The sequence below is a fragment of the Neomonachus schauinslandi genome, chromosome 2 (genome assembly GCF_002201575.2).
Source record: "Neomonachus schauinslandi chromosome 2, ASM220157v2, whole genome shotgun sequence".
Taxonomy (NCBI): Eukaryota; Metazoa; Chordata; class Mammalia; order Carnivora; family Phocidae; genus Neomonachus; species Neomonachus schauinslandi.
In genome coordinates this window covers 56,985,944-57,058,032 of record NC_058404.1, presented here as the reverse complement: position 1 = coordinate 57,058,032, position 72,089 = coordinate 56,985,944, and positions in this window count along the sequence as shown.

Sequence of the window (72,089 nt, the reverse complement as noted above, 5' to 3'; positions counted from 1 at the left end):
TTCAACTTTTTGAGGAACCTCCATACTGTTTTCCAGAGTGGCTGCACCACCTTGCATTCCCACCAACAGTGTGGGAGGGTTCCCCTTTCTCTGCATCCTCTCCAACATCTGTCCTTTCCTGATTTGTTAATTTTAGCCATTCTGACTGGTGTGAGGTGGTATCTCATTGAGGTTTTGATATGGATTTCCCTGATGCCAAGCGATGTTGAGCACTTTTTCATGTGTCTGTTGGCCATTTGGATGTCTTCATTGGAAAAATGTCTGTTCATGTCTTCTGCCCATTTCTTGATTGGATCATTTGTTCTTTGGGTGTTGAGTTTGATAAGTTCTTTATAGATTTTGGATACTAGCCCTTTATCTGATATGTCATTTGTAAATATCTTCTCCCATTCTGTCAATTGTCTTGTGGTTTTGTTGACTGTTTCTTTTGCTGTGCAAAAGCTTTTTATCTTGATGAAGTCCCGATAATTCATTTTGCCCTTGCTTCCCTTGCCTTTGGCGATGTTTCTAGGAAGAAGTTGCTGCGGCTGAGGTAAAAGAAATTGCTGCCTGTGTTCTCCTTTAGGATTTGATGGACTCCTGTCTCACATTTAGGTCTTTCAAACATTTTGAGTCTATTTTTGAGTCTATTTGTGGTGTAAGGATATGGTCCACTTTCATTCTTCTGCATGTGGCTGTCCAATTTTCCTAACACCATTTGTTGAAGAGAATGTCTTTTTTCCATTGGACATTCTTTCCTGCTTTGTCGAAGATGAGTTGACCATAGAGTTGAGGGTCCATTTCTGGCCTCTCTATTCTGTTCCATTGATCTATGTGCCTGTTTTTGTGCCAGTACCATACTGTCTTGATGATGACAGCTTTGTAATAGAGCTGGAAGTCTGGAATTGTGATGCTGCCAGCTTTGCTTTTCTTTTTCAGCATTCCTCTGGCTATGTGGGGTCTTTTCTGGTTCCATACAAATTTTAGGATTATTTGTTCCATTTTTTGAGAAAAGTGGATGGTATTTTGATAGGGATTGCATTGAATGTGTAGATTGCTCTAGGTAGCATTGACATCTTCACAATATTTGTTCTTCCAATCCATGAGCATGGAACGTTTTTCCATTTCTTTGTGTCTTCCTCAATTTCTTTCATGAGTATTTTATAGTTTTCTGAGTACAGATCTTTTGCCTCTTTGGTTAGATTTATTCCTAGGTATCTTATGGTTTGGGTGCAATTGTAAATGGGATCGACTCTTTAATTTCTCTTTCTTCTGTCTTGTTGTTGGTGTATAGGAATGCCACTGATTTCTGTGCATTGATTTTATATCCTGCCACTTGACTGAATTCCTGTATGAGTTCTAGCAGTTTTGGGGTGGAGTCTTTTGGGTTTTCCACATAAAGTATCATATCATCTGCAAAGAGTGAGAGTTTGACTTCTTCTTTGTTGATTTGGATGCCTTTAATTTCTTTTTGTTGTCTGATTGCCATGACTACGACTTCTAATACTATGTTGAAAAGCAGTGGTGATAGTGGACATCCCTGCCGTGTTCCTGACCTTAGGGGGAAAGCTCTCATTTTTTCCCCATTGAGAATGATATTCACTGTGGGTTTTTCATAGATGGCTTTTATGATATTGAGGTGTGTACCCTCTATGCCTATACTCTGAGGAGTTTTGATCAAGAAAGGATGCTGTACTATGTCAAATGCTTTTTCTGCATCTATTGAGAGGATCATATGGTTCTTGTTCTTTCTTTTATCAATGTATTATATCACATTGATTGATTTGTGGATGTTGAACCAACCCTGCAGCCCAGGGATAAATCCCACTTGGTCATGGTGAATAATCCTTTTAATGTACTGTTGGATCCTCTTGACTAGTATTTCGGTGAGAATATTTGCATTCATGTTTATCAAGGATATTGGTCTTTAATTCTCCTTTTTGATGGGGTCTTTGTCTGGCTTGGGGATCAAAGTAATGTTGGCCTCATAAAACAAGTTTGGAAGTTTTCCTTCCATTTCTATTTTTTGGAACAGTTTCAGAAGAATAGGTATTAATTCTTCTTTAAATGAGAAGCCATCTGGCCCTGGGCTTTTGTTTTTTGGGAGACTTTTGATGACTGCTTCAATTTCCTTAGTGGTTATAGGTCTGTTCAGTTTTTCTATTTCTTCCTGGTTCAGTTTTGGGAGTTGATGCATCTCTAGGAATGCACCCATTTCTTCCAGATTATCTAATTTGCTGGCATAGAGTTGCTCATAATATGTTCTTATAATTGTTTGTATTTCTTAGGTGTTGGTTGTGATTCTCCTCTTTCATTCATGATTTTATTTATTTGGGTCCTTTCTCTTTTCTTTTTGTTAAGTCTGGCCAGGGGTTTATCAATCTGTTAATTCTTTCAAAGAACCAGCTCCTAGTGTCATTGATCTGTTCTACTGTTCTTTTGGTTTCTATTTCATTGATTTCTGCCCCGACCTTTATTATTTCTCTTCTCCTGCTGGGTTTAGGCTTTATTTGCTGTTCTTTCTCCAGCTCCTTTAGGTGTAGGGTTAGGTTGTATATTTGAGACCTTTCTTGTTTCTTGAGAAAGGCTTGTATTGCTATATACTTTCCTCTTAGGACTGCCTTTGCCACATCCCAAAGATTTTGAACAGTTGTGTTTTCATTTTCATTGGTTTCCATGAATTTTTTAAATTCTTCTTTAATTTCCTGGTTGACCCATTCATTCTTTAGTAGGATGCTCTTTAGCCTCCATGTATTTGAGTTCTTTCTGACTTTCCTTTTGTGATTGAGTTCTAGTTTCAAAGCCTTGTGGTCTGAAAATATGCAGGGAATGATCCCAATCTTTCGGTACCGGTTGAGACCTGATATGTGACCTAGGATATGATCTATTCTGGAGAATGTTCCATGGGCACTAGAGAAGAATGTGTATTCTGTTGCTTTGGGATGGAATGTTCTGAAGAGATCTGTGAAGTCCATTTGGTCCAGTGTGTCATTTAGAGTCTTTATTTCCTTGTTGATCTTTTGCTTAGGTGATCTGTCCATTTCAGTGAGGGGGGTGTTAAAGTCCCCCACTATTATTGTTCTGTTGTCAGTGTGTTTCTTTGCTTTTGTTATTAATTGCCTTATATAATTGGCTGCTCCCATGTTAGGGGCATAGATATTTACAATTGCTAGATCTTCTTGTTGGATAGACCCTTTAAGTAGGATATAGTGTCCTTCCTCATCTCTTATTATAGTCTTTGGTTTAAAATCTAATTTGTCTGATATAATATTGCCACCCCAGTTTTCTTTTGGTGCCCATTAGCATGGTAAATGGTTTTCCACGCCCTCACTTTCAATCTGGGTGTGTCTTTGGGTCTAAAATGAGTCTCTTGCAGACAGCATATCGATGGGTCTTGTTTTTTAATCCAATCTCATACCCTGTGTCTTTTGATTGGGGCATTTAGCCCATTTACATTCAGGGTAACTATTGAAAGATATGAATTTAGTGCCATTGTAGTGCCTGTAAGGTGACTCTTACTGTATGTTGTCTGTGTTCCTTTCTAGTCTATGTTACTTTTAGGCTCTCTCTTTGCTTAGAGGAACCCTCTCAATGTTTCTTGTAGGGCTGGTTTTGTGTTTTCAAATTCCTTTAGTTTTTGTTTGTCCTGGAAGCTTTTTATCTCTCCTTCTATTTTCAATGACAGTCTAGCTGGATATACTATATTCTTGGCTGCATATTTTTCTCATTTAGTGCTCTGAATATATCATGCCAGTCCTTTCTGGCCTGCCAGGTCTCTGTGGATAGGTCTGTTGCCAATCTAATGTTTCTATCATTGTAGGTTACTGATCTCTTGTCCCGAGTTGCTTGCAGGATTTTCTCTTTGTCTCTGAGACGTGTATGTTTTACTATTAGATGTTGTTGTGTTGACCTATTTTTATTGATTTTGTCCCCTGGATTTTGATGCCTGTTTCTTTCCCCAAATTAGGGAAGTTCTCTGCTATAATTTGCTCCAATATACCTTCTGCCCCCTTCTCTCTCTCTTCTTCTTCTGGGATCCCAATTATTCTAATATTCTTTCATCTTATGGTATCACTTATCTCTCGAATTCTGCCCTCGTGATCCAGTAGTTCGTTATCTCTCTTTTTCTCAGCTTCTTTATTTTCCATCATTTGGTCTTCTATATCCCTAATTCTTTCTTCTGCCTCATTTATCCTAGCAGTTAGAGCCTCCATTTTTGATTGCACCTCATTAATAGCCTTTTTGATTTCGATTTGGTTAGATTTTACTTCTTTCATTTCTCCAGAAAGGTTTTCTCTAATATCTTCCATGCTTTTCTCAAGCCCCACTAGTATCTTTAAAATCGTCATTCTGAACTCTAGTTCCGACATCTTACTAATGTCTGTATTGATTAGGTCCCTGGCAGTCAGTACTGCCTCTTGTTCTTTTTTTTTTGAGGTGGTTTTTCTATCTTGTCATTTTGTCCAGAGGAGAATAGATGAATGAGAGAACAAAATGCTAACAGGGTAATAATGACCCCGAAAAATATACACTAAACAAATAAGAAGAGATCTGAAACCAGGGGAAAAGAAAGGGAAAGAAAGAAAAAAGAAAAAGATAAAAAATAAACAAACAAAAAACAGAATATGATCAAATATGATCAGGCTGGTGCATAGATTAGTGCGAAACACTAGATTTGGGGCGTATTTTGGTCTGTTAAAAGAAAGTGCCTCCCAAAATTTTAAAGAAAGAGAAACTTATATATGTACAAAATTAAGGGTAAATATGATGAAGGGATGGAATATGACTGTAAAAATGAAAATTATAAAAGATTTTATAAAAGGAATTGATAAGATAGGAAGATGGTTGAAAAATAAAGAAGAGGATTAAAAAAAAAACAAAAAACAAAGGGAGAGAATGTGATCAGGCAGGAGATTAGAACAAAGCAATACACTAGATATTTAGGGTATATTTGGTCTGTTAGATGAAACTGTATCCCAAAATTTTAAAGAGAGATCAACTTATATATATATACCAAAAATAAGGTTAACTACTAGGAAGAATATGACTCTAAAAATGAAAACTAAGAAAGATTTTTTTAAAAATGGATTGGTAAGATGTTGGTTGAAAAAGGGAAAAAGGGGCGCCTGGGTGGCTCAGTTGGTTAAGCGACTGCCTTCGGCTCAGGTCATGATCCTGGAGTCCCTGGATCGAGTCCCGCATCGGGCTCCCTGCTCGGTGGGGAGTCTGCTTCTCCCTCTGACCCTCCTCCCTCTCATGTTCTCTGTCTCTCATTCTCTCTCTCCCAAATAAATAAAATCTTAAAAAAAAAAATTAAAAAAAAAAAGAAAAAGGGAAAAATAAATATGAAAAAAAAGAAAATTAAAAATATTAACTTTGAAAGACTAAAGAATCATGGGAAAAAAGGCATGAAATCTATGTGCAGTATTCCCCTAGCGCTGGAGTTCTGCCATTCTCATTGATGGGTAAACTTGGTCTTAGTTGGCTGTTCTTGCTGATCTTCAGGGGAGGGCTTGTTCCCGTGGTTCCCAAATGTCTTTACTGGAGATGGAATTGCCCCACCCTTGCCAGGTCTGGGCTAAGTCATCTGCTCGGGTTTGCTCTCAGGAGCTTTTGTTCCCTGCAAGCTTTCCGTACAGCTTTGGAGGCTGAGAGTGAAAATGGTGGCCTCCCAATCTCTGCCCCAGAAGATCTGAGAACTCAGGGCTTCACTCCTCAGTGAGCCCCCAGAGAAAAGCATTCAATCACTCCCTTCTCCCTGGTCTCCGGCTACACTCTCTGCTCACCCGGCCTGTGACCAAGCATTTCTATCTCTGGCACCTGACCCCGTGTGGAGTCTCCAAACCCAGCAGATCCCTGTGGTATGCTCCCATGCCACTTCTCCCAGGAGAGGAAGGTGGTCTCCCCGGATCTGCCACTTGTTAGGTCCCTGCTGAAGGAGCAGTGGCCGGACTGTGCCACGGGTCAGTTTATGGCAACCCCAAGCTGAGAGCCCACTCCTTGGCTCCGTCTTTGCAGCTGGCTTCCCCACTCTGATCCCTGGGAGCTCTGCCATACTCAGGCACCCCCGGTCTTTCTGTGACCCGGAGGGTCCTGAGACCACACTGTCCCAGCAAGGGTTAGACCCCTGCTTAGCCACTGGAGCGATATCCCTCAGCAGAAACGACTTCTAAAATTTCCGATTTTGTCCTCCACTGCTCTATCACTTGCCAGTAGCTGCTGACAGAGGCCCCCTCCCCCGCCGTCTATCTTCGTGAATATTGCCTTGGATTCACTTCTCAATATGTCCTACCATCCAGATAGTGGTTGCTTTTCTGTTCAGATAGTTGCTGCTATTCTTTTCTTCAATCTCCTGTTTAGTTCATAGGTTTTCAGATTGGTTTGATCCCTATGTAGCTGAATTCCCAGGGCTAGACAAAATTTAGGTCTCCTACTCCTCCACCATCTTGGTCCTCCCTCGGAAAATGTATTCTTTAGCAGAATCTCTACCATTTATGAAAATAATAATAAAACAGTGTTGAAAAATGAGAAAAATCATATTTGAATTAGAAATCTATTTTTTTATCATTGTATAACAATTGTATATTCAGGAAAATGTTTTTTTCGAGGAAGGTGAAAACTATTCTCTTAAAATTTAATTGACACCCCCAATTTAGGAATTTTTAAATATAATTCTCTCTTAAAAAAAAAAAAATCTCATGATCCTGAGATCAAGACCTGAGCTAAGATCAAGAGTTGGATGCTTAACCAACTGAAACTCCCAGGCTCCCCCAATTCTAATCTGTTTACATGTGCTCATTTGCATATATGTGTGCAATTATGATTTAATAACATTGATTTTTGTGGAGAGCTTATGGTATAATTTCCTTAGACTCACAGTCCATACACTATATTCCACTCACAAACTCATACATGTCATGTCCACTTTGACAAAAGAAAAATTCCTTAAAGATTATATAAATAAGGTTATGAATAATACAACTAATTTTCAAAATCCCTTTCTCTTTCTCATCATATCACTCATGCTCCAAAATCATATATGCAATGGACTTTGTGAACCTGATTTTTTTTCAGCCTTTTAATTCCTGTATTTTTCATGTGAATCACATAGAATATAAGCAACATGTCTTTGTGCATCCCAAGGAGAGATGAATCTTCCTAGTTCTGACCTATGGTTTTTCTAATAGCCTGTGCTCTTGAAACCCAGATATAAACTAAATTTCAATGGGAGCAATGGAGAAGATATGGTCTCTATGACATTTCTATGACTAGTTCCAGCCTTTTCTTCTAAACAACAGATGAAATCACTTTATTTACAGGAGGTAAGGCCTTGCTAAAGTAGAGACAAATGGATGATAAAAGGATATTTTTCTTTCACATGAAAAAATACTATTTAAAACTATTAAAATAGTACAATCTCTGTCCTTCAATCATACATTTTTCTCTATGCTTGAGACCTCTTCATAGCATGGCTCAGAATGAATTGAGCACTTCATAGTGACTCAAAATTTTGATCATAGCAAAGCATTACATTTTTTACTTAAATAATTCTAACTACCTAGTTATGTTCAGTTTAAGGAATGAGGTTTATTTCAAATTATATGAAACATATGAAAGATATTGTAGCATAGATTTCTGATTTTGTTGTCACATATGAAGAAGTAGAGGGCTGCCACCTCCATCCATACCACTGAGTGGCCACTTTATTCTTATTGTTCCAATGGAACTGCAAGACTGAGGATGTTGGGAGGGTGGGAGGATGAGATTTCACATATACTCTAGCCATTAATCAATTTTCATAATCATATAGTGATTCATGTTAGATTAAAGCTAGCAAAAGACTGGTGTTTAAGGTTTGTCTAAGTTGTATAATGATATTTTATGATAATATCTTTTATTCCCATAGTTCATCAAAAACCCAGACATGGGAGATTTCATCTTGCATATGCCATCTATTGCCTTGGGTTTTGTTATATATATATATATATTTGTTAATTTTTAATCTCATATTCTTTTTTGTCAAGTAAATTTGTGATTAAGTATATTATTATGGAATTTGGATAGGCTATATTGTTCTTGGTAAGGATCTACACAGAGTTGTTTATAAAGGGAAATATGTCATTGAATGAACTATTGAAAGAAACAATTCCTTGAAGAGCTAACTGAAGAATGAACTAATAACAGTGTGTCATAGATATCATAAAATTTACTCATATTCACTTATATAGTATATAATAACGTGTGCATAGGAAGTTTGAGCCCTTTTATAATATAATACCTAAAATGACTAACTTGTATTATTAAATGATCATATCTCTAATTGGAGTCTCTCCCCACTTTATTGAAGTAACATTTTTATTTAATACATTTCCTAGAAGAAAAGGAATGATTTACACATGTGAGCATGAATTTATTGCCCTTAAATAGTGCCATACTTAAGGGGCGCCTGGCTGGCTCAGTTGTTAAGCATCTGCCTTCGGCTCAGGTCACGATCCCAGGGTCCTGGGATCGAGCCCCACGTCGGGCTCCCTGCTCAGTGGGAAACCTGCTTCTCCCTCTCCCACTCCCCCTGCTTGTGTTCCTGCTCTCACTATCTCTCTCTGTCAAATAAATAAATAAAATCTTTTAAAAAAAATCGTGCCATACTTAAGAAAACCTCACTTTCATACTCGAATGTAGAAATTAGATTATGTATTAAAAAAAAGGAATTAGATCATATCACCCACATTACATGCACCCATCTTTGGCTCTCTTTGGTTATATATCAGGATAGGTTAACTGAAATATTTTTAATTTGGAAAAATATAAAGTATTATTTGATAGCCTGCTTCACATTATGTGAATCTCCTCAATAACACATGATCGAGGATTATATTAAATAACCCAAGTTGATAAATTTTGTTGTCTTTTGCTTTTATAACAAAATTCAACCTATTAATGATTTAAAGGGTTAAACATTTTGTGATCCTGGTAGTATGATCACTGCTATGCCAAGCACAACAGTGTCATGTGGTGTTTTACCTGGCAAATAATCTACATCTGCTTCTTCTGTGTTTAAGAAGGTTTAACATTATACATAATAGAATTCTGTGTCAACCACAGTGTAGCAGTCTCTGTAGATGGAGTCCACTTGCCTGGGCTCAATCCTACCTCTGCCACTTACCAATTGTTTGACCTTCAGCAAACCATAACACTATTGACATCTGTAAAATGGGAGTAATCATGGTGTTTGTAGGATAGTGGTGAAGACTTTCTGTGATAATTACACAAGGATTGTAGCAGAATGTCTGTGGCATATTATGTGTTGAAATTACTATTAGTTACTTTTTTCAGTATTATTATGTAAGCTTTCAATATGTTGTTTTATCATCTTCCAGCAGATCGTGAGATGAGAAAGATGGTATAGAATAGATACAAGTCCTGGAGTGCCTGGGTGGCTCAGTCGTTAAGTGCCTGCCTTCAGCTCAGGTCATGATCCCACAGCCCCGGGATCAAGCCCCACATCAGGCTCCCCGCTCAGTGGGGAGTCTGCTTCTCCCTCTCCCTCTGCCTTCCCCCACTCATGTTCTCTCTCTCTCTTTCAAATAAATAAATAAAATCTATAAAAAAATAAAAAAAGAATAGAAACAAGTCCTTTAAGTCAATTGCTGGATAAGATTTGCCAATTTCTTCTTCTATTTTTAAAGATTTTATTTATTTATTTGACAGAGAGAGCACAAGCAGGGGGAGTGGCAGCCAGAGGGAGAGGGAGAAGCAGGCGCCCTGCTGAGCAAGGAACTGGATGCTCCTTCCATCCCAGGGTCCTGGGATCATGACCTGAGCCAAAGGCAGACGCTCAACCAACTGAGCCACCCAGGTGTCCCACCAAGTTCTTTTTTATTCAGTATATCATATCATATTTTAAAATAGGATATGAGTACATTTTCAATGGGCTGCATAGAACATTTCCATCCTCATTGGGGTTATGATTTGTCTAACAAACTAATATATAACCAAGATGTTCCTCTGAGTGTACCTAGTTTTTGCTAATTTTTATTTCCTGAGTTAATTTGTGGCTAAAATTAATGTTTTTAAAAAAAAACTTTTTCCAAAAAAAAAAAAAAAAAAAAAGACTGTTTCTTGTTATTTAAGGCTTGCATCTCATAGAATACAGGGACCTAGGGGTCATGCACAAATTGTAACAGAGTGCCATATAGGGACTTGTCTCTCATGGTAATCAGAATTTTAAAAATTAGAAACATTTAAAACAATCTAGTTAAAATACTCAGCTCTCTTTCTTAAGCAATTACCAGTACCACAAAGTTAAGTCAGTACTATTTTTTTTTCCTAGACTCCACAACTGCTGAAATAATATTTCCTTATATATCTACTGTCACTGATATTTCACAAATTAGCCCTCTATTCTTCCTATTAATTACATTCCTGGAGAGTGTTGTTAGCTATGCAAAGAAGTCCTGAGATTCATTTTTAGTATTTTCATTTTGGAATTTCTGGAGTCATAAAGGGTAGTGCTTTAGGGTGGCACTGTTCAAGGAGTCTTATTCCCAGTGAAGACCTGTTGTTGAAGGCTTGCTTATATAACCCATCTGTTGCAGCCCCAGAATAAACTTTCCTCAAACTTCTCTCACTTTTGGAAAACGAGGCGATAGAAAATGAGAAAGAAATGTCAGAATTACTGAAGTGCTAAGAGTTTAATAGTAGTAAATGGTACTGATATTGGCTGACAATTCCAACAATAAAATGGTAGGTTAAGATGTGATTTGGGTCTCTTACATATTACAGAACTGATTTAAAACTAGGCCTGACTCCAGGTCTTCATCTTCCAAGGGTTCTGGCTTATTGTCATGCTATTGTCAAGCATGATTAATAGACTGACACTTTATTGCATCCCTTCCTGCAATGTAGTACTCATTTAAATAATTTATTAATTTGTCATTGTTAAACAATGAATTCAGTGTGATTCTGCTCTTTCATGGTAGTCAACAGGCAATATTTTATAGGAAAATGACTATACTCAAATCCTACATAGATTTATATCCTTGGGTATAAAAATCATTTTCCTATTCTGAACCCTAAGCATAGTGGTTACTCCACCCTCTAATATCCATTCATTAATTCACAAACACAGGGACACACTAAAAATGTCCAGAATTGCCATGCAACACTATAAATAGCATATTAGCAAGCTAAATATTTCTAAAATGAATGTTCTCTTTTTTTCTCTGAAATCTCTATTATTAGATAGCATACATTTAGCTACCTAATTTTATCCTACCTAATTTGTAAAGTAATTTAGGATTTCGGGGAGTGATTTCACAAGACCTAGAATAAGATAATAAAATTTATAAATATTTTAATGATTATTTTCATATATTAAAACTGATTCAGTATTACTTCCACAATCTGAACATTTCTACTCTTATAATGTATTTTGGACTTATATCAGGTTATCAGTATAGATTAAATATTTTAGTTATGCAAACAGGAAAAAGGTTTGACCTTAGCTTTTAAATATATATTAATGAAAACAGTAATGATAACTTGTAGTTATATTATAAGGAATAGTAATAACTTGACAATTAAATATATACTATGTATGTTTCACCTTGACTTAAATAAGTATGATTCTCATCAAATAATGTCACTGTGGATTTTAAATGTTTTTATCACCCACAGGATCTCATCTGCCAATATTTGATTAGAGGATCTAGTTACCTAAGACAGGTTTTCTCATTTGGATAGATAATCTGGAGCTTCAAGACTATTGATTAAAGCTGCATTCAAGTTAAGAAAAAAAAGAAAGAAAGAAAAAAAGTAGAAGATAATTTTGATTACACTTATACCTGTGACTTCTGTTCTCTGCTGCTTTGAGTCCAAACAGCAAAGATGTTCCTGTCTTATCACCACAAACAGATTCTTCTATATTGACTGAACCTTGATGAAATTTTAAAAATCTTATTATGAATGAAAAATCCTGGATTCTCTCTTTCTTTCTTTTTTTTTTAAAGATTTTATTTATTTATTTGACAGAGACAGAGAGAGACACAGCGAGAGAGGGAACACAAGCAGGAGGAGTGGGAGAGGGAGAAGCAGACTTCCCGCTGAGCAGGGGGCCTGATGCGGGGCTCAATCCCAGGACCCTGGGATCATGACCTGAGCCGAAGGCAGACGCTTAACGACTGAGCCACCCAGCCACCCCGGATTCTCTCTTTCTTATATTTTTTATTGAAATAATATAAACTCACATCATTTGAAAGGGCAATAGGAGTAAGGTGGCAGTGTACCTTGAAGTCTTTTTAGATAAATAGAATTAGATCAATAATTTAAACTGTTCAAATAAATCTACTACAGCAGAATGTAGACTAAGCATGAAATTTTCTTAACTGATTTTTAGATAATTCACTGCCTTATTCCACTAACTATTTCACAGATCCTTCTAATGGAACACAACTGAGATTTAGTGGACACCAAAGGCAAGTATAATGAACCTGAATGCATTAGGACAAATTTGAACTCTACAGTCTTAAGTATTTTATATTCATAAGCCAAATAAAAGTATTCATAATATCTCTGTCCCCTGACAAACAAAATTCTGGAATGATGTCATAGAATTCAGACAAAATTCAGAACTTTAAAGGTTAATTTAAAACGATTTACATAAAATCAAATGTATATATTATTAGTGTATAGTTTGATGAAATTTAATAGATATATACCTTAGTATAATTGCCCACCCAATAAAGATTTGAATATTTTCACGATTCCAAAAGCTTCTCTCAAGGTTCTTTGCAGCCAAGTCTCTCCAACTCTGGAAATAGGCAACCTCTGATCTGCTTTCAGTCATTAGCGATCATTCACATTTCCAGAATATAATAAAAATTAGAGCATACAATATGTACTTTTTTGTATCAAGTTTTTATCATACATCCTAGGCTTTCAAGATTCATCTGTGTTATAGTGTGATTAGAAGATCTTACCTATTTAGCTGAGTAGTATCTTATAGTGGGGAATATTCACCAAATACGTCTGTTCACTCAGCTATTGATGGACATTTGTATTGCTTACAATGTGGGGCTATAATAAGTAAAGCTTCTGTGGATATTCATGTACATGTATTGATGTGGACATGTATTTTTATCACATTTGGTTAAAAACCTAGGAGTGAATTTGCCAAGTCAAATGGAAATGCATGTTTAATAGAAACAGTCCAGCTCCTCTCCTACATGGTTTTTCCATCGTACTTTCCCAGAGCAGTAGATGTATGAGAGTTCCAGTTGCTCAACACCAAGAATTGCCAGTCTTTTAATTTTTATCCATTCTAATGGATATGCAATAGAATCTCATTGTGGTTTTAATTTGAAATTCACTGATGACTAATGAGGAGAGAAACTTCATGTCCATATGTTAGCATTTGTATATTTTCTTTCATAAATATCTGTTCGAAGCTATTGCCAATTTTTGGATTGTGTCTTACTGAGTTATGTTCTTACATATAATGGATACAAATATTTGTCAGATATATGTATTGAAAGCATTTTCTTCGAGTCTGTACCTTACCTATTCATTTTCTCAGTGGTGCCTTCAAAGAATAATCATCTTTAATATGTTGAAGTCTAATTTATCACTTCATTTCTTTTATGGTTCATAATTTTTGTCCTCTATTTAAGAAATATTTGCCTACGTCAAAGGAGCCAAGGTTTCCCATGTTTTATTCTATAAGTTTCATAGTTACAAAATTTACATTTAAAGTTAGGATGCACGTAGAGATAATATTTATGTATAGTGTGAGATGAGTATCAAGGTGAATCATTCTCCATATGGATATGCAGTTGGCTCAGGATTAGTTGTTAAAAAGACTGTTCGTTTTTTTCCATTGGATGTTCTTTCCTGCTTTGTCAAAGATTAATTGACCATATAGTTGTGGGTCCATTTCTGGGTTTTCTATTCTGTTCCATTGATGTATGTGTCTGGTTTTGTGCCAGTACCATATTGTATTGATCACTACAGCTTTGTAATGTAACTTGAAGTCTGGAATTATGATGTCTCCAGCTTTGCCCTTCTTTTTCAAGATTGCTTTGGCTATTTGGGGTCTTTTGTGGTTCCACACAAATTTTAGGATTGTTTGTTCTAGCTATGTGAAAAATGCTGGTAGTATTTTGATAGAGATTGCATTAAATGTGTAGGTTGCTTTGGGTAGTATATACATTTTAACAATATTTGTTCTTCCAATCCATGAGCATGGAATATTTTTCCATTTCTTTGTGTCATCTTTAATTTCTTTCATCAGTGTTCTATAGTTTTCAGAGTACAGATCTTTTATCTCTTTGGTTAGGTTTATTCCTAGGTATCTTATTGTTTTTGGTGCAATTGTAAATGGGATCAATTCTTTGATTTCTTTTTCTGCTACTTCATTATTGGTATATAGAAATGCAACAGGTTTCTGTGCATTGATTTTGTATCCTGTGATTTTACTGAATTTGTGTAACAGTTCTATCAATTTTTCGTGGAGTCTTTTGGGTTTCCTATATAGAATATCATGTCATCTGCAGATAGTGGAAGTTCGACTTCTTCCTTGCCAATTTGGATGCTTTTTATTTCTTTGTGTTGTCTGAAAGAAAGTCTCTTCAACAAATGGTGTATGGAAAACTGGAAAGCAATATGCAAAAGAATGAAACTGGACACTTTCTTGCACTATACACAAAAATAAATTCAAAATGGATGAAAGACCTAGTGTGAGACAGGAAACCATCAAAATCCTAGAGGAAAACACAGGCAGTAACCTCTTTGACATTGACCATAGCAACTTCTTACTGGGTATGTCTCCTGAGGCAAGGGAAACAAAAAGAAAATTAAACTATTGGGACTTCATCAAAATAAAAAAGTCTCTGCACAGAGAAGGAAATAATCAACAAACCTAAAAGGCAACCTACAGGGTAGGAGCGGATGTTTGCAAATGACACATCTAATAAAGAGTTAGCAACCAAAATATATAAAGAACTTATCAAATTCAACACCCCAAAACAAATAATCTAGTTAAAAAATGGGCAGAAGACATGAATGGACAGTTTTCCAAAGAGGGTATATGGATGGCTAACAGATGCATGAAAAGATGCTTAACATCACTCATCATCAGGGAAATACAAATCAAAACTACAATGAGATATCACCTCATACCTGTCAGAATGGCTAAAGTTAACAACACAGGAAACAACAGGTGTTGGTGCGAATGTTGGGGGTGGGGGAAGGGAACCCTCTTACACTATAGGTGGGAAGGAATGCAAACCGGTGCAGCCACCTTGGAAAACAGTATGGAGAGCTCTCAAAAAGTGAAAAACATAACTGCCCTATCATCCGGCAATTGCACTACTAGGTGTTTACCCAAGGGATACAAAAATACTAATTCAGAGGTGTCTGGGTGGCTCAGTTGGTTAAGCGTCTGACTCTTGGTTTTAGCTAAAGTCATGATCTTGTGGTCGTGAGATCGAGCCCCACATGGGGCCCTGCACTCAGCGTGGCGTCTGCTTCAGATTCTCTCTCCCTCCCTCTCCCCTCACTCTCTCTCTCTCAAATAAATTAAATAAAATCTTTTAAAAAATGCTAATTCAAAGGGATACATGCACTCCAATGTTTATAGCACCATTATCAACAACAGCCAAATTACAGAAAGAGCCCAAATGTCCATTGACTGATGAATGGGTAAAGAAGAAGTGGTATATATATATATATATATAAAACTATTATTCAGCCATAAAAAAGAATGAAATCTTGCCATTTGCAATGATATGGATGGAGCCAGAGAGTGTTGTGTTAAGCGAAATAAGTCAGTCAGAGAAAGACAAATACCATATGATTTCACTCACAGGTGGAATTTAAGGAACAAAACAAATGAGCAAAGGGAAAAAAAGAGAGAGAGAGGCAAACCAAGAAACAGACTCTTAACTAAAGAGAACAAACTGATAGCTACCACAGGGGAGGTGGATGGGGGGGTTGGATTAAATAGGTGATGGGGATTAAGGAGTGCACTTGTGAGGAGCACCAGCTGTTGTATGTAAGTGTTGAATCACTAAATGCTATACATGAAACTAATAGTACACTATATATTAACTAAGTAGAATTAAAATAAAGACTTAAAAAAAAAGACTGCTCCTTTCCCCCATGGAATTAGCTTGGCATCTTTGTTGAAAATATATATATATGTGGTTGACTTTATGGGCTGTTTTTTTTTTTCTTTGTACTCTTTTAATGTTTATCCTTACATCACTACCACATTGTCTCAGTTGCCATAAATTTATAGTAAGTCCTGCAATCAGGCAATGTATGAACACACAAAATATTTTTTTTTATAAAATTAGTTTGGATATTGTACATTGTTTGCATTTCCATATATATTTTATAATAAATTTCTACAAATAAACAGCCAGTTGTGATTTCAGTAGAGATGATATTGCATCTGTAAACTAATTTGGGAAGAGTGTATCTTTCAAATATTGGGACTTTTGATTATGAACATAACTTTATATTTAGATATATATAAATTTCTCTCATCCAAATACTGTATTTTTAAAATTTTATATCTATAGATGATATTTTCTTATATATGTTCCTAAGAATTTCATATGTTTGGATACTACTTTAAGTGGAGGTTCTTATTTTATTTCCTAGTTGTTCATTGCTTGCACACAGGAATATCATTGATATTCTGTGACCTTAATAAAAACATGTTTTTCTTCTAGTAACCTTTTCATAGATGCCTTAAAATTTGTAGACCCACCATCATACCTCCCATAAATTAAAATATATTTACTTTGTTCTTGTAATATGTGAATCTATATGCCTTTTTATTTTCATTTTATTATCTTATTGTACTGGTCAGAATCTTCAGAATATTTTTGAATAGAGGTGTTCATGTGGGAAGTCTTGCCTTGTTCCCAGTCTTAAGAAAATTGTGTTTAATTTTCCATTATTAAGTATGCAGAATACTCTACATTTTCTGTAGATGTCCTTTATCAGGTTGCAAAGTTACTTTCTATTCCTAGTTTGGTGAGAGTTCTTTTTTTTTTTTTTAATGAAGTGCTTGATTTTGTCAAATATGTTCTTTTAATCTATTGAGATCATTGTATGACTTTTCTCTTTTTGGTTTGTAAATTACATTGATTGATTTTTTTGAATGTTAAGTCAACCTGTAATTCCTGGGGTCATGAAATGTTATTCTTCTTATATATTGATGGATTGTATTTCTAACATTTTAACTTTGACTTTTTTTATTTTTTAATATACCAAGTTTTTATTTAAATCCTAGTTAGTAACGGGGGGCAGTGGGGAATTATGTCTTAGTGGTAACAAGAGTTTGTAGAAATAATGAAAGAGTTTTGGAACCAGTAGTGGTGGTGATTGCACAAGAATGTAAATAAAAGAAAGGCCACTGATATATTCTCTTAAAATGGTTAAAATGGCAAAATTTTTGTTATACGTATTTTACCACAGTATAAAAAAATTTGAGAAAAGATACACATAAAAGTTTTTTAGACTCGTGTTATCTTTAGTAATACATTATCTGAAAAGTGCAGCAGGCTGCCAATATTTGATTTCTGAAAGTCTTATGCATTAGTTGCCAATGTATATATGCCATTTAATTATGTACCATGCTTTGATATTTCTTTTTTTCTTTTTTCTTTTTTTATGCTTTGATATTTCTAAATTCCTTGAAACAAACCTGACTCTCAGCTATGCAATTATTTAATTATTTAATTAATAATCCCATTTTTTCTCCCTCTGCTTCTAAAATAAAGGGTTAGGGAATGAGACAGAGCCAATTTCTCACTTGCTCCAGTGTGCGTGAGTGTGTTACTCATTTCAGGCATGGGTTTCACAAGAGAATTATCCCCAGATCTCAGGGGAATTAGGCTTTCACAGTTCCTGGTTCCTACAAACTGCTGATTCTGCAGTTTCATGAGGACCAGCTCTCTCTCACATTGGTTTTGTGCACACAATTATAAATTGTGTAATCTCACAGAGGAGAAAATTGTATAAATTCATGGCCCATGATTTTATAGGTAAAAAAGTAAGAGGGTGTCTTCTTTGTAGGTTGTAACCTCTTGCCTATGTGCTTTCTATTGGGCCAGTTTACACTAAAGTTGATATTGTTAATAGTGGTGCTGTTCATCATAATTTTTTAAATTTGTTTTTGTAGTTTGTAGAATCTTACAGAAAATCGGAAGAAGTAACACCAAAATCTCATACCCTGACGTTATCGGGTTCATGAATGCTTGAACTTCAGTTAGAACATGGTGAAAATATACAAGATAAATTAAAATGTAGATATTTATAAATTACTTTCTTACCACATGGCCATAATCCACTTCTGATTTAATGGTCATTTATATAATGTCCTATTTATAGCTATAAATTTCTGTTTTGATCACAACATTTTGAGACATAAGGCACAAAAGTTGGGGCGCCTGGGTGTCCCAGTCATTAAGCATCTGCTTTTGGCTCAGGTCATGATCCCAGGGTCCTGGGATCGAGCCCCGCATCGGGCTCCCTGCTCCTTGGGAGGCCTGCTTCTCCCTCTCCCACTCCCCCAGCCTATGTTCCCTCTCTCTCTGTGTCTCTCTTTGTCAAATAAAGTCTTTAAAAAAAGTAAGGCACAAAAGTTTATCTAAATTAAACTATCTTAAAGTACAAAGGAAGAAGTATATTAGCTTACATAATTGAACCGTTCAGAAAAAGGCTAGCTACTGGCATTGCTCAATCTAGGGATTCAAATAATGAGATCATTAGGGCGTTTTTCACTCTCTCTACTACATTGGAAAGCTTCTGTTAATAGATTAAGCATCACTTCATCTGATATTTAGATCTTGTCAACTGAAAAAACCCTTTGAAAATAGGGCATCTTTGCAACCTACTGAATGGGAGAAGATATTTACATATGATATATCCAATAAGGGGTTAATATCTGAAATATATAAAGAAATTATACAATTCAACACCAAAACAAAAACAAACAATCTAATTCAAAAATGGGCAAAGGAACTGAATAGTTTTCCAAACTATCTATCCAAAATAGATGTCCAACAGACACATGAAAAGATGCTCAACATTACTAGTTATCAGGGAAATGCAAATCAAAACCACAATGAGATACCACCTCACACCAGTCAAAAATACAAAAAATAACAAGTGTTGGCAAGGATGTGGAGAAAAGGGAATCCTTTTGCACAGTTGGTGGGAATATAAGCTGATGTAATCACAATGGAAAGCAATATGGAGGTTCTCAAAAAATAAAAAAATGGAATTATCATATGATCCAGTAATCCTACTACTGAGTATTTACTCAAAGAAAATGAAAACACTAATTTGAAAAGATGTGGACATCCCTATGTTTAAAAGCAGCATTATTTACAATTGCCAAGATATATAAACAATCCAACTATCCATTGATAAATGAATGGATAAAGAAAATGTAGTATAAAGAAGATATATATATATGTATATCTATCTATGTATATATATAGATAGATATACATATATATACAATGGGATATTAATCATAAAAAATGAAATCTTGCCATTTGCAACAACATGGATGACCTAGAGGGTACTATGCGGTGAAATAAATGAGACAGAGAAAGACAAATGCCATATGATTTCATTTATATGTGGAATCTAAAAAAAAACAAAACAAACAAATGAACAAACAAAAAACAAAACCCAGTTTTCTTAACTACAGAGAACAAATGGCTGGTTGCCAGAGGGGAGGTAGGTGTAGGGAGATGGGTGAAATAGGTGAAGGGCATTAAGAGGTACAAACTTCCAATTGTAAAATAAATCATGGAGATGAAAAGTACAGCATAAAGAATATAGTCAATGATATTATAGTAATATCTTATGGTGACAGATTGTATTACACTTATCATGGTGAGCATTGAGAAATGCATGGAATTGTCGAATCACTATGTTGTACACCTGAAAGTACTATAACATCGTAGATCAACTCTACTTCCAAAAAAAAAAAATTAATTTAAAAAACAAAAAAAGAAAACAGAGCATCTTCCCTAAGAGTTGTGATCTAAAAGACTGGAAAAATTATATGGTTATATGCACCCTCTGAGAACATTTATTTTGGCCACAGGTGAGACATTATAATTGGCCAGGTTTTGGTCATATTCAGGCCCTGTGTCCTGGAGGGAACAAATTGAGATTATTAATCCTGTCTCAGTTACATGGAAGATGAATTCCTCAGAAAGAGTGTTTGGCAACAAGAAAGTGGATATATATGCTCTTCAGCCTCCAAACCATTTAGCAATTTACTAAAACCATAGGATTTACATAAATCATAAAATAATTAAGTATTGAAGGAAATTATGTGCGATGCCTGGAGAACTACCTTCACAAAATAAATGATCAGTGGATGTAATTTCTTTACCTTCGTCATTCCTTTTAACAGAAGAAAGTTAAATTCAGTAGATCATAAGTCTATTTTATAGAATATATGTAATATCCAAGCTTAAACAATCAGACTTAGGAGAAAGATTGTTATATTCTTTGCTAGCAAGGTATGTTGCCTCTGTAAGGACATATGGAAGTCATGACAAAGGGCCTGGGTAAATAAGTCATTCCTTGTCCTGCGTGATAACAGAGGAATTGCCTTTAAACTTAAAAGAAGTGTATGTAAATGTAAAGTATATAGCTGATTAAATTTTTAAACTATCATTTGAAATATTTGTTTACCCTGGTGCTAACAATAACTGTTTCAAAAAAGAAAAACATTGACACATAGCCCAAAAAGGATAAGAGATGAAAAAATTTAGTTGTTAGAAATAGAGTAAAAAATGTGATCTTTCCAGATCAAAGAGAAGAAATAATTAGTACAACAAAATCAAGATAATGTGTGATTGTATTTCAGAGAGAATATTTCAGAGACAATGCAAAAAAATGTAATAAATGTAGTTGTAAATATTGAACAGCCACTGGAAAAAAAGGCATTGGATCTCTATGTCTCAACTAATAGTAACATTATTTCAGTGTACGTCAAATACATAAGAATAAAGCTATTCAAGTTTAGAAAAGAAACATTGGAAGAATTCTATCCCCCAGAAGTCACCCATTTCAATACATTAAAAAAATGTCAAAATACAAATGACTAATTGGTTTAAGAAAATGAAACTCACATATCAGATACAAGATTAATTTTCTTAATTTCTAAAGAGTTCCTATAAAATCAATTTTTAAAAAAATGCAGTAATGAATGGACAGTATAAATTGCAAATTACTCTGAAATATATATTTAAGAAGATTTAATTGCAGTTCTGATAAGAGAAATGCAGAGCAAAACTACTTTGAAATACCATTTTTAATACCATTTTTATTTTTATTTTTTTTAATTTTTTAAAGATTTTATTTATTTATTTGACAGAGAGAGAGACAGCGAGAGAGGGAACACAAGCAGGGGGAGTGGGAGAGGGAGAAGCAGGCTTCCTGCAGAGCGAGGAACCCGATGTGGGGCTCAATCCCAGGACCCTGGGATCATGACTTGAGCTGAAGGCAGACACTTAACGACTGAGCCACCCAGGCGCCCCTAATACCATTTTTTAAAACCACAAAAAGATTTGGTAACAATATTTTAATGAGTATTTGAGGAAAATGTCATCCTCATACATTGGTTGTACAAGTGCTCATACAAGATGGTACATTGAAAGTATAACCCTCTATTGTGGCCAATTTTATAATGTCTACACAAATGTATATATATAATGTTTGACCTAGGAAAACCAAGCCTTAGGAATTTATCTAAGAGGCATGCTTGGCCCTATATACACATTTTTATATTTTGTGAGTTTGTTAAATGAACACTTGTAAGGTCGAATCCTGGGATGTTGGACGGTGAGCCACAGTTTAACCAAAGACTGTAGGAGGATAGAACTAGAGATGTGTTTTTTTTTTTTTTAAGATTTTATTTATTTATTTGACAAAGAGAGAGATAGCGAGAGAGGGAACACAAGCAGGGGGAGTGGTAGAGGGAGAAGAGAAGCAGCCTCCTGCAGAGCAGGGAGCCCGATGTGGGGCTCGATCCCAGGACCCTGGGATCATGACCTGAGCCGAAGACAGACGCCCAATGACTGAGCCACCCAGGCGCCCCAGAACTAGAGAGGTTTTTAACTCACAGGTCCCGGAGGTACACAGCACCCCTTGGGGGACCACTGTGGGATGTCAAGGTAGGGCGCGGAAAGAGAGAGAGGAAGGACCTGGAGCACATGCCTTTATTAGGGTCTATAGGAGGAGTGCTTTAGGGGGCTAAGTCCAGATTTATCAAATCAAACCAAAAAGAGCAGGGTTTTGGTAAGCTCTGCAGGGGTTTATCTGAGGGGAGCACACAGAGACGATCTGGGATGCAGGGGATACTCTTGCTCACAAGAGTGTCTCGTGAAGTCATATCAGGAACTTATATTTGCTTGTGACACTGTTGGGCTATTGTCTAGGGCATAAATTCACAGGAGGGGCTACAAGGCCTGTTCAGTTCAAGGCCCTGGCAGGCCACAAGGCCACATTAAATGGTTGCTGAGACAGCAATATTGTGATACAGTAGTTTAGGTAGACTGTCAACACTTATATAAAATTTATAAATATATTTAAAATATATTTCAATACGTATATATAAAATATAGATAGATGAAACATATCCTATGTCTTAGGAAGGATACATAATACTCTGAAGTGGGAGGTATGTCCTAAGAGACTAACATGGGAAGGAGAAATATAACCTTCCCCACTTTTTGTATCATATTACTGGATTTATATATTTAAAAATTAATAGAAAGGGGCATCTGGGTGGCTCAGTCAGTAGTGTCTGGGCTCAGGTCATGATCCCAGGGTCCTGGGATGGAGCCCTGAGTCAGGCTCCCTGCTCAGTGGGGAGCTTGCTTCTCCCTCCCTCTGCCGCTTCTCTGCTTGTGCTCTCTCTCACACATTCTCTCTTTCTCTCAAATAAATAAAATCTTTAAAAAAATTAAAAAAATAAAAATAGGGGCGCCTGGGTGGCTCAGTCGTTAAGCGTTTGCCTTCGGCTCAGGTCATGATCCCGGGGTCCTGGGATCGAGCCCCACATCAGGCTCCCTGCTCAGGGGGAAGCCTGCTTCTCCTTCTCCCACTCCCCCCGCTTGTGTTCCTTCTCTCGCTGTCTCTCTCTCTGTCAAATAACTAAATAAATAAAACCTTTAAAAAATAATAAATAAATAAATAAATTAATTAATTAATTAAAAAAATAAAAATTAATAGAAAGCTTATGGAACATATGTTACTCTTCTTTTTGGAATGTCCTTTCATACTTAAACTGCATTATCAAATCTTTTTATTAATAAATCAACTCAAGCATTATCTATTTTGGACACTTACTTCAAGCCTTTTTGTTGGCCCCCTGAGTGAATTACCAGACCCACATTTTGATGTGCATGCTATTGTGCTAGTTTGAATATTGGAGGTGGCCAGACTCTGAAGAACATTACGCATTTACCATGCAGAGAGTGCAAGGCAAGGTTAATGAAATCAATTAGGAAATTGCCTAAATTGGTTTATGAATGGAGGGACAATATCACCATTGTGATGCAGATAGATTACAACCAAAAATGAGAATTATTCTATCATATTCCAAGAGTAGAGTCAAGTGCTATTTAAAAACAAAGTAAAAAGCTCGTGGTAAGAGAATTGAGAGAAACAATGATGACTGCTTAATGCAAATTGTGTAAAGGATTTTCCAGACTGTAGAGATTCAAAGTACAATCTAGGAGCCCACCATTTTGCATCACTGTTTTAGTTTAGGTGTGGATGCATGAGATTGGGTGCAAACATTTTTATTCCATGTAACACACTCAATTGTATTTGTTATTTCTCTATTATTTTTCTTATAAGATTTTGAACTATATGAATCACAGGATAGACTTTGCATTTCTCTACATGTAGGGACATAGAGCTTCCTGAAGTACTGGTCAAGTGAGCCAAAGTTTCCTTTTCAGATTTTTTTTTTGATTGTGAATAAAAGTTGAGAGATAGAGTAGAAAGTTAATTAAGGTGGAGATAGAGAAAGATGATATAGATATAGTTATGTAGATAGCGATTTGGTTAGGGACAGGCATATTGAAAATACTGAGAATAACAATAGATAGGAAAGTTAGTAGTCAGTAGGGTGTCATAATTTGAAGGTTTGAAGAAGGAGCCACCTTCTTTTCAAATTTTTGAATAGTAAAAGCAGATGAAGTCCAGGACGCTGTTTGAACTTAGAGAAAGTATTTAAGTACTTAGACCTCTGAGATAAAGTAGAGGGAGAGGGAATAAAATTCATTAAGGAATACTTAAAGCTTTGAAAAGAAGGAGATTCTGGAAACTATTTTCATGGCAATAAACAATTAAATAATTAGACATGGTTTTAAAAATGTACCTTGGGAAATTCTACTTAGATACAAGATGACTTTTTTTAAAACATTAAAATCTTTAGAGTATAAACTACAGATAACTTTCATAATTGTCTAAAACTGAATCTAAGCTATCACTTTTCCTAGTTTGAAAGTAGATTTTCTAGAAATCATGGTAATAGAGGCAGCTATAAATAGTATAAAGAACATGGCCAGCATAAGGATATCTTGGTCCTAGATTTACCCTTAAAACTATCTTTGGAAGTTAGTTAAACTCTCTAAATCTCGCTGTTTTTTCCAGTTTCATGAAAAGTTTGCTAGACTATCTGAATGACCACTTCCTAAAATTTGTATCAAATTATGAGCTGATTTATAAGTTTCTTCTAGCACTAGTGTCTGTAATTTTATGATATTTCTATGCAGTAGCATGGGACAAAATAAATTATTTGTTTATATCTGTTTCCTACTCTGTGAGGATCTGATATCTGAAGTAGTCATAAAAGAGTGTTTGCTTATAAATTATTCCTAGGGATTTTTTGAACTCTTAGTTTGGGAGCTGCCTCAGCATAATATGGTGCACATTGACTGCCAAAGTTTGGGTTGATGGCTGAGGGCTTTCAGGAGGATATTTTTGCAGACAATAATTCCTTCTTACATATAGTAGAATTCATGATTCTATATGGCTTCTCTCATTTTTATATACAACCATATACATACAGTATAGATATTTTAGAATTAATTAATAATACGTAAATCAATGGCCATTCTATACATTGCAGAATAAAGTAATGGCTCTAACTTCCTGTGGGATTTTATTTTATTTTATTTTTAAAGATTTATTTATTCATTTTTAGAGAGAGGTAGAGAAAGCGAGCACAAGGGTGTGAGCAGGGCAAGGGGGTGAAGGGAGAGGGAGAGAGAGAGAAGCAGACTCCCCACTGAGCGCAGAGCCCTATGCACGGCTCCATCCCAGGACCCTGAGATCATGACCTGAGCCAAAATCAAGAGTCAGAGGCTTAACCAACTGAGCCACCCAGGTGCCCCAGGATTTCAGACCTAATAAGCAGAGGGCAGTTGAAAAGTAAGACACTTGGGATGCAGATTTCATTCACAGTTTGATTAGCTAAATGTGTACACCTAAAACTTACACACAAGTGTACACACACACAAATTCACACAGTATTTCAGGATGGCAGAAATAAATTAGTCATGAATATGAAGGCATTATAATCTTATTAGACTATGAAAATATTTATGGAATTTACATGTGGTGTTTTCAGCTATAAAAATGAGTGCATTGGGCACCTGGATGGCTTACTTGGTAAAATGTCTGCCTTTGGCTCGGGTCACGATCCCAGAGTCCTGGGATCGAGTCCCCCTTCGGACTCCCTGCTCAGTGGGGAGCCTGCTTCTCCCTCTCCCTCTGCCCCTCCCCCCTGCTCATGCGCTCTCGCTCTCGCTCTCTCTCTCACTCTCAAATAAATAAATAAAATCTTTGAAAAATGAGTGCATTGTACAAAATTATTTCTAAGGTGATTTTGAAGACCTAATGGTTTAGGAATCTCTGTAGGCTATCTATAAGGTTGTCATAGAATTCTTGTTTTTTCTGCATATGAACCAAAGAATGTAAATACATACTATTTACTCTTTGGACTGAACATGTGCATTTTTTAATTAAATTGGTTACTTTTGGTTTCATTGCTAGATCTTAAAGAGTTTTGTTTTATTTTGTATTAATTGGAGAGCTCAGTTTATCATACTCACAGTCCATATATAATATAGTAAAATCACTGGTAGGTCAATAGTTCTCACTTAGCTTCTTCCCTTTTATCTTCATACAACTTCTGTGACTCCCTCCAGAAAGATAACTGTTTTAATATGTTTAACAAATATACTTTTATTGGAACATGTTCTTGCAAAAGGTGTGTTTGTTTTCATAAATGTTATAGATGTTAAAACTAAAAAGTACACAAATCGTGTGTACAGCTGAATGCATTTTCATCAAATGAACATATCAGATTCATGTATACAAGATAAAGACATAGAACACTATTAGATCTTAGAAGATGACTCACATACCCTTCCAGTCACTTCTCCCTTCAAGAGTAAATAAATTAAAATATAAATAAATAAATAAATAAATAAATAAATAAATAAATAAATAAAAAGAAAGAATAACCCTCACCCTAAAAGACTAATAGTGTCTCTTGTTGTTGAGCTTTCTATAAATGAGATCACACACTATGTACTCTTTTTTTTTTTGACATCTTATGCTCAACATTATTTTTATTACTTATCTATTTAGTTTTCTGAGGTTATAGTTAAGTTCCTCTCATGACCCTGTAGTAGCATTCGTCAAACATTTTATACTAAATGAATTTGAATTCATGTTCAGGTTTCAGGGAACCACTAAATAAAAATTATAGTAACTATATGGGAAAGCAGATTTACATGTTTAATAAGTTCTCTACCACAATCTAAAAATAAATTGTCAATAATCTTTTGAGGAAAAAGATATTTTTCTCTACATTTGCTTATTTTTGGCCAGCTTACTTCCTCTTTGTGTGGGTTCTTCTTCCTACAAAGGATATTAATTCTAATCAAATCAATATTTTAGATATAGAAAATTTCTGTTTTTTAAAAGCCCCCACTTGATTTTCTTAATTTACTTCAATGTCCTAAAATCCTCATCACAAATTTCTACTGTACAAAATGCTAAGGAGTCAATGAGCTGTATGGTATGTGAAATATCATGTGTGAAAGTTTTGTTTTTTCCTATTTAAATAAAAATGACTTTTAATCAAAAGTTACTAACTAAAGCAAACAAAACAACAATGAAAACCAGGTGGCACGTAGCTTATTGTTCTTGAAATTAATCTCTTTCTTTCCTTTTCATAAATTTTTTAAAGATCAGGCAAATATTTTCTGATAAAAAACTGCTATAATCCAAATAGGATTTAATTTTCTAAAAATAAGCTTGGTAAAATAATTTAGTGAATGTCAATTGATTTTAATGAAGATTATAACAAAAATTTATGACAGTGTTGAAAAGGAAATATACTAATACAATCATCCTTTAAAATATGAATAAAAATTTAAAATATGAATAAAATGTAGTTTAAGAAATAATTTTATACAACACTGATATAAAAACATTTCTTGCTAAGTGACATGTTTGAGTCAAAATATAGGGCTAGAAGTTACAATTTTAATTTACACTGCTGTTTCTTGATCTTTTTACAGCTTTATATACATAAAAGTACACTCTAAAAATAAGAAATGAATTTACCTCTTTATTGTTTTTTTTGCTGCACAAATACCTAACTGGTTAACTATGAAAATAAGTACACAGGGATTTCATAATAAGTTGAGATGATTTGTCTTTGCTCTTGATTCTTTTTTTTTAACTCTTTTTTTTTTTAAGATTTTATTTATTTATTTGTCAGAGAGAGAGAGAGAGAGAAAGCACAACCAGGGGGAGTGGGAGGCAGAGGGAGAAGCTATTATATTGTTTTATATAGCAGGAGATGTAGATCTACTTTGTCTAGTTTTCAATTCTTAAAATATTCTTGGTTAAACAAGTTTTTGTAACATAAAATTAACCATTTTTGAAGTATCATTTAATAAATGAATAACTTGCTTCCATGTTCCAGAGACTTTTCACTATGAATTAAGTAAACAAGCAAACAAAAGCTATAGATCTTATTCTGTTTTTAGATTTCAGTTGCCATCTGAAATCATCAGCACCTTGTCAACTGGCAATTGTTTGTACTTGTGCTCTTTCAGTGCTGTTGGTGCCATTGCCATATTTATAGGTTTTTGGCTGCAGATGACACAAAATGGAGTAGAATAACAAAAAGCTATTTTGCATTATGGTAGCTTTCATTTTAATGACCAAATTGTGATCGTTGTGGCAGTAGTGCAATAAATGACTCAGAGGATCATAATTTTTTTTAAATTTATTATTGAAGTAGTATTGACATATAGTGTTATATTAGTTTCAGGTGTATGACATAAGGATTCGACAACTCTATACATTACTCAGTGCTAATCACAATAAGTGTAGTCACCGCCTGTCACCCTACAAAGTTATTACAATATTATTGACTATAGTACCTATGCTATATTTTTCACCTCTGTGACTTTTTTTTTTTATTTTATAACTGGAAGTTTGTACTTCTTAATCCCCTTCACCTATTTGCCCATTCTCCCCTCTGGCAACCACCAGTTTGTTCTCTGTATTTATGAGCCTGTTTCTTTTTCTTTTTTTCTTTCAATTTAATTCTATTAACTAACATATAATGTATTATTTGTTTCAGGGGTACAGGTCTGTGATTCATCAGTCTTATATGAGCTGGGTATTATGAGCCTTTTTCTGTTTGTTTGTTTGTTAGATTCTACATGTAAGTGAAAACATACGGCATTTGTCTTTCTCTGACTGACTTATTTCACCTAGCATAAAACCCTCTGTATTTATCAGAATTACCCATACTCCTATGTCTAGAATCCTATTCTCTTTGACACCTTAATGGTACCCACAATGCACTGTGAGTCACATTAAAGTCACAAATTCTCATAAAACAGGAGAGAAACAAAAGCTAAATGAGAAAAAAAACATTTAAATACCAAATTCTCACAATGTAGTTCACTTCCTGTACCATGCAGGTTTTCGGATATCTACCACAGCAGCAAAGCAACGGGTACACAGCAGGGTTATTTGGCATAAAAAATTTCTCCTAAAAATGAAAATTTTCTCTCCATTTTCCTACTATGAGGGTAGGGCTTGTCGAATCCCAGAAGCAGGTCATTGAGGGGTAAGAGAAGGTTGAGAACGATATGAGAGAGGAGTGGCTGAATTCATCAGCTACTTTTCCCCTTCCACATCAAAGTCTTCCCTCTGATGCGACATCGGTTGCTGCTAATTAATTTGACTAAACTGTGTTGCTGTCTTAAAAGGCTGTTTTTCTCACCACAGCGTATAAAGCTTGCTTTATCTCCACATCTCCAATAACACCTCCATTACTAGGCTTTCTATACTTCCCAGTTGAAATGATTTGTTGGAGTTCTCTATATATTCCAGAGACGGATGACACAATACCCTCATAGATTCAAACATGTCTCTATTTAGTCCATCAAGATGGCATCCATTAAATATAAGTCTTATCTTTGATGAAACAGAATTTACTTTTTTTTTTTACCTTCTAGATTGTTGTTATGAAATACTGTTTACAAATATGTTGGCACTATAGGTTACAAATATGTGTTGATAATATTTACTTGATAATTCTACCTGTAACCTTTAGCTTTTTATCCACCTAAAGTAACTTTGTAAATGGAATTATTTGGTAGAAATCAAGTTTTATTTCCATCCATATAGTTATCTGCTTTCCTAAGATAATATTAACTAACACAGGTTGCAAACTGCTATATTCTGTTTTTAAATATACCTGTTTGTCTCTGAATCTCTATTTGTTTTGTTTTCTTAACATTTGTCTTATTTTTTTAAAATATTACTCTGATGTATAGTAAAGTTTTATAGAATGCAATATATTTCTTAGGGTGTTTTTTCCTAGATTATTTTTACATCATTCTTCTTTGCAAAAATAACAGTTATTCTGAGACTTTATTCTATCATATAGTTTTTTTCCCCCACGTCTCTATTTTTTAACATTTTTAATATTAGGCATAATAGAGAAAAATCCAATTTAATGAATTCAAAGTGAATAAGTGGTATAAAGTGAACACCTATGTAAATATCATTCACAGTGTTTTTTTTCTTTTTTCTTTTTTTTACATTATTTATTTATTTTTTAAAATATTCCCTCTAAATACATTTGAAAGCCCATCAGACAATGATATAACTTTTGCTTTCAAAAACAAAAATAATTTAAAAACCAGGATACAAATAGTTATTTATATTTTCACTGATTGTAACCCTTTCTCCTGCTCTTTTTTCTTTCTTGATGCTCCCTGTTCCCTTCTGTTGTTCCCTTTATCTCTGAAGTACTTCCTTTAGCAATTCTGTTTAGAGTGGTAACAAATTATATTTGCTGGTAACAGTTTTTTTTTTCATGTTCCTTCATCTGAGTTGCTATTATTTCAACCTCATTTTTACTGGATGCCGAATTCTGTGTTGACAGTTCTTTAATTTCAGCACTTAAATACTTTTTATCACTTCTTTTGGTCTCCACAATTTTCTTATTATGTTCAATTAGCCAAGATATAGTACATCATTAGTTTTTGATGTAGTGTTTGACAATTCATTAGTTGCATATAACATCCAGTGCTCATCACAACCGTGCCCTCCTTAATACCATCACCTGGTTACCCCATCCCCCCCACTCTCCTCCCTTCTGTAACCCTCAGTTTGTTTCCTGGAGTCCAGAGTCTCTCACGATTTGTCTCCCTCTCTGATTTTTTCCCATTCAGTTTTCCCTCCCTTCCCCTGTGGTCTTCCCTGCAATTCCTTATGTTCCACATATGAGTGAAACCATATGATAATTGTCTTTCTCTGTTCGACTTATCTCACTTAGCATAATCCCCTCCAGTTCCATCCATGTAGATCCTTTCTGATGGCTGAGTAATATTCCATTGTATATATGAACCACATCTTTATCCATTCTCTGTTGAAGGGCATCTCAGCTCCTTCCACAGTTTGGCATCAATGTCCACAGTGGACATTGATGCTCTGAACACTGGGGTGGGGTGCAGGTGGCCCTTCTTTTTCACTACATCTGTATCTTTGGGGTAAATGCCTAGTAGTGCAATTGTTGGGTCATAGGGTAGCTCTATTTTTAATTTCTTGAGGAAACTTCATACTGTTCTACAGAGTGGCTGTACCAGCTTGCATTCCCACCAACAGTGTAAGAGGGTTCCCCTTTCTCCACATCCTCGCCAACGCTTGTTGTTTCCTGTCTTTTTAATTTTCGCCATTCTAACTGGTGTAAGGTGTGGTTTTGATTTGCATTTCCCTGATGCCGAGTGATGTTGAACATTTTTTCATGTGTCTGCTAACCATTTGTATGTTTTCTTTGGAGAAGTGTCTGTTCATGTCTTTTGCCCATTTTGGTCTCCACAATTTTTGATGAGAAATCTGCAGTTATTTGACTTGTAGCCTTATGTGTAAAGTATTCTTTATCTCTGGCTCTGTCAAGATATTTCTTTGTCTTTGGTTTTTAAAATTTTGATTATGATGTGTATGGGAATGGATTACTTTAATATTTTTCTGTTTGAGTTTTGCTGAGATTTTTTTAAGATAGAGGTTTATATCTTTTATTAATTTCAAATGTTTTCAGCTAGTATTTCTTCAGATATTTTTCCAGATCCATATTCTTTCTCCTCCCCTTTAGGGACTTCAAGGAAATGAACATTAGATCTTTTATTATTGATTCTCAGATCTCTAAGGGACCATTTATATTTTTTCCAGTTTGTTTTCCTTCTGTAGTTTAGAGCAGATCACTTTCATCAGTCTATTTTTAGTTAACTGCCTCTTCTCTGTCATCACCATTCTGCTATTGATCCCATAAGTATTTTTTTTATTTTGTTATTGTATTTTTCAATTTTAAAATTTTCATTTGGTTCTTTGTATTTTCTATTTCTTTGATAAGTCTTTATATTCTTGAAATTTTTTCAAGAGTTTCATGATTGCTTGTTCCAGGGTTGTTGTGAAAAGTGGTTTAAAATTATTTTCCTATATTTCTAATATCTGTGTCATGTCATCTGGTTATTGACATTTATTGAATATCTTTTCTCATTTAAGTTGAGATTTTCCTACTTACTGATATGCCAAGAAATTTTGCATTATATCCTAGACATTTTTAATATTATGTTTTGAGCTTCTGGTTCCTATTTAAATCTTTCATTTTAGAAGGAAATCAATCCACTTTTATTTAGAGAGTGCATATTGGTACAATTTTGTGGGCTGTGGTTTGAATGTCCATTTAATTTTTAAAATCTTTGTAGTGCTATTCTGGTCTACTAGGCTTATGCACTAGTCTAAGACTATTCTGACACTTTGAATTTGTTCTACACAATAGCAGAATTGTCAAAGCTTCTATGTTGATTCTGGTTAGTTTCACAGATAGGCCATTTGGGGTGTGCTAAGACTTCATAACAGTATTAAATGATTCTTTTATCTAACTCTTCCATCACTGTGATTTTGCCTCCATAAACTAGTTGGGAAGGTAAAGGTGCCACCTCTTCCTGGGTTGGCATAGCATAGGTTGTAGATACTAGATAGATATCTACCTTGCTCTATCTGTAGTAGTCATCCTGCTATGGAGAAAGAAGTCACTATGTATTTGCTGGGTTTTGCCCAGCAGAGGCAAAGTGACCGGGCCCAGCAGAGGGAAAGTGACAGCCCTCAGTGGGAATGGGTAGGAGCTGATGTTTGCTGCTTGGTACCAGGTAGGGATAGTCTACAGTGCTCTGGTACCACAGTCTTGATAGCAATAGCACCTAGTGGGGAGGTGGTTAAGCACCATCTATTAGTTGTGTACCAGGTAGGGCAAATCATTAGGACACTGCTCCATAGTTTCCTGCCAACAAGCCACAGAGATAAAGTGCCTCTTTGCTAAAATTTACTTAGTATTGGTTGGAGGTGGTTGAAACTGCCCACAATCTTACTGGTAACAGTACTGAGTTAAGAAAAGATACACTGCCTGTCTGCAGTAGCCACCCATGTGTGGAAGGGAGAGACAGCCCTTTGTTAGTGGCCATAATAAGTTGAGTGTAATCACAAGTATTCTGTCCAAGGTTTCAGAATATAAGATCAATATACAAAAATCAATTTAATTCCTACATATGAGATATGAGCAATCCAAAATTAGTATTAAGAAAAACCTCACTCACAAAAGCTTCAAAAAGAACAAAATAATTAGGATGGTTTAACAAAAGAAGTGCAAGGTGTGTACACTGAAAATAACAAAACTATGATAAGGAAAATTAAAGAAAATCTAAATAAATTATATCCCATGTATATGGATTAGAAAGATGGCCGTTCTCCCCCAATTGATCTAGAGATTGAACACAGTTCCTCCCCAAATTCTAGTAGACTCTTTGCAAAATTAAAAAAAAAAAAAGCTGGTTCCAAAATTTGTATGGAAATCAACAACACTATAATAACCAAAAAGATTTTTAAAAAGAAAGTAACACTGGAAGATTTTTATATCTAGCCTTGAAAATTATTATGAAACTACAGTTACAAGACTGGCATATGGAAAAACATATAGATAATCTAAATAAATGAGAGCCTAACATAAATCCTTATGTTGGTAGTCAATTGATTTTCAAAAAAAGTGCCAAGGCGGCAATTAATTGGGGGAAAGGATAGTCTGTGATTTGTTCAACAGATGGTCCTGAGACAATTGGATAACCACATAAAAAGTAACTTAGACCCCTATCACACAACATACAGAGAAATTAACTCAAAATATGACATGTCCTTAAATGTAAGAGCTAAAGCAATAAAACTTTTAGAAGATAACATAGAAGAAAACCTTTGAGACCCTGAATTAGGCAAAGATTTATTGGATATAATATCAAGCTATAGTCAATTTAAAAAAAGAAATAAAAGAATAAATAGACCTCACCAAAATTCAAAACTTCTGTACTTCAAGACACCAGTTTGATAATTTAAATAAAAACAATAAGCTATCAGAAAATAATAACAAATATTTGATACATGATTTCTATCCAGAATCTACCCTAAAACTTACAATTTAATATTTAGAAGTGAAAAAAAACAATAAAAAAATGGCCAAAAATATGGACAGATATTTCACCAGAGAAGACATATGATTGGCTAATAAGCACATGAAAAGATGCTCACCATCATTAGTTATTAGTGAAATGCAAATTAAAGTCACAATGAGATGACATTTCACACCCACTAAAATGGCTATAATTAATAAGAAAGATAGTAAATATTGGCAAAGGTATGGATAAATGGCAGCCCTCATACAATTCTTGTGGGAATGTGTAATTGTGCAAAATCATTAAAAAACAACATCGTTGAACACTACGTCAAAAACTAATGATGTACTGTATGTTGGCTAACTGAACATAAAAAAAACAGTTTGGCAGTTTTTTAAAATGTTAAACATAAAAACATATGCTTATACAAAATCTTGTAGGTAGATATTCATAGTAATATTATTTATAATAGCCAAAAACTGGAAACAATCTAAATGACTGTATATCAGCTGGTGATTAGAGAGTTAAAAAATAATTAAAAAAATAAATAAAATGTAGTATAACCATGTAATAGAATACTATTCAGCAATAAAAAGGAATGAACTACTGACATACTACAACATGGGTAAATCTCAGAGCTTCATGCTAAGAGAATGAGGTCTGACACAAGAGATCACATTTTTTATGATTCTAAGTATGTAAGATGGCCAGAACATGTAAATTTATAAAGGTAGAGAGTAAGGCTTGGTTGCCTGGGTCTGGGGGCAGGAACAAGGGATTAAATATAAAGGGACATGCAGGATATTATTGGAATGATGAAATGTTCTGAAACTCATTTATATTTATGGTTGCACCACTTGGAAAATTTACGAAGAATAATCAATTTGTAGACTTGAAGACGGTGAAGCTTACAATATATAAATTATACTTTAATAAAACTGTTAAACCAAAGGGTTAGGTGTTCTGTCCAGCAAGAGCTCTTCTGGTTCTAAGATTAAAAAACAACAGGCCTTTCTGGAGCTTTTACTTTTTTTCCTTTGTTTGTTTGTATTTCTTTTTTTTCCCTTTACGTAGGTTGGTGATTTGGGTTGCATATTGCATTTGCATCCAAGGTGGGATTTATAGAATGCAAATATAAATCCCAGAGTACACAATATTGGGTCTTACCTGGGGTACCTAGGTTCCTAGCCATTTGCCTTCTTTTCTGTACCTTACTATGACTCAGTTTTTTTTTGTTGTTGTTGTAATTTGCAAGAGAGCTAGAGTGCAATGTGCTTAATCTGTCTTGACTACTACTTTAATTTTTATCCTTCAATTATTTTAGTTAGTGAATAATAAAACATATATATATACTGAGTATTATTTCAGACATGTTTTGCATTTTCCATTTACTTGTACATATTTTTCTCTTTTCCTTTTCTACCTTCCTTTGTATTGATCATATTTCCTTCATTTTAAATTTATAAATTTACTTCATTTTTCTTACACTTGCTCTTAGCTTAGAACACTTTTATGATTTTCATATTCATTTGCTCTAATTGATTCTCTAAACATTTAAAAAATGTATATATTTTCTTAAGGAAAAATGCACTTACTCTGCTCTTATATTCTTTTTGACTACTTTCAGCCAGCTAAAATACTGTTTGTATATCCTGTGTGAATAGTCATTATTTGCATATTCACTATAATGACTTGCAAATATTTTACCCCAAATTTAATATCCTGACAACCTGTTATGATTAATTTGCCTCTGGGTATTAGGAAAAACATTTACATTGCACACTAGTGTGGGTGAGAGATTGCAGAGTCATATTTTAGCTATTACTGTATTTCAAAAAGACTTCTAGTAGCTTGCTTTGTTTAAATGCTTTGGGCATAGTGGCTATTATCTTTAACACATCATTAAGTGAAAATTTCTTCCAAGGTAATAGAAAAATCAGTGAAGATTGTAGATGATACTAAAAGGCCTAGAATACCCCATACAATATGAAAAAACTATCTTCTTGAGGATGGTGCTCCATTATTGAGGACATGTTCAAGAAACTATTACAAAGCCCAATGGATGTAATATCTAGAAATTTCTTGCTACTCTAACATATACATGAAGTAATCAAAATAACCCAAAAAATATTTGATACAAGATAATCTGTATTCTTGAAATAGCCATGAAAATTTAAGAACTTCTGTTATTACATAGTGAAGTACCAACAACAGTATTACTTTTTTAGCTTGCAGCTAGGGTAGACATGATGCTAGGTTCTGACCATTGGGTGAAAGCAGATGTGATGTGTTCAACTCATGAAATAATCTCGCTGAGGATGTGTGCTCTTGCCTTCTTATTCCTGCTCTTACTGGCTGAATGGATACAGTGTGACTGGATAAAGTTGCAGCAGAAATCTCAAGTCCTGATCTGGAAATAACAGGTTTAAGAAATAAGAAAGTGCCTAGAAACTTAGTTATGCAATCACCCTATTAACTATGAGATTTTGAAATTAATATTATTAACAGAAATATAGTGGTCAGAAATATTTAAAATAAAATCTATCTATCTATCTATCTATCTATCTATCTATCTATCTATCTATCTATGTGTCAGCGAGAAAAGTGTGACTCCATTTATTCTTTGAAAATCTATTATTTCATCTCCTAGGATCTGAATAGGAAAATTTGAATGGGGTATTTAAAATTAATAGTTGTTGCTTCAGTCCTCATATATAAATGATATATTTATTTATCATTAATTGCTTTTACAAAGAGAAATGCTCTCACTAGTCACTACTGTTCATTAGTTTTAGCTTCAAGTATAAAAATTTAAACTGCAGATTAATTTAAAAATATATCAAATGGGATACATGTATAGAAAAATTTGGTAAAGCTTTTGTTACATGACATATAATTTAGGGTAAAGATAAGGGAAGATTTTGTCATTGTAATTCAGAAAAATAAAATAGAAAATGAGTTAAACAAAATAAAATCAAAACCTAAGTTGGATTTTAAGCAAGACATAATAAGCCAGGCAAAAAAGAAAAACCTATTTCCATTAAAGTATGAATATACAAGAAACTGATAATGATGGTGGACATAAAATTGAGAGAAAAATTAGCATTTAAAAATGAGAGTAATATGGCAAAAAAAAACCTTCTTTTAAGTTGCTTTAAAAAGAAATAAGCATTTACACTAGCACATTAAAATTCATTGAATATGAAACAATTTACAATCACAACAATAAGTAATGTTAGAATTACTTAAAAGAACTAAATTGTTATCATTAAGTAGTAATATATCTGTCCATTTTTTGAAATGTTTTTTTAGAAATTTAGCATAATTCAGTTCAAAATACTTGTTTTAATGTGTTAGATTTTTGCAATAGAAAATACCTTGTCTCTATGTATTATATCCATTTATAATACAGATATATGCTTTCTGTTAATTAAAATGAATGTCCATGTATATAACCTTAATCTTTAAAAAATCACATTGAGTCAATATCTTTTAAATTGAAGTGACACTTAATGTAAGTGTGAATTAACCTGATATATCTGGAGCTTAAATGCTTTAAGTAGTTGTTAATTTAGAAAAGGTTTACTAAAATCTACCTATTTGAAAAAGCCAGTCTGGACCACTAACCCATGAGGCGGACCAGCTGGAAATGTGGTTAAAGGAGAGCATATTATTTCTTTTTTCTTTCTTTCTTTTTTTTTTTTTTTGAGAGTACATGATTTCTAAAGTGTGGTGACAACTCATTGCTCACCTCCTTATAGGAAATATGATACTGTTTTAACCCAGTTATCTCATTCTTCTGGAAAATTTCATATCAGTATTTAAGTGAAATCTCCACATATATAAATATCAAGACAGCTAATTCCAGTTTTTTAAAGATGTATAAGCTATCTAAATAGGCATTAGTAATTGACTTCTCTTTTATACAAAAGTTTGTGGATGATTTTTCTTTTATTTTATTATGTTATGTTAATCACCATACATTACATCATTAGTTTTTGATGTAGTGTTCCACGATTCATTGTTTGCATATAACACCCAGTGCTCCATTCAGTATGTGCCCTCTTTAATACCCATCACCAGGCTAACCCATCCCCCCACCTCCCTCCCCTCTAGAACCCTCAGTTTGTTTCTCAGAGTCCATAGTCTCTCATGGTTCGTCTCCCCTTCCGATTTCCCCCCCTTCATTCTTCCTTTCCTGCTATCTTCTTCTTTTTTTTTTTTAATATATAATGTATTATTTGTTTCAGAGGTATAGATCTGTGATTCAACAGTCTTACACAATTCACAGTGCTCACCATAGCACATACCCTCTCCAATGTCTATCACCCAGCCACCCCATCCCTCCCACCCCCCACCACTCCAGCAACCCTCAGTTTGTTTCCTGAGATTAAGAATTCCTCATATCAGTGAGGTCATATGATACATGTCTTTCTCTGATTGACTTATTTCGCTCAGCATAATACCCTCCAGTTCCATCCATGTCATTGCAAATGGCAAGATTTTATTCCTTTTGATGGTTGCATAATATTCCATTGTATATATACCACTTCTTCTTTATCCATTCATCTGTCGATGGACATCTTGGCTCTTTCCATAGTTTGGCTATTGTGGACATTGCTGCTATAAATATTGGGGTGCACGTACCCCGATATTGGCCAAAAGACACATGAAAAAGAGTTCAATATCGCTTGGCATCAGGGAAATCCAAATCAAAACCTCAATGAGATAACACCTCACACCAGTCAGAATGGCTAAAATTAACAAGTCAGGAAATGAAAGATGTTGGCAGGGATGCGGAGAAAGGGGAACCCTCCTACACTGTTGATGGGAATGCAAGGTGGTGCAGCCACTCTGGAAAACAGTATGGAGGTTCCTCAAAAAGTTGAAAATAGAGCTACCATACGATCCAGCAATTGCACTACTGGGTATTTACCCCAAAGATACAAATGTAGGGATCTGAAGGGGTATGTGGATGATTTTTTTCTGACAATTCCTGAAAATGAGAAGAATAATTCTGAGTTTAGAATTATAGTTTCTTCACACATAGAAGAGATAACATAGGAATACATATTTTCTTGGGAAATATATGTGATACATGAAATAGCCCATACTTTTAAAAAATATCTTAGAATTAGACCTATTTATAACTGACTGTTTATGTTCCAGACATAATTATGCATTATATGGTTAAATATTAAATATATATATAAGAATATAAATATATAAGTGTAATGAAAACAAGTAATAGTTTGCATTGTTTACACAGTGGGAAAGATAATAAAACCATGAAGAAAATATGTATGCACTGTAAACCATCCTTCTAAAGCAGCCAATATTTAATCTTCATGGTTATAAATTTCAGTATTGAGCTTTATAAACTTAAAAAAAATCTCATAAAGTTCAGGACATGAGATAATATCTAATATGAGTATTATATTTTTCAGAATGAAGTTAAAGCAGAAATATTTTTTTAGGGGCACCTGGGTGGCTCAGTTGGTTAAGCGACTGCCTTCAGCTCAGGTCATGATCCTGGAGTCCCTGGATCGAGTCCCGCATCGGGCTCTCTGCTTGGCAGGGAGTCTGCTTCTCTCTCTGACCCCCCCCCCTCATGTGCTCTCTCATTCTCTCTCTGTCAAATAAATAAATAAAATCTTAAAAAAAAAAAAAAGAAATATTTTTTTAACCCTTAATGCAAAGCTAGTAGAACTAGAATCCTGATCTGCTGCATCATAGTTTGCCATTTTGCATATAATGTAGTAGAGCTTTATTATTTGTTCGTGGTACTCATTTGCCTTTTTTGAAAAATAGCCCTTCAACCTAAAACCAATATGCCAAAATTCCAATGGTATTAGGCCATGTACTGTCCTCTGAATTCTATTTTACTTATTTGTCTGATATAAAACAAAGGGATATGGCATACTTCCTAATTTTATTGCAAATGACAAAAAGTACGATAAGAAAAAGTTACATTTTCAATAAAAATAGGATATGTTTAATGAAGATAAAATAAACATTATAGAAAATTTGGAAAATACTGAAGAGTAAATGCAAAATATAATTGAAAAATACTGAAAAGAAATCTCCCAAATTAAAACACTCCACAATAACATCATCCATTGATGTCTTTTATAATTTTTTAAATTAAATATTTACATGGGTGCATATAATTATGTGATTTTAACTGCAAAATCAGCATATTTTATACATAGAGTATTATATTTTGAAATGTACACATAACATAATAGGGTAGGGATGTTATCATATCAATATATTTAAAGACTTCAGCTTCATACTTTTTCAACTTTCAGACCTAAAACACATAAATATCTTATTGTTAAATATGTGATGTCTTTACCATATTTTTTATTTTATCATTTTTTATCCCAGCATTTTCAAAAATTAAATATTCAGAAACCCGTCACATTCCTCCAGAGTACTGAGTAAGCACATCTATATTTACTATTCCTTCCTGATTAATTCCCACACTTAAAATGTACATATTTTGGTAATATCGCCACATTCCTTTCCAGGAAGATAGTATCAAGAGACTTATCTACCACCAGTGCATGCAAGTATTTGATTCACCACAGACTTACCAGCTTAGACATTATATACAAAAACAAAAATAAAAAATAAAATTTCTGGTTTCAAATTGATTGTAGTTTTATGTTTTTTGCAATTTTCTCCTAGTTCTTCCATGGTTTGGTCATGTTTCATTTTATCATTTGATAATCCTATCTAAGTTTATTTTCTTTTTCTGTTATTTATTTTTGCTTCACCCATCTATAGAATCTATGTTTTATCACACAGTTTTTAGTGTGTCATAGTTTTCTAAAATGTCCTTATGGTTCCTATGTTGAATGATTTTTCTCCACGTCTTGTGTCTAAATCTCAGGATGTTGGTTCATTTTCACTACACAAAATTTGTATTCCATAGAGAAGAGAACTACTGCTTTTCTGTTAAATCCCATTGGAATCAGTAGAGATCTATCCATTCACCACTTGAAGAGAATATGGATTTGAGCCTGCTTATTAGCTGATTTCATTTTAGACAGCTATTTCTTGGCTATGCTTCTGGAAGATGGATAGACATATGAGATTCCTAGGTCAATTTCTAGTAATTTTGTTCTTTGCTCTCCTTTTACACCGTTTCCAGAAAAATGATCTAAAATTTCCATCTTGGGGCACCTGGTTGGTGCAGTTGGTTAAGCGTTTGCCTTTGGCTCATGTCATGATCTCAGGGTCCTGGGATAGAGCCCTGTGTAGAGCTCCCTCCTCAGCAGGGAAGTCTGCTTCTCTCTCCTTCCCTCTCTCCCTTCCCCCCCCACTGGTGCTCTCTCTTTCTCTCTCTCAAATAAAGAAATAAAAATCTTTAAAAAAATAAAATAAAATTTATACCTTGAAAATTTGCAATAACTTTTGTAAGAAACAAACTAGAAAGTTGTACCCATTGTCCGTATGTGTATTTTGTATTTCTCTTAAGTATTGTGCCTGATATAATCAACCATTTATATTAATTATCATCTTTAGCCAAATAACCAATTTATTTTCTCTCCAGATATAAGAGAAGACAGGAGTACAGTTTAATTTTTTTCTTCACTATGGTACTAATTTATTCATATATTATTTTAGCAAATTGAGGTAACAAAATAAATATATATAAATTATGTATGTATACATACATATATAATTTGAGAAATAATTTTTATGTTTTATTCTATAACAAAAATGGATTAAGTAGTAAATTAAAATTATGTTTTGTGACTAGTGTTTTATATCAATATCTTACTTAGAAGTCTTCCAGTCACACAAAAATTATGTATTAATTAACGAAATAAAGTGTCTAAGTTTTGAAGTTAGTTAAAGATCTGGGAAATTACAATTTTAGCTAACACATTATATTCCTGTTATTAGTAGCATTGTAAGGATTCATAATTTACAATGGTTTTACACGAACCAAAATACTGTGATGACATTACTTTTTTTTTAAATAAAGACCTTAATTTATGCCAAAACTTAAAAAGAACACCTCATTCTTTTTTGTTTTGTTATCTTGTTACCAAGGCTTTTCCTCTTGATCTGTAACTATAGAAACAAAGGCTATTATGTATGTAATATTTTCCCTATCCACAAACAACGTAAACTGCTGAATATATACATATATATTTTTTTAATTTAGACATTATGAATGCTTATCTGGACCAAATATCTCTAGAGTACTCACATGACAGAAATTTTTGTTTTGTTTTATTTTGTGGGTTTTTTTTTCTGATTAATCTTTCTAGTTTACTGAGAGGGAAAAAGAGAAATAGAGGAATGAAAAAGGTAACAAAGTAAGAGAGTATCAGCTTCAAACAAATATGAAGTTATTGTAAAAGACAAATTATCTTCCCTCTCGAAGTTGAGGGGAGAATCTTTAGAGTCAAGAAAATGAATTTGGACACATACACACATAAATGAGAGGTGTTACGGATGTTTGAAATAATAACTCAGTCTTTTGACAATGATCAAGTTGTAGGATTTAAAAAATCACTTTTTAATTCCTGAAATATGGAAACAAGGATGGGGTGTCTCCTATGTTTAACCAATGATCTCTTTTCTTTCAACAGACAAGACATTCTTTGGAGGGTGCTTTCCCTTTTTGCTTGAAGGCATGTCCCAAATGAAAATTGTTTTGCAAATAAAAATTTTCCCAAAGTAGCCACTATAGTTCTAAATTGTTACTGTTGAAATTTTGCCACTTAGGAAAATATGCATAGAACTTAATGTGTTAATGAGAAATCCTAAAGGGAGCAGGTGTTTTGTCTGGGGGAGGCACAGTTTTATCTTGAGAGGACCCAGAAAACCACAAGAGTCTATAAAGATATGCAATCTTCTGTCCCTAAAACTTAGCCAAAGGCCAGTTGTCACCTATAACATCAAACAAAATTAACCCCAAACTAAAAGACTTGAATGAAATATTGGTGCACAATTCAGCATGAACCAACTTCTCAGCCATAAGCAGGATGATGCATTTAATAGATACAGACTCAAGGGGCTTCAGATGTGCTAACTCTTCCTGACTCGAGAGTTCCAGTCCAAAGCAGCAAGGGTCTTGAATGAATCTAAGTGAACCTCCACTTCTGTCAGTAACCTCCAAGCAAAGGCCACCAGGAACATATCTCTATTGGCTCATTGTAGCCAGGGAAAATGTGCAACATATGGAACTGTGGCTCCATTCACTAGCCCTCCCTCTCACCTACACTCTGTAAAATCAAGACACCACTAAGAATTTGCAAAATGCCCCAAGGTGGGAGTAGTTTTTCCTTTGAAATTGTTGTTTTGCATTTTATGTGAAAATGGAAATGTGGGAAAAAATACTGCAGATTGCCCATTTCTGTCATATAGGCATCAAAGACCTATTTTGAGAATATATGATTAATGTATGTAAGTGTGAACTTAGCAAGTGACATAAACCCAAAGATGGTCAACATTGTCATATCCAGGTAGTAGTAGTCTCAGTCAATTTTATGTGTCTCTATTCTAGAGAATTTGGAGGCCTAGCAGGTTACTAGATACTGTTTTTTTCTCCCCCTTAACATATCTAGCAAATGTGGGTCTAAATAGCTTATACACCATAGGGAATTACAGGGTGTTTCAGTAAAATACTATTAGAAAGGAATGAGAGACTGAACATATAAATGGACAATGGCCAGACCGTATACATAAATAGAACTCTGACCCACAATTGCAATAACCAGCCCAGGAAACCAACCCATTATCTACAATAACCAGTCCGGGAAGCCAACCTACTCTAAATCAGGCATATAGGAAGTCAAAACACCATCTCTAGCAACAATCCAGGAAGCCAAATAGTGACCCCCACCTTGTTAGAGGAGGTCATCAAGAGGATATGACTGCAGGTTGACCCATGAGCTGAACCCAGGAAATAGGAGGTTCCTAACCCCTCTTCTCACAACCCTCAGTCCTTGGAATGTATGTTCTGCTCATGATTCCTACAGTGGGAGCTGTTTCAGGGAGATCGCCTTGAGAGAGTAATATGTTGTTGAGAACATCTGGACTTTATATGTGACTGAACCCAGTTAAAGCCTCTATATAAACTTTTAAGATTCTGGCAGGTGGATGCAGAGATGTATTTGTCTTGCAGCCACCCAGGACAAGCTTCATATGTAAGTTCCCTTGCTTATTAAAACTGCCATGTGCCAATATGGAGTGGCCTGCCTCTTTCTTTGGTTTCTCTTTGTTCTTCATGTACAGAGACTAGGAACCAACACCCCTGTAACCATTGGTTCCAAATGGCTAGGACTTGCTGATTACTCCCAGCTTTCCTAATTTCTGTGCTACTTCCATTTTAAGGCCAAGTAGAGAAAGCCACATTTGGACCTCTAACCAACTACTAGGATGCCCGCTTCTAGTTAGCTGGCCTACAACTTCTCCATGCCAACAGCCTCCATCAGGATGTATCTGAAGCCTTACTGTCCTTCCACTATAAAATTTTCCTACTCCCCTGACTGCCTTTGTGTCTCTGCCAAAATGTCAGTGGTGGTGACCTACTCCCGTGCTACAGCAGACTCTAAATAAATAGTCTTTGCTTATTCTCATTTGATTGTCCCTTGTTTATTTCCACAGGAACTGTAAGAAAGAAACTAATATAAAACTTGAGCTTCTCAAGGCTTCAAAGAGGTAGGACTCTTGAATTGTATGAAGTGGGGGAAATTCTATTATTATTAGGTGTCTCTATTATGTGTAGAAAGAAGAAAGAAGGAAACAGGGCTAAATCTGTAATTGGAAAAGAAGAAGCAATTATATCAGTTAGAAAAGGGAGATATTTGGTCATTTTTATTGTTTGCAAAATGCTTGGGCTTTGATATGAATATGTTAGTGGTAAGGATGGGATGTTTTTAAGAAGCAAGTATCATGTTTACTTAAAATAATGAAATGCCATAAAATACCTAGATCTTTATTAACAACTGCCTGATTTGAAAAAAAAAAATGACATATAACTGAATATCAACCTATGGAGCCTCCATCCTTTATCTATACCAGCAGATAAAGAAAACCCTTGGGCTCAGTCAGATTTATTGCTAAGTAATCTTCCTCTCCTGGAGAGATGAAATTGAACAGAAATATGAACAATGGGATCAATGAAAAGCAACCCTACCTGTGTTTAACATTCATACCAAAAAGATGACAACCCTTTAGAGCAACATGTTAAAATATGACTAAATAGTGTATTGGTCATGATACACTTTATTAGATCCCATCCCCAATAAGCATAAAATTGTAAGCTGCAAAAGTCATCATCATCTTTGCCTGCTTCCAACCAAAATGAAGTCTGCATATGGACTTGGGATGACTGCAAAACAACCGAACTCTTTTTTAGAACTCCAGTATATAGACTTTTTCTTTTGCTGTGGAGACCATTTAATTCTATCACTATAAATCCCTGAGTAAATAGAGTATCTTTATCAATGCTTTTCCCTCACCTGTGTTTTGTAGTTTGTTGATTCCAAGTGTGTGTTTTCTGTATTAATTTATGAAATAACTTCTTGGTTGCTACACAGCAGTTCTCAGTGGTTATAAATCAATTCCTTAAAGCAATTAATTAAAAAATTTAAGGCAGTTAATCCAGCCTAAGGCCTCCAAACTCATGGATCACCAGCTGGGTTTATGGAAGCCATCTGGCATATACTGATTTTTCTTCTTTCCTTTTAAAAATCTGCAGCATAGATTGTTCAATCAAGGTCTTTCCTTGAAAAATTCAGGACATGACATCTTGGTCCAAAAGCCAACTGAATGTAGGTAAGTGTGGATATGTCTAAAAAGTTAGGATAATAAATCTCACTTGGGGAATAATATGACATGTCATACTTGGAAAAAATGTCGTTATGAATGTCCCTTTAAGTTTTCCCCACCCTTCCTTACTCATTTTTCTAAGTCAAGAGAAGTTCATATTTTAATTCAGAAACTGTCAAATTTATAAGACTCAATGACATCTTTAAAAGTTTTATAACATCATTTCCTATATTAAAATGAAATCTATAGATTTTATAGCTTACCTATACAAGGACATAAACCAAGAAAATGCCATAAATGTAAGGGAGATATTAAACAATAATAAATAAGTTCAGTGTAAACTTATAAGACATAATTACATTAGAAGTCATCTTGATGGAGTGAGATGCTTACAATTTGACATAAAATCACTATGAATGATGTGTGGGTTTCCGTAGTGTAGTGGTTATCACGTTCGCCTCACACTATGAATGATGCAATGATACAGAAAGATTCCACTTGTTGATGTTAGCAAGATGACAGTCTTCAAAATCTGAATAATTCTTCCATATCTGAGTAATCGGATCAGAAGCTCACCCACCAACTCCCGCTGCACACCCGCATCCTCTGTCTCAGATCACAGATGGCAATTCAGATCACAGTGTAGCACCATACATACCCTGGCCTATAATCATTAAAAAAAAACCAAAACCAAAACCAAAAACAAAACCTCCAGTCGCCCATATCCTTTTATTCTTGTTTTTCTCCAGACATAACCTGAGCCCTTCTCCTTGGGGGAATCCACTTCCTGTTCACTGTGTGAATAATAAACTATTTTACATCCAGGGCTACCTGTGTGTCATTAGACCAAACATTTATAAATTTGGGAGTGGGGATGGCAAGGGAGTTGTTCTCTATATCCAGCAGGGGATGCCAGGTGCTCAAAACAAAATAAAAAGAGAGAGAGAAAATACGGTTGTGCATTGTGGGTGATTTAAATAATAAAAGCTGCTATTTTACCGTTGTAGGTATGGATTTGTTGAAATGGTAAATAAGGTTTAGTAAAGTTTGAAGAAAAAGTGCTATGTTCCCCTGATTTACTGTTAGTTCTCAATTAGAAAATATTGAAAATAGCTAAGACAGAGTATTTATTGTCTGTCAAGCACTATTGTAGGTTTTTATATATACTCATCCCAGCAACCCTCTGGTATTATCATTACAATTTTACAAAAAGAGAAGCCAAAGCACAAGAGGGTAATTAACTCGCCTAAGGTCACACAGCTAGTCACAGATCCAGAACTTAAACCCCAGTAATTCCAGCTCTGGAATCCTTTCTCTTAATCAGTACCCTGTATTGGTTCTTAGATACTTTTCATTTATGTGCATACAGTTAGATTCCAGTCTTAGATAATTAATTATAAAGTTTTTCCTTCACACATTTCTAGCAGGACAGTCAACATTCATACAGGAAACAGGACAGTTCTGACCACTTTACATTGCAGGACCAATGCTAGCTAACTGCCCATTGTACCTCATTCACCTGACACCATTCCATCCCACACCTATTGTAGTTGTGACACCAAAAACACAACCAAAAATTGACAAAATGCCCAGAAGTTGGAGTATTTCTTCTGCCGACACTATTGCTTTATATTTTAATGAAAATGGAAGTGTGGGATAAAATATTGCAAATTGCCCATTTATATCATACGAGCATCAAGAACCTTGTTTGTACGACAGATGAAGAATAGGAGCTATGAACTTGAACAAATCACATAAATACACAGGCATGTAAGCCAGCACTGCGTATTGAATGGGTAGCTGTTCTACATTTCTTATAAGTATCTACATTGAGGGCGGTCAAGGCTCATGTGGTATTTTGAGACTAGATATTGTTTTTTACATGTAACAATATCCCCAGCATTTCTCTATTAAATGTCCATCTAGTTTACAGAGCTATTTTTTATCTAAGTTATCTTTGGTCTCATGTTTCTAGTCTTCCAAATGAGAAAGCTCTGGACAAAAGGCCTTAGGGACTGATAAAGCAACTTAATATTCTTTCTTATTTTGCATTTATTTAAGCTTATGATCAAAGTGTAAATATTCAAAACTTCCAAAGCAATTAATCTCAAATAGTTTCAGAGATTTTTTTTAATTTCAGAATTCTCCAGAGATTACTTTTATCTAAAGTCCTAAAAATGAGACTATGACAAAATCAAGTTTACTAAAACATATTTGTAAAGTGTATTTCTCCATGCATTTCTTTATACAGAACAGAGTATATTGACAGGTCATAGAATATTTAAGTCATAACAAAAGGAGAAATTAGTTTTTTAACAGCTTTATTGAGAATGTTAATGTTAATATTTTCTCATTCTTTCATTTCTTTTTTTTCTATAGAGTTTTACATCTCTTTTAACAAAACTGTTATTTAATTTTTGCTACTAAATTTGACACGGTAAAGTGTCAGTTGCTCTTATACCTTACAAAATATTTTTTAAAGTCTTATACTAACTTCCCTCTACCACAATATTTGACCTTTGGGAGGATTAGAATTTTTATTTGGCTTTTGAATTAATCTGGAAATGAGTCCCTGCATTCTAATACAATCAATGAATCACTAAAGAGATACTAGAGGAACCAGAGAATGCACCAAGAATTGTTTATGAGTAATTCAAAAGCTCATAGATACATAGTTTCAAAGTTTGGAGAAATAAATATAGCATTTATTAGTAATGTTTTCATGCCAGTGAGATAGAAATCATTGACTAAAACCCCATTGTAAACATCAGTTCTCAGCTGCCATTAGGAAAATGCTGAGCCTCTCATTTCCCAGCTCTAGTCAATTTTAATGATATTACCAAGATCAACTTCTTGTCAGATGATGCTATAGAAAAAGCAAGACAATGAAGACAAACTCTTCTCAATGGGAAATTATCCTCAGACAAAGAGATACTGTGAACCTAATGATTAATAATCTTTAACTTTGCAATGTTTGACTTTGAAGTAAGTGATGGATAACAAAATGCAGGAATAAAAATTCAGGTCAATTATTTTTCCTATTCATGTTTCTTTTTTCCCTTTACATAATTTCCTTTTTAAATATATATTTCTTAATGAACTGAACAACTTAAAATGCAAACTACTTCATAGTTTAATAGAAAGACACTGAACTAGAACTCAAAGAGCAGTGGATTTCAGTTTCAGGATTGTTAGGAAGCCTGCAACTATTTTTCTTAATGGGAGTCATATGCATCCTCTTATATAAGAAATGAGGTTGCAGTAGATGCATTTTTAGTTTATGTTTTGTGGAGTTACCTGATGGGACACAGTGGGAGCAGAGGGTGAGTGTAGAGGGCTGGGTAACATGATTCTGAGCATTTCACCTTTGTTTCAAATAGTATAGATTTCCCTTTATATGTTTTACATGTTGGGCTGTGTATTATAGGCTTTAATTCGAAGCAGGCATTGGTAATTCACTTTTCTTTTACACAAAAGTTTGTGGATGACTTTGCTCTGACAATTCCTGCAAATGAGAAGAGTAATTCTGAATTCCTTTTCCAGAAGTAAGGAAGTTTAATAAATGAAAACAGAAGGGTACAGTTCAAGAGAAAACAGGTATTACTGCGTAATGACTTTTTATGGCTCTGTGGTAGATGTACATTAGTATTTGTCAGTGGATGCAGAAGCCCAATCTGGGTTTTGCTCTATGGTTGGTTGGGGAGAGGGGATGCTGATGTAAACAATTTGTGAGCTAGTTCAGATCTGACTGCCCCTGATCTCACTAGATACCAGACACCCATTTTTGGAGATGTGAAGTATCAATAACCTATGTGACTGGGTATCTGCCAATACGTTACTTCAGACTTACACTGCTGACTCTTCATTGCCTTTAGCCTTCTTTGTATGCTATATTTCTACTTTGAGATTCAAAATGATATCTGCTCCTGTTGCAGTATTTTCCCTCATTTTCACAAAAGGGAACTTGATTTTGATGAGAACCAAGCAAAGCATCCAAAATAAAGCAGCTTTGGTCTTAGCAGCAGGTAGGGATGTAAGAGAATACCAGATGGGAGGTGGAAAGAGCCACTCTAAGGCTTTTGCAATTTTTCAGAATATATCGTAGGGACAAGGACTGGGGATGCCAGTAAAGATGTATAAATATCGTCTACGGCCATACCACCCTGAATGCGCCCGATCTCGTCTGAAGATGTATAAATATCAAGATATTGACCACGACACACTGTAGAGATCTGTTTTCACTCTTTGCAAAGGGTCTCTCCAATATATTTATGGTTATACATTTAATTTTCTTGTGTGTACTCTGTGTGTGTGTGTGTGTGTGTATCTCCTCATCCCTCTGCTCTTGCACCCTTTTCCCAGTTTAAGTATTAACAAACCCTCAGTGAAGCAGGTTGCTTAAGTGAAAGATGAAAATATCGCTCACATACTTAAAGTGGGTATTTACACACTGAAAACTGAGATATGGGCTGGAGGTAAGAAACGGAGATAAGCAATAAAGGAGTTTCAACAGTCTTGCACAATTCACAGCGTTTACCAGAGCACATACCCTCCCCAGTGTCTATCACCCAGTCACCCCATCCCTCCCACCCCACCCCCCACTCCAGCAACCCTGTTTGTTTCCTGTGATTAAGAATTCCTCATATCAGTGAGATCATATGATACATGTCTTTCTCTGATTGACTTATTTCGCTCAGCATAATACCTTCCAGTTCCATCCACGTCATTGCAAATGGCAAGATCCCATTCCTTTTGATGGCTGCATAATATTCCATTGTATATATATATACCACATCTTCTTTATCCATTCATCTGTCAATGGACATTTTGGCTCTTTCCACAGTTTGTCAGATCTGTACCTCTGAAACAAATAATGCAATATATGTTAAGAAAAAAAAAAAAAGAAGAAGATAGCAGGAGGGGAAGAATGAAGGCGGGGAAATCAGAGGGGGAGACGAACCATGAGAGACGATGGACTCTGAAAAACAAACTGAGGGGAGGGGGGGTGGGAGGATGGGTTAGCCTGATGATGGGTATTAAAGAGGGCACATTCTGCATGGAGCACTGGGTATTATGCACAAACAATGAATCATGGAACACTATATCTAAAACTAATGATGTAATGTATGGTGATTAACATAACAATAAAAAATTTTAAAAAAAAAGAAATAAAGGAGTAACCTATAATGCAGAGGGAGCAAGTCTTGACTCCTCAAAGCCTAGGCAAGGGGACTACAGGGCATAGGGAAGATCTTGTCAGGGAGAAGAAGTTAAGCATCTTCTGAAAAATGATAACGGAAAACACTTTTCACCAAGATTTCAAGTAAGAATGCCCCACCAGGACTTGGATGAGCCCATTAACCACAGACTGAACAGAGAACTGGGGTCCTGGATACTGTCTGTCATCAAGAGAGCTCAGACAGAAAACTATTTCCTGGGTTATGCTCACACGGGGTGCTAAACTTTTGAATTTCCCCATAATCTGGAATTGGATTGCATGCACAGCCTTGACGGTTCTGACTCCTTCAGATGTAAATGAACTTTTCATTTAACAGACAAAGACAAGTGTTGGAATTTGGTCAAATGCTTAGGAGAGAACGAAATGTGCTGATATTCAAAGTAAAGCTATTATGAAAAGTATGTTCTCTTTTTGGAGGAATATCACCCTAAAAGATACATTTTGCTTATTAAGTAACAACATTACTGTGCCAAGTTTTGACTGACACATTTTCTATATTTTTTGGCCTCAAAAGCACCCGAAACCATCATTTGATAAACTTGGTAATTAAATCCAAATGAGAGAATACATGGAAATATAGTTCCAAAGCTATGAATTTGCTATATTTACTTAGGGAAGTTAAGATGATGCACAAAATGGTATTGTAATTTTTCCAGTTTTATTATTTAAAATAAATTGCTCAAGTTTTTAGCACAACATTGGACTCAAGAATTCTGACAGGAATTAAGAATATTTCCTCAGATGTTCAAATAAATGCACCATATTAAATTTAATTTTAAGTAAACAGCAGATGAAGTGTTTAACTTATCAAATCTACAGATATAGTTCCATCTAGTGTATTTAGAGTGTAATCAATCCTATCAAAAAAGTTAACTCTGTATTTATATTCTATTGTTAGATCTTCAATTTAAAACATATGCAGATGTCTTTCCTGATTAATTGCAAAGCTTGGATTCCTAGGTCAATGTTCTACATGAAGAGCAGATTACTTTTAAACGTTGTTAATTCACTATTGATCACTCTTAAACTCTTTGGCATCTAATGGAGACACTCCTTTGGAATCATTTATGAGTGTTTATATCTGTTATGAACTTCAAAAAGTCTCTTCTGCAACTGTTATGTTTGAGTTGCTTATGTTCAGTATACCCTACCCCCATTCCACAGGTTATTGGTATTTCAAAAATAATTGCATCTTACATCATAATACTATAATAGTGACTTTTAGTAGGATTAATATGAATTTGCTCATTTTGGATCCTTTCTTTTTCAACAAGTATCTTTGGGGCTAGATCGTATTTGTGGGTGAGTTTTTCATCTGCTCCCCACTCTGGGCCCTCTCTAGTAGAAAATCCAGTGGAGGATTTTTTTTTTCACATGAAATGACTTAGTGGTATTTTCCCAAAACTAGAATGCATTGTTACAGAACCAATTGGGCCTTTCCTCTAACTCTAAGTTATAAATTATCTGTTTATACTTTGAGTTCCTGACACAACAAGGTGGCCTCATTGAATCCTCATAATGAAAAATAATATTCACTAATGCAGTGACACTTATGAAACTATTCGTTTTAGAACATCCCTGTATATTTTACACTTGTGATAATTCTTTAATTAATAGATACAGTAGTCATACAAAAATTCAAAGCAAATTAGTATTAAATTAAAAATCTTACATAAAACAGCATTTTATGAGTTAGATAAAAATGATGTTGGATTGCCACTTAAATCACTAGAATTAGTTGAGCTATGAGGTAGAACAGGTAAAAATTTAAAAAAAGAGATAGTTATATAAAAATAATTTAAAATCAAAGAATGTAAAAGTATTCTAAAATTTGATGAAATATTTCATACAATGTCCTGAAATATTTTACAAGATAATCTGGCTTTTTAAATTATGTGTTTATCATAAAAATTAATGCATAAGTATATCTACTGCTGCTTAACAATTGTTTACGTTAATGTCATTATCATTTACTTACTTGTCCACAGCAAAAACCTGGGAATAATTCTTCCCTTAAAAATGTACTTTACTGGGGCTCCTGGGTGGCTCAGTCAGTTAAGCATCTGCCTTTGGCTCAGATCATGATCCTGGGGTCCTGGGATGGAGCCCCACATTGGGCTTCCTGCTCAGCCCCTCCCCCTGCTTGTGCTCTCTCTCTCAAATAAATAAATAAAATCTAAAAAAATGTACTTTATTTTCCATGTTTCATCACTTTCCAGGTTTATTGTTTTTGTTTTTTGTTTTCACTTCTCAGGGCTTTTCCAATCCATTCTCTCTTTACTCTCACCACTGGTAGTGTTCTTGGTCAGTCTCTAATCAAGTATTGCTTCTTTGCTAACCCTTTTTGGCATTCTTGAAGTACCACTGTATAAACCTCTAATGTAGCCCTTAACATAGTGTGTGATAAGATGCTGATATTTCTCGCTCTCTCGCTAAGTTATTACTTTCTGAATTGTGGGGACCAAGTCTTACTCAATAAAGCTCATTCCCAGTTCCTATGAACATTCTGTCTTTCAAAAACCATTTGTCCACTGGGGAGGGTATGTGCTCTGGTAAGCGCTGTGAATTGTGCAAGACTGTTGAATCTCAGATCTGTACCTCTGAAACAAATAATGCAATATATGTTAAGAAAAAAAAAAAAGAAGAAGAAGAAGGTAGTGGGAGGGGAAGAATGAAGCAGGGGAAATCGGAGGGGTAGACGAACCATGAGAGACGATGGACTCTGAAAAACAAACAGGGTTCTAGAGGGGAGGGGGGTGGGAGGATGGGTTAGCCTGGGGGTGGGTATTGAGGAGGGCACATTCTGCATGGAGCACTGGGTGTTATGCACAAACAATGAATCATGGAACACTTCATCTAAAACTAATGATGTAATGTATGGGGATTAACATAAGAATAAAAAAAAATACCAGCAAAAACCATTTGTCAAAATAATGTTAAAATATCTATTGAGGTCAGAATGGGAACAAAAGAAAAAAAAAGCCAAATCAATTGTGTTGAGAAGCTGTTTTAATTTCTAGTGTAAGATTAATTGAAAATAAGTCATTGTTTTTTTTTTTTTTTAGGCTGGCTCTAGTCTTGCTGTCAAAGAGCTACCAGAATCAAGTGTGTTTAGAAGCAAGCAGTTCACTGAGGATGTGTAACCTGTTAGTGATGATATGTTATTAGCAGCTTGGAGTGAAAAGAAAAGAGATCAATATGATAATAACTTGACTGGGAAGCAAGAAGAAGAGAAAATAGGATTTTTGTTTTGTGGTTTGTGTGTTTTTCTATTTAAAATTCTCACCATTTGAAAAATTACAGAACCTGATTTAATTCTGTATTCTTTTTGAGAATCTGGAGTAAGCACTGTGCTTTTCACTATATTTTTTTCTTCAAAATTAGTTTCCTGTGGATGTGCAATCTTAAGACATCAAATCTCTTTCTCAACTGCTATTGCTTTTACCAGTGATAACAAAAACTTATTTATTTATGTGTCTAAATACTTATGAAGCTATCATACTGGGAAACCAATAAATTTCCCACTATGGAAAATCTGTTCCTTGTAGGATTTTAGGAATCTATTAACCAGACATATCAAACATGGTAAATTATTAACCCAGTACATGTGGAACCATATAGCTAAATTCTCAAAATGCAAGTCACCCAGAATTTAGGAAATATATCTCTCTATGCTTATGACACTTTTATTTATACATTTTTAAAATTTGTCCTGGCTTTTGCTTGAACAGTATTCAAACACTGAATGTGTTTCTTAAGCTAGAGAGGATTTAAACCTGTGGTTCATGGTGGTTGAGCTGATCATGACCTAATCATAAGCCCAGAACTATAAAACTTCTAAAAGAAAATTCAGGAGAATTTTTTTTTTCCTATTGGGCTAGGCAAACATTTCTTTTTTCCTTATTGGGTTAGACAAACATTTCTTAGGACACAAAATCACAAAGTATAAAAGAAAAACAATGATAAATGAATAAAATAAAAATGAATGAGTATTGTTTTTCAAAATACAGCTAAGAAAATGAAAAGCAAACCACATACTGGGAGAAAATATTTGCAAAACATGTATATGATAAAGGACTTATATCCAGAATATATGATGTATATTTCCAACTTAATAATAAGACAAATGACTCAATACTAAATGGATGAAAGTTCTGAACAAATACATTGCTAAAGTAGATAAATGATGGCTAAAGCACATGGAAACATGCTCAACATCATTCGTCATTAAATACAAGTTAAATTAAAATACAAATTAAATGCAAATTAAAATGACAATTAAATGTCACTATACACCCATTCGAGTGGCTCAAATTAAAAATCATGGCTCTAGCAAGCAGCGCATACGCTTATGTATTGCTGGTGGGGATAAAAAATGGTACAGCCGATTTAAACAACAGCTTAGCAGTCCATTTCATCGTTAAACATACGATCACTGCAGTACTCAACAATTCCTCTTCTTGGTATTTACCCAAGATTAATTAAAACATATGTCCACACAAATATTTACCACATTTTTATCCATTCACGAGCTGATGGGGATTTGAGTTGTTTTCATTTTGGGGTGGATCAAAAGAATGCTATAAAAATGTGGTATATCTGTACAATTGAAAGCTGTTCATAAACAACTAAGAAAACTACTGATACACAAAATAGCATGGATGAAATACAAAGCACTTTGTTTTGTGAATAGAGCAAGGCACAAAGGCACGTAGGTGAATATATATCTTATGATTCCGTTTATATGAAGTTTAAGAATAGTCATAACTAGAATGCCAAAAGCAGATTAGTTGTTTCCAGGGGGTGGGGTGTATGGATTTACTGATCATGGCTATATGGTTATGGATAGCTAACTGTATATATTTGTCAATAGCCTTTGAGTTGCATGCTTAAAAGAGTGTATTTCCTTGAATGTAAAATTATACTTAATAAAGCGGTCTAAAAATATTCTTTAAAAATATTAGAAAGATCAGTGAGCAAGAATCTTTTATAGACTTAGGGTAATCAAATCAAACATTTTTATACAGTTATTATTATTTTATAATTCATTATACCTAATTTGTGAAGTAAAACAAGATAATAAATAACTGGAAAAAAATTACACATAGGTGATAAAAATGATACAATTTTATTTTTTATATATCATTCAAGAATTGGACTGATATATTGCCTTTTGGCTTTGATAAATATTCATGATACAGTTTCTAAAATAAATAATAAATAATAAAAAGACTGCATAATATAGCTACCACCACATAAAAGAGATATAGAAGAAGAAAAATATAGAATATCTAAAAGCAGCAATGATATTTAAAAAGAATCTAAATATTTCCCAATAAGGAGCAAATTTAAATGGACTAATTGTGCCAAGTAAAAGATCACTATTACCAGATTGTATATTAAAATAAAGTTACATGCTATTTATAAGATGTGCACTAGAATCATTAATAATATAGAAAGTTTTAAAATAAAGGCATGGAAAAGACATATGAGGCAAACAATAAAACAAAGCAAAATAAAAAGTCATCTGTCACTTGACAAAACATTCCATTAACTAATTAAACAGGTAATAAAATAGTCTAAACTTATATGAATCTTTAATAGATACAATAGTAGATAAATGACAGATTCATCATTACGGTATGCAACAGCATTATATTTCTCCTAACTACTTAGGTTTTGCAGATAAAATTTTAGTGAAAATACAAAAATTTTGAACAAAAATAATGACTTTCATTTACTGAAAATATATAAAACTATCAATACAGTAATTTGTGAATTACTTGAGCACACATGGAAAATTTACAAATAACTGGCCACTTCTTAAAATACTGAACAAGTTCTGATAACTACCAAATATTAACAATGATATAAAACTCATCCTTTAATAATGATACAAGTAAATTTGAAGCCAATAAAAACACTAAACAAAAAAAATAATCTATGTACTTGAAAATTTAAAAGAACACTGTTCAAAGAAATAATTCATGGTGATAATTTATAAAATAATTTGAGATATATATGCATGTCAATAAATGTGTTGTCCGGTTACAACAATATTTAGAGGGAAATTATTATCATAAATGTTTATATTAAAATAATATGTGGACAATAATGAGCTTATGATTCTAACTTAACACATTACTAAAATAACAAGAAAAAGATTATATTAGAGAAAAAATTAATGATACAGAAAACAAATATGTAATAGGAGATATTGATGAAGCCAAAAGTTAATTCTTTGATGTGACCACTTAAAAAAATATTTTGTTCAATATAGTCAAGAAAATAAAATGAGAAGACTTAAGTAAAATAAGAATTTAAAAGATAGGATATTAGTACAATTTTAGCAAATATCTAAAAATATAAGAGCATACTATTGAAAGCTGGATGGCAGTGTATTTATAACTTAGATGAAATGGACAAGTTTCTAGGAAAATACAGGTGACCCTCGAACAACATGGGTTTGAACTGAGTGGGTCCACTTTTCACAGATTTTTTATAGTACAGTACTGGTAAATGTATTTTCTCTTCCTCATGACTTTTTAATTAATCTTTCCTTTCTTTAGCTTACTTTATTGTAAGGATGCAGTATATAATATATATGCCATACAATATATGTGTTAATTGACTGTTTACATGATCAGTAAGGATTCTGGTCAACTGTAGCTATTAAATTATGGAGGAATCAGAGGTTATAGCCAGATTTTCAACTGCTCCGAGGTTGATGCCTCAAACCTCTGAGTTGTTCAAGGGTCAACTGTATAGTTAGTTAAAATAAATTGAAGAAAAAAATGCTTGAATAGTACTATGCTATTACTATAGCCCTATAGTATAGTAGTACTGAATCAGTTCTAAATGTATTTTTTTGAATGAAACAAATTGATATAGTATTACAGGTAAACTTATCAAAATATCAGTAAACAAATCATTATTCTTTTATTTAAATTTCTTTGTCATAGAATACAAAAGAGAGAAAGAGAGAGAGAGAATAAACTCAACTCTATTTATGAGGTCAGTAAAACTTCTCTACAAAATGAAACAAATGCAAGAAAAGAAAGATTTTCTAAATGATTGCATCCTTTCATGGAAATAGATAAAAAAATATTAAACAAATGTTAACAAATCTAATGCAACCATGTGCAGAAATCTAATATATTATGAGATATTGGAGTTAACCTGAGAATATTGGAGCAGTTTAACAAAATAAGATATTTTACCATTTTCACAGATAAAGGAGAAAAGCATATGATAATATGCTTTTCCTACAGTAACTGTAGGAATAGCATTGACACATTTCAGCATTTATTTTTGAGATCAACTCAGTAAAAGTTCTGAGCCTGATAATGTGTATCTCCTTAAAGCATTCAGCAATTATAATTCTCAATTGTGAAATTTTAGAAGGATAATAAAGGAAAACAAATCTGTGAATATTGTGGAAGATATTATTATCTGCACTGAGAATCCTAAATAGTTACAGATATATGATTAAAAATAATAGATAAATATAACAGAATATGTGCTTTAAAATCAATATAAAATATATCAATATTTTTATCCAATAACAGGAAACATAAAAATATAATATTTATTTCATTAAATAAGACCTCAATAAATAATAGTTATACCATGTCACAGAAAATATAATTTTTTCATTTCTTTCTTAATTGATTTTTAGACACAATACTATTTCAGTTAAAATCCCAGCAAGATTTTGGTTACACTTGACAAATTCTTTCTAATATTTATATGCAACGAAGATAGAATAAAGAAATTGTCCTGCCAGATATCAAAATTGATTTTAAAGCTAGGAAAATTGAGACTCGGGTATATATGGCAGGAATAATCAAATGGAACAATAAAACAAGAAAAAAAATCTGAGAAACAGACACACTTATATGAAAAGTTGAATGTTCCAGACTTGCCTTTTTATAACATTAGGAAAATGATGCTAGAATAATTTTTTTTTAATTCTTATGTTAATCCCCATACATTACATCATTAGTTTTAGATGTAGTGTTCCATGATTCATTGTTTGTGCATAACACCCAGTGCTCCATGCAGAATGTGCCCTCCTCAATACCTACCACCAGGCTAACCCATGCTCCCACTCCCCTCCCCTCTAGAACCCTCAGTTTGTTTTTCAGAGTCCATCGTCTCTCATGGTTCGTCTACCCCTCCGATTTCCCCCGCTTCATTCTTCCCCTCCTGCTACCTTCTTCTTCTTCTTCTTTTTTTTTTTTTCTTAACATATATTGCATTATTTGTTTCAGAGGTACAGATCTAATCCCATAAATGAGATGCAACATTTTTAGTCATTTAGAGGAAAGTATTTTTTTTGTGTGTTCTTATAGATATATGAATCACAGCATTGAAATCAGTTATTGTAGTAATGCAAGGATAGAGAGAAAAAATATATATATAATAAAGAGAAATACAGGAAATGAGAACAACAGGATGGGTTCTCCCATAGTAAGTGATGCCCATATTAATTGCATAAAGCTTTCCCCAAAATTATCTCATTTGAGCTTAATGACAAACCATGGAAATAAGTCAGAAGGTGTTCTTTTCCCAATTTTAGAGGATGATGTGGTAGACAGAAAAATGTCCCTTCCCTGACAAAGATAGCCATGTCCTAACTCCTAGAATTTGTGACTGTCACCTTGCATAGCAAAAAGGGATTTTACAGATGTCCTTAAGTGACAGATATTGATTGGGCCCAAATAATCACAATGTCATTATGAGAGGGAGGCAAGAGGGTCAGAATCCTTGAAGGAGATAGATAATGGAAGCAGAGTTTGGAGACAAAGAAGGGACACAAGCTGGGAAATGTAGGCAGCCTCTAGAAAGCAAAAAAGGTAAAAAAATGGATTCTCCCCTGGAACTTCCAGAAAGAGTGTAATCTTGTTGACACCTTGATTTTACCACTTCTGACTTCCAGAACTAATACAATTGAGTTGTTTTAAGCCACTGAGTTTGTGGTGATTTGTTAAAGCAGAAATAGAAAGCGAAGACAGATTAGAAAAATAAGATTCAGAAATTATAAATAATTTTACCCCAAATCTCAAAGCTAATACATTATTGAGCCTAGTTCTAACCCGAAATATTTGACTAGAACTATTATAATACAATCGAATATGAAGAAAGCTTCAAGGGTTCTAAATAGACCTGTATTAAAAATTTGGGTCAAGAGATGTCAAAATTACATAAATAATAGCAAAACCAGGCATTAGAAGAGCCCCTCCTGAATCAGTTGGGATGTGATTATTCACACTGATAGAGTTAGAGGCAAAAATGTGTGTTTTAGAAAACTGATTGAGTCAGAATTACTCTTGAAGTTTCCCTTTACCTTTCACCAATAAGGTAAAGCTAAAGTAAATATGCAGAATGTTTGTATTTTTTGATGTGATGGTCAATGGGTGATGCCCCAAGAAGAAACAGAGGAGAAGCTCAGGAAAACAAATTTTATTAATGCTTATAGGTGTTAGAGAAAGGAGATAAGACATGCCTTTCAGGGCCACATAAGAAGGATACCAGGGGGTGGGGCACCTGGGTGGCTCAGGCAGTTAAGCATCCGACTATTGATTTCTGCTCAGGTCATGATCTCAGGGTCATGGGATTGTCTCTGTGTCGGGCTCTGTGCTCAGCATGGAGTCTGCTTGAATTCTCTCTCCATCTACCACCCCCTCCCCATATGTTCTGTCTCTCTCTCTCTCAAATAAAAATAAATAAATCTTAAAAATCAAAAAGGGACACCATGGGGTCAGGAGGGAGAAGATAAGAGGGAGGAGAAATCATTAGACCAGAGCCTTTATTTGGGTTTCTGCGGGAAAGACAAGTCAGGGCAGAATAAGCAGTGTAGGATTGGCTAGTTTAAATAATTTTGTTGGGTCTTGGGACCTAGGGACTGTACCTAGTTGCCTGGCCCTGGGATATTAAGTCAGAGGGATAGTTCCTGTTGGAGTGTATAGGCCCCATAGAGGAGGAATGGCTCTGAATTGTTTAGTTTGCATTTGCATATCAAATGTATGCTCCCATCCCAAAGAATTGGCCAACTGGTGAAACTGTCTCCCTTCAGCCAGAAATTTGTTTTTTCCAGATGTCAAAACAGGATAATATACCAACAAATTTGAAAGTATAAATAATACAGTATGGTAAGAAATCTTTATGATAGTAATAGGAATTATTACTAAATGTGTTAACCAATAAAATATAACATCATTTACATTGGATTATTAAAATCAACAGTTTCACTTATCAAAAACCTGTTTCAAGGTTGTAGAAAAGTAAGTCAGTTGGAAAAAGTGTTTACTACTGGTCTTGAGCCTCTTTGCATGTACTTGCTGAGTGTGGCAGAATGAAAGTTCTTCTGATGCTGAGTGGTTTCTGTAAATGATCACATAGGCAAATATGTAGGTCAAGGAAATCAGTGTGACTGCTGTGGAACTCTTGCTTACCTGGGTGTGGGGTGGGGGTGAAGCAAGATGAAGAGGACCAGCATGTTTCTGTTTGGTAGTGTTTGCTCTTTGGTCAGCATGTGCTGGGCCCTTAGTGCTGGGTACCTCAGCTGTGAATCCCATCTACCTTCCAAGTAATATGTACTTTGTGAAAGGTGAAGCTGAATGCTAAAAAGTGGTAAAGACAGATTCTAATCATTATATATTATTGAAAGACAGAAAAGAACCCAAAGTGAACTAAACTTAAATTTAATTTGTACAGAGTTGACTCAGCATTTTAAAGGGAGAATGAAAATAAATAAATAAAGGGAGCATGAAGAGATAGAGGAGTTGAGCTTGAGGGCATGGGGAACTGATGTAAATAGGCCGTTACTCATGCTGTTTGCTATGCTTTGAGTATAGTCTCTTTCTCTTATTCAGGAGTTTTTTTGTCTTTTTCAGCACCCATGGCACTGTGGCAAGCTAACATATGAACTTGCAAGTAGGGTACAATCTCAGACCCTTCACTGTTTTTGACAACCATCAACTTAAAGAAATTATTTGTCATACCTAGAACCAACAACACTTTATATATATATATATTTATAAATATATATATATATATTCCTGTGAACCAATAAGAAAAGGAAAAACAACAAAGTTAAAAACAGGTATAAGACAGGACTGGTCATTTGAAATAGCAGGAAAAATATTAAATAAGCATGTGAAAATATGTTCTTAACTTCATTTGTAATCTGTGAAATGGTAAATGAAATCACAATAAGATAGAATTTTACACTCACTAGTTTGGCAACAAATAAGATGTGTGACAATATGCAGTTTTGGATAGGATATGGAATGATGAGAAATTTTATGATTTGTCATTGTGAGTGTATATTGGTAAAAACCACTTTGGAACAGAATAGCATTCAGTACTCTATAATTCTTCAGTATTATTATCTTGCAGATAAAGGTAGCAGAATATACCACCCCAAAATATGCCCTTTTGGTATATTGATTATTTTGAGCTGTAGACACTTGAAAAACAGCTAGTGAAAAGAGAAGCTTTATATGAACTCTTCTTCTCTGCCTAAAGACAAGTCCTCCGAAAGGAACTCAGATACCACAGATCTTCTCCCTGGGAGTTTCCCCTCAACAGGGAAGATTGATTCTTATCACAGGACAGTAGAAATCAGCAGCACCCACAGCCAGACAAACTTTGTAACAAACTATCCTATCTCCTATCTCTTCTTCTAAGGGCCCATTCCTCAAAATAATTTTCTCCCCTAAAAATAATTTACTTTCCTAAAAATAATTTACTCTCCACTAAATTGCCTATACTTCCCCTCCCCTTTTTTTCTATTATGATAGTATTTAAGCCTGAATTCTAAGCCAATTCAGGGACGTCCTCGTGTTTCCTGAGTATTCCCCATGTATACAGGAGGTATACATGTTAACAAACTTCTCTTTGCTTTTCTCTTGTTAATCTTTTTTTTTTTTTTTTTTATGGGGGACTCAACCAAGAACTCAGAATAGTAGAGGGAAAATTAGATTTCCTCCCCTACACAAGAATGAAGTAAGAGACATTTAGGAGATTATTAATTGCAATGCTGTTCTTAAAGCAGTGAAAGTGAATGCAATTCAAATATCCATTGGCAGGACAGAATATGTATAATGAGTTAAAGAAATATTTTATGGATGTGACATTGAACAAACTAAAGCCACCCTCAGCAACATGCATGAATCTTTGGAAAATTAATTTGACCCCCCAAGTCTTAGCATATTATACTTCTATAAGATCCCAAAACAGCCAGAATCTTAAAGTAAATGTTAAATTATTGAATGCATATCATTAAGCCAAAATTCAATATAGTTGTTTAGCAATGGGGTAGGAGGACAGAATTTGAAGTACACATATATATTCCATGTTATTGGTAACATTCAATTTAAATATGGAAATGTGGTCATGGGTGTTTATTTTTATTATGTTCATATATAAAATATATTGTATATTATTTTTGTAAACCAAATACTACATAATAATTTAAACAGCATGTGATAAATCAAAACAAAAATTTTTTCTATACGTAGAGGGAAATAATAAATTTGTAATTTGAATGTAAAAAACATAGTTGCTGTAATATCTAAGCAGATAATGGTAAAATAATTTCAATCAGCTCTTGAATTTCATGACAATCTTTATTTTCCAAATTGTAGGGTACTTTCTTTTTTTATGATTTATTTATTTATTTGAAAGAGAGAGAGAGAAAGAGAGAGAAAACACATGTGGGGAGGAGGAACAGAGGGAGAAGGAGAAACAGACCCCCTGCTGAACAGGGAGTCTGATGTGGGGCTCCATGCCAGGTCCTGGGATCATGACCTGAGCCTCTGAGCAGAAGGCAGGTGCTTAACCTACTGAGCCACCCAGGCGCCCCTGTAGGGGACCATCTTGTTCAATTCTAGTAATTTTACAGCTTTTGTTCTATCTCTTAACCTGAAACCATGGAAAAATTTCTCCTGTTCCAAAAAATTATTTAGGTACTATTCTGACCAGTGAGCTCTAACTATTTAGTTATTTTACTAGATATGCTCTGAAATCCATGCTCAAACAACTTTTTTTTGAAGTATTAGCAATTATACAAGATTTACTTACAAGTTTTTTCATCAATATAATATCTACTGTTTTAAGACCCATGTTTCTGTATACCCAATTCAGAAACAATAATATCTGTACCTGACTGTAAATTGTAAGTGAGGGGTATAAAAATCTAGAACTTTCATTTATCGTCTTTTCGAAAGTACTCTTCAACCACTATCTCTATGGATTGTTCTTATGCCAAGTGCCCAGCCTTGAAGACCTGAATCGACCCCAGGAAAGTGTTAAATTCATCCCTAGTTCATAGAAATAAAGTTTGTCAGGAAATTTGTGCATTGACTTAGGTATGAATTAACTTTCTTTCACAGTATATATGTATATCTTTATGAATTCTACCTTCCATGCTCTATAATCCATAAAAAATTTAAGAGCAATAAGTTATTATTGTTCCAGAAAGACTTAACAACTACTGTATAGTGGTTTTCTTTTCAATGTGTTGCAACAAATCAACTCTAAGTCAAGCATAGCAAGTCATTAATCCTTGTTAGTTTTCCTTCGGGTGTAAGTAAAATAGAATTTCCCAACTTTAGGAATTTGGCTTAACCTTAAGAATGATAACAAAAACATAAAAAATTCCTCTTTTATTTTATGAAGAAAAAATGCCTTTCTCATAAATTTTGTGAATGAGAAATCTTCACAGAGAAGTTTGTGAGCATTTTTTTTTTTTTACCCATTATTCTCTTTGGATTTTCTTACAATATGTTTATCATATTGTATACTGTATGATGAACACAATAACCACTTCATGAAATTAAAAGAAAAATACCTTTATTCAGCCTGCTATGGAAAATACATTTCAATTTTATGTTTCCTTATCTCTCTACTTATCTCCCATAATTCTTTGTTTGCCAAGTGTAATGGAAGTGTTGGTCCTTCAAGGATTGATTAATGGGGGTGATAAATGTTCTTTGCAAAACAATGAACTTTACAAGTTTCTTTTTACCCAGTTGCTAGCACAGGTCTACTTATTCTCTTAGAGACTAACAGTACCTGGCTGACATGGCTTTGTATAATGCAGTTCTAAAAAGGTGATTTTAAACAATAATGCAAATACTTCATATGGGATGAAGAATGGAGTATCTTCTCTAGTCTCAATTTATTCCTCTTCCCTCTGAGAATCTACATCTGCCTCGAATTATCAACAGAGAGAATAAATAAGAATGTGCCTGTGGCAGTTCAGGGTGGAGGACACCTTCTGTTGGGCTTCTCTGTGATTATTTGTGCATTTCAATTTAATATTTAACACTAGGTTATTGCTTATCTGTGTAAATGCTTTCTGGTTCCACTACAAAACGACAAAAAAGTTGCCTCTTAATCTTCACGGTGGTTAAAATAGTTACAAAAATTTAGATTTACATCATAACAGTAAGTACCTCCTCTTAATCACTACATGGGATTTTAAAAAATACTATTTGGAAAATATTATTTATTTTTAATACTAGTTATAGAAAATCATAGTTTTGTTAGCAGTGAGTCCCTCACAGGCCTGGGTTCTTGAGTTGACCAAGAAAGAATCAGAGCCAAACTATCAAGCAAGCAAGCGTCTAATAGCTGGTCAAGTGAAAGTACACTTTGATAATTGTGAGAGCGGAAAGCCCACCTGTGGCAGCTGCAACCAGGTTGTCTTTTCTTTTTATGTTTAGGTTATGGGTCATAGCTAGGGTGGTCTCTTACTGAGGTTGTCTCCAATTATCTAAAGGACTCCTCCTACCAGTTGGGAAGGGGAGCTTTTGGTCCTATAAGGTTCTTGTCAGAACTGTCATGGCAGCCTTACCCTGTGGGGTTCAAAATTACATGTGAGTGTACTATAATGAAGCTATACCTCACTTTAGGGCAGTAGTCGTGGGGAAGAAGACATGCATATCCCCTGGGGTCTGTCTCAGCTGTATGGAACTTAGTTTCTGCTCTTTTATCAGTCAGAAAACACTTGTTCCTTGCTCATATCTAATGCCTACTCTACCAGGTGTTTTTTGTTTTGTTTTGTTTTGTTTTGTTTTTCCCATGAGTTTGGCTCTTGAGCTTTTGTTTGTGTAAAAGAGGAAAATTAGAGTAAGCCTTCCATTTTCAGAGTTCACTATTTACCACAGATTTCCCAACCTCTTGTTATGAAAGTAGCTATGTAAAACTGCTTTGTCTACAAATAAATTCATGAAGGCATCTTTAAACTGCATTAAATAGTTCTGAATAAAAACTATGGTTATGGAGGATAGAGAAGTTTTTTTAAACTAATGTAGCTAAACTCTCTTATGATTCATGAAGAAAAATAAACATCAGAACTTCTTTTATAATAAAAATAATAGTGCTAGATAAGATTATGAGCATAGCATCTATGTTAGACAGATAAGCACCATAAAATACCTATACAGAAAGTAAATAAAAAAAGACACAGAGTCACAGATTTGCTGTGAAAATGTCATTACAAGACTCTTTTTTTTAGCATTTGGGAATAACGCCTTGAGATATATGACGTTTTTTTAATTAAGTTATATTGTAGCCCATGACTATGGAACCAACAGCAAGCCAGGGATACTTCTTTCAACCATAAGGTTTGGACTGACTGAAGCAATCAGTCTGAGTTCTAAGAAGTTTTCCCCTAACACTAATTCAGTGGGTTTTTTGTGATGACACAGTAATGAAAGCAAAGATGGAGTATAGAGAATGGAATATCTGTGTGTGTGTGTATGTGTGTGTGTGTGTGTGTGTAAGTAACACCAAAAATTCCAAACAAAATACAACAAATTTCAAAACACTGGACATCAGTTAATGACGAATAATAATTCCTGAGAGGTAGGGCAAAAACATGATGAGCCCTACAATTGCTCCAACATGTTATCTTGAGAGAATTCCCTGTCTTCAGTGCAGAAAGAGGAAACTGAGGGGAAAACTAATAGTTTCCTTACATTGAGAAGGTGTAGCTGAGAGTCCAGGGCAGTCAAGGCAACCTGATCTCATATGACTGTGTATCAAAGAAGAGAGAATTACACAGAAACAGAGTCCCGAGATCTGTAGAACCTCTTTGAGTATTTAGCAGAGTACTGATGAATATACAAGTGTAAGGAAACTACTATAAGAGAGGAAAGAACTAATCAAAAGGGTTAAATAATAGTGCTTGGCTCTCACACAGGGCCCAGAATAGTAACTGTTCTCAGCCAGATTGGAAAAACTCATTAATTTACAGGACATTGGGTAGAGTACTTTGGCAGGTTTATTATCAGTAGTGAGAACTAATTAGTCCTACACTGAACACTTTGTCAGACCCACCTAACAAGTCATAAAAACAATCCCTGAAAAGATTAAACTGCCTACAAACTGCATCTCAAAACAGAGCTCAAGAAGATTTACAGGAATACAAAAGTATCTAGGACCACCAAGTGAAATTGACAAGGTCTGGCATCCAATCAAAAATTACCAAGCATGCAAAGAGGAAAGTTTAAAACAATCCATAATGAGAATAGTCAATCTATCAAAACTGATGAAGAATTGACACAGATATTAGAATTAACAGCAAAGGATATCAAAATAGTTATTTTAACTGAATTTTAAAAATTAGAAACATAGAATAATAAAGGAGAACCAAACAGAAGTTACAGAGAAGAAAACTACAATGTCTGGGATGCAGTATGTCCTGGATGGGATTAATAGCAGGTTAGAATTTGCAAAAGAGGGGCACCTGGGTGGCTCAGTTGTTAAGTGTTTGCCTTTGGCTCAGGTCATGATTCCAGGGTCCTGGGATTGAGCCCCACATTGGGCTCCCTGCTCCACGGGAAGCCTGCTTCTCCCTCTCCCACTCCCCCTGCTTGTGTTCCCTCTCTCACTGTCAAATAAATAAATAAAATGTAAAAAAAAAAAGAATTTGCAAAAGAAAATACTAGAGAAAATGAAAGCAATGACAATAGAAACTATCAAAAATGTTACAGAGGGGAAAATAAAACTTTCGATAATGAAAAGATTATGAGGGACAATTTTGTGCAGCCTAATTTATAAGTAACTGGGTCCCCAAAAAAAGAGGCAAGAAGAGGAATACAAATAAAAATCGAGGAAATCATGGCTGAGAATTTTAACACCTGATGAGAACTATAAACCCATAAAAACAAGAAGCTCATTGAAACCCACATGAAGGAAACTTGAGTAAAACTATACCAAGTCACATTGTAATAAATTGTTTAATATTAGCAACAAAAATAAATTCTTTTTTTTTTCAAAAATAAATTCTTAAAAGCAGCCATAGGAAAAAAACTTGTTTTGTGGAGAGGAACAATGGTTAATATGATGGCATATTTCTTAGTGTAACCAGTACAAGCAAGAAGATGTTAGAGTTTCATCTTTAAAACAAAATTAAAAACTATTAACCTATTTATAATGGGCAGAAATCTCTCAAAAATGGTGAAGTAAAGAAAAACATTTTCAGACATGAAGAAGTTGCAAGACTTTTCACCAACATTAACAAGAAATGCTGTTGGAAATCTCATAGAAGGAAAATGATACCGGATAAAAATCTGATCTACCCAAAGATATGAAGAATATTGGAAAGGGTTACAATATGGGTAAATGTAATTTTTTCCTTATTATGTATATCTCTTTGAAAGGTAAGTGGCTGTTTCCCTGAACTAAGAAGGTATTGTAAGGTTTATAAAATATATAAAGGTAAAATGCATGTGTCCACCATAGTAAAATAATGTTACTGACGTGAAGATAGATAAGAACATAATAGAAAGTCCAGAAATAAACCACACTTATAAAGACAACTTATTTTTTTTAAAGATTTTATTTATTTATTTGACAGAGAGAGACACAGCGAGAGAGGGAACACAAGCAGGGGGAGTGGGAGAGGCAGAAGCAGGCTTCCCGCCGAGCAGGGAGCCCATGCGGGGCTTGATCCCAGGACCCTGGGATCATGACCTGAGCAGAAGGCAGACACTTAACGACTGAGCCACCCAGGTGCCCCAAGACAACTTATTTTTAACACAGACAATGTAATAGAGAAATTATATAGCCTTTTCAACAAATTGTGCTAGGACAACTGGGTATCTATATGCAAAAAAAAAAAAAAGTTTTATACTGTGTACAATTACAAAAATTAACTCAGAATAGATAATAGACCTAAATATAAAAGCCTAAAGCTATAAAACTTCTAGAAGAAAAACTTAAGAGAAAAATTCACATGAAATTGGCTTAGAAGAAGGTACTGGAGGGAAGATGGGCAGGGGAGGACGGATTAAACAGGTGATGGGTATTAAGGAGGGCATGCCTGATGAGCACTGGGTGTTGTAGGTAAGTGATGAATCACCAAATTTCACACCTGAAACTAATATTACACTGTATGTTAACTAACTGGAATTGAATAAAGACTTGACCAAGAATAAAGGTGTCTTAGATACAACACCAAAAGCCTAAGCCATTAAAAAAAACCTCATTGATCTCTAAGCTTTTAGGCATTTTAATACCATATGCAACACATATAACAGGCAGCTAGTGGTCTTGGTGAAATACTCTTATGGATATCTCCATGGCTAACTCCTTCACTTCCAAAATTTTTCTTAGTCACATGTTTTTCAGTGAGAACTACCCTGAATATCTTATTTTAAATTACATACAGTACTCCATCTCCTGGCACTTTGAATAACTGTACCTATTTTTTTTTTTCCGTAAGACCTTTATCCTCTACCCTATTATCTAATATGCCTATTAACTATTCATATAATTTCTTATCTATTACTCCACTGGACTATATGGTCCACAAGGAGTGTTGAGTGGTAGATGCTTAAGAAATATCTATTAAAATAGTGAAGAAAATCAATTACCAAAAAGGAAAATCCACCTGAAATATCATAATTGGTTGCCTTTGGGGGGTAGGAATTGGGGACAGAACAGGTAAGGCAAGGTTCTGTAATGCCATGTATAAGTATTTGGAGAATCACTTTATGTTTAAATTATACACATTATTATCCTGATTTTTTATAAAACTTATTTTCAATCAAATGATGACCTAATATTGTTTAAAATTAATGTAAAAATGTATTCCATATACACTAAGTCTCCAGGCTTGCCTTGTTGACTTTTGGTCCTCTTGTATAAGTTTTGCCAAAGTAGAACAGTCCTTTCCAAGAGAGGATTTAACTGAGGTGATTACATAATTTATCATCCAAACCAGGATCTTTAGAGAGTACTAAATGCTAAACAGGATGGTACTCACAGATGATAGTCTGCTATGCAAAACCAGATGCTATGCAAATGGTCTCTGCTATGCAAAACCAGACGCATGGTCATCCTTTTTATGACCTCTAGGAAATTGGGGGATATTTTGTACTTAAAGTGAGTATGAAATTCTAACAGGTAGAGTTTCTAATAAGAAAGAGGAGTGGTGCAGTTAGTTGAGTGTCCCAACTCTTGGTTTCAGCTCAGGTCGTGATCTCAAGATCCTGAGATCTGGCCAGCTTCAGGAGGTTCAGTGCGGAGTCAGCTAGGGTTTCTCTCTCCCTCTGCCCCTCCCCACTTAGGACTCCCTCACTCTCTAAAATAAATAAATAAATCTTTTTTAAAAAAGAAAGAAAAACACTTATACAGGTTCACATCTTTTATCAATAATTCTGAAGTAAAAAAAAAAAGCAATTCTGAAAACTGGTAGGACTTTGAGTCTACAGAGTGGCAAAATCTAAAGAAACCTGAACTCACTTGTCAAAACTTTATTTATTTCACTTACTGTGAACATTCATAAATTTCCTGAAAAAATATTAATGTATATGTATAGTATTTCCTGCCCAGCAAGATATTATGCAGTATATGGTATAAGTAATGAATTATCTTTATAAAATTCCAAAAATTTAGAATTCTGAAAATCATCTGATCCCAAATGTCTCAGTTAAGGAACTACAAACCTATATATATCCCTTCCTCAATTATCCTTTTATTTTATCATTTTACTTCCTAATTATCCCCTTTTAATTATTGGTTTAGAAGGAAGGCATAACTTTTAAAAAGAAATGGCATCATTTAGAGAAAGTAAACCTTTCCCTGGTGGTTAGGGCACAGAAAGCAGAGATGTTATTATTTGGCACCTGTTCTGGAAGTGGAGGCCACCAGGTCTCTGGAGATTATGGCAATACTCTATCTTCATAACTGAAAGCAGAGTTTTTTTCAGGACTTTATATTTTACAAATCTTTGTTTTTAATTATATGAATGCTTTTCTAATATAGACATTCAAAACAATCCCTATAGCGTCTACTGGCATAGTGTATACAATCCAATAAACAACATATTGTTCTAGGAAAAAAAATGGGTAACTTATCTGTAGGAATAAAAATGTCTTTCTAAATTGGACAGGATGATCCAGTGAATATATTTTTTTGGGGTTGGTATTCTCTGAATTTCTAACACTTTCACATTATTTCAATCCTTTCTGGGGACTCTTACTGTCAGATTTTGGCAATTGATGCTGTGATTTTACAACAGCAAGCCCCCCTTGAGTTCTTAACACCCAAAGCCACCTCTGTAGATTGGCACACCACCTACAGATCCAAGCTGTCAAGTAACTTCCATATGAAAGAACATAGCCTGTTATTAAGCCAGTTCAGTTCTAGGAGGAACACATTTTCAAATATATAATCTTTGAGTTTGTTAAACTAGATTTAAGAAGTAGAAATAAAACTAAATTCTTATAAAACTTATCCTGTGGTTATCATACATTTTTCAATAAGCACCTGTTTTGGAATCATCTTTTGGTTTATAGAAAAGTTGCAAAGATAGTGCAACATGTTTTCTTACATCCTCACTAAGTTCAGTTTCTCCTTATGGTATGACCTTATATTACCATAGTGTATGTGTCAAGACTAAGAAACCAACATTGGTACCTTACTATTAACTAAACCTCATACTTGATTTGAAT